Source organism: Coenobita brevimanus, chromosome 65, assembly GCF_032717465.1.
Source record: "Coenobita brevimanus isolate Jiangsu-jjx chromosome 65, ASM3271746v2, whole genome shotgun sequence".
Classification (NCBI taxonomy): Eukaryota; Metazoa; Arthropoda; class Malacostraca; order Decapoda; family Coenobitidae; genus Coenobita; species Coenobita brevimanus.
The window spans coordinates 44,696,168-44,766,167 of NC_137018.1; the positions used below are offsets into that span (position 1 = coordinate 44,696,168).

Here is a 70,000-nt window from a genome sequence, read left to right on the forward strand (position 1 = left end):
CTTCACGATATGCCACCTATACGGTGGAGCTGTCCGGTTATACCAACGTTCCTCGCCTCCCTCCCAGTCCCCCGGAAGGAGGATGGTAGACTGCAAAAGAAGGGCAAGTTTGATCTACAGTCCACCGGCTTCGCATTACAGATAAGCCTAGGGTTGCAAATACTACTATTACTGCTGTTGTTGCTGCTGCTACCATCAACACAGACTGCGTAAACAACATACATGATATTAATGTGCCATATGCAAAAATATATTGGTAAGGAAGAAGTATATTAGGGAGACTCCTTAATCAACGAGTATGATCTTAAGAAAAGTGGGACATAAAAAAAAACTCTGGAATCCTCAAGTAGGAAGAAAATGGACATGTACAGGCATATGCTGAAGAGAGATGCCCCTGTCTGGCATTTATTCAGGTATTTTGTAGCCAGTCCTTCGCAGCAGTGGTCCTTAGAACGACTCAAGCCCGCCACTCTAGAACGAACCTCTGTTTTGGTAAAGGTGCACCAATAAATTACCATCCTATAGGTACTGCAGTGTGTGTGTGTGTGTGTGTGTGTGTGTGTGTGTGTGTGTGTGTGTGTGCCTCTCTACTATCCCCATTATTCACCTTTTCTTGTTAGTGTATCCTCGTTTGCATCATAGGTTTATCGCTATAATCTCCGCAACCACGACATAATCCTTCAGTTCATAAGCACGTGATAAACTAACATCTAATTCGCTGTAGCAAGGATAGTCATTAGTATTCCCTTAGGATAATCTGAGCAGCCTCATCTCGCATTTTCTTGATCTGTCGTGATTGCATTCACGTACCAGGAAGAAGTAAAACAGGAGGACAGTGATGCAATGATTCGGGCTGTTTCCTTATAGGCCTATATTCTTAAGGAAAATAATTTTAGTACTAGATGCATCACAGGCGACTAACATTCGATTCTCGAACAAAAATACTGGAGAGAACAATACCTACTTTGCAATATTACGGAAAGCCGCCTGAACTCCCCCTGCAACGTATTAACTGCTCATCCTGCCGACTAGCCACTAGAAAGAACGTCAGCACACCAAACAAATTCAAATGTACATAGTTTTAAAACTATAATTAGCAGTGGAAGCCTAACTGGCGGCGTTGCAACCTAATTGGGGTGGCTTCCCCCCTAGATCCCCCTGTGATTGTAACCTGCCTCACAGCGTGCATACTAAAATAAGCATTAGGTAAAACTTGCGCCAGAACAGTATCCTGCGATAAGGACGTCCTTTAATCATGGCGCGTTCGGTAATCATCACACGATCATGCGTTGGCAAAGGTATGTCGATCATGAAGCACACCTTATATTCATCACACAGGAGACATCCATTAAAATATGAAACTGGTACCACAAGCTCAAACAGCAGTAGTTCAGTACAGGAAGGACATTGCCCAGTGAGCTGTTCTACTTACGCAGCCTTCAGGTGCAAAAGAAGATCGGCTCAAACGTGGTAAATTAACACTGGCTTCTCAAGTTCGCCGTCGTTATTCACCAAATAATTACACTCAATGCTTGCCAGCTACATTTAACTGTTTTCGCACTGACACTGAAACTAAAACTGAAAAGAAACTGACTCCCCTAGGCTCTTCCACCTCCTTATAAAGCCTTGCATTACACTCAGATCTTCTAGGTTACTCTAGCACCTACAGTTACCAAATCTGAGACATACAAAACATGCCAGAGTTTTCTTACATTATATAACACTCCAAATGCTTTAGCATACAAACTGAAATAAACTACCTAATTTAATAATCACATAAGTAAAACATAGAGAAAAAGAACATAAAATTTAATGTATTGCTTTACAAAATACCTCCTCTTACAAATAGCAAGCTAACTGGTAACTCTGACTTCTAACTGAAAAAAATACGAGAAGTACTGACAGCCTTAAAGTACTTCCTATCTAGCAAATCCCGCTGCTCAACTCTACCCCCTCCCTAGTCCTTTTGTCATCTCGACAGAACTACACAGTACTTACAAACATACTCATTAACCCTAATGAAACATCTGATTATACACAATAGATTCCTTCAACTTATCAGGTCTTCTCCCATGCCGCTTCTGACGGCGTCCGTTCCTTCACACAGTCCACTCCTCCTAGCAGGTCTTGATCCTCCTCAACATCCTCAGCTGCGAGTGTGCACGATTCTTCGGGGACATCCAAGCTGTACTGTTCTGGCCCATGGTACTGCCACAGACGAGACTTCCTGCCTCCCCACATCTGGTATGTTACATCTGACAGGTGGTCCATCACAGTGTAGGGCCCACCCATTGAGCTCTGCAGCTTTAATGACTGTCCCTTCTTCCGCTGAGCATTGTATAGCCAAACTTTGTCACCATTCTTGAAGCTCACCTCACTTGCCTTGGCATCATACTTGAGCTTCATCACTTCGCCTGAAACTGCAGAGCTCCTCGAACTTGATGACGTACCACTTTCCTCCTGAAGATGCTTCACATAGCTGGAGGTGTCTGTAGGCAGCTTCTCACCCGGTGGTCTTCCTATTAACACGTCAACTGGTAGGCATAACCCGTGGCCCAACATGTTTTGTAGGGGTGTAGCTGGTAGACTCATGGGATGCAGATCAATATGCCATCAGGAACGCAGATAATTTCTGGTCCCATTCCTCTGTCCCTTTCTGCAGTACTTGGCCAGTTCTTGCCCCAGGGTCCAGTTGAATTTCTTCACCATCCCATCTGACTGTGGCCTTAGTGGGGTCATCCTGGCCTTCTTGATCTCCAGTAACATTCAGGACTCGCAGAACACAGCAGACTCGAAGTTTCTACCCCGGTCTGAATGTAGCTCCTGTGGCATCCAAAACGACAGAAAAACTGATCAACCAACATCTGTGCAACAGTCGCAGCTCCTTGATAGGGAATGGCATAGGCTTGTGGCCACTTTGTGAAGTAGTCCATGGTGACACATATATTCGTATACCGGTTTCCTCTTTCAGTGAGTGGCAGAGGTCCAGCAATGTCCACCGCAGCCCTTTCCATCGGTGCAGCCACTTGGTACAGCTGAAGAGGGGTGCAACCACGTTTCTTGGGTCCCTTCTTGGCACAGCATACATCACAGGCTCGACACCACTCTTCAACATCCTGCCACATGCCAGTCCAGTAGAACCTCTGTCGCAGCTGACTTAGGAGATTTCTTCACTCCCAGGTGCCCACTAGTGATCTGGTAATGGGACTTATCCAAGATCTCAGACCTCATTTTCTTAGAAACCACCAGTTGCCAATACTTGCTGAGGGTCTCCCACTGATGCTCCAGTAGTCCGTTGATCAATCGAAGAAGGTCCCATTGACTCCAGTAGCTCTTAGTTGCAGGGCTGAACCTGGAAACCTCTTCCCAGGATGGTTGCACTGTACTCCACTGCAGGCACTCTAGTACTGGTTGTAAATCTGCATCCCCTTCAGGTCTTCTTCATCTGATGCTGGCCCTGTCACTGTAGTACAGCTGTGTTTCTTGTTATGATCATCACATACTACACTGCTTGCAATCTGGGTCACAAGGCAGACGACTCAGGCTGTCAGCATTGCCATGTACCCGCCCAGGACGGTGCTGCACCTCACAGTTGTGTGTGGTCCAGCTTCCCAAGCCAGAGTGCTAGTTGTCTTTCAGGATTCTTTAATGTCTTCAGCCACTTCAGTGCTGCATAGTCTGCCCTGATGATGAGGTAGGACCCATACAAGTAGGGATGGAAGAAATCAAGGCTCTTCATCACTGCCAAGAGCTCCTTACGGGTCACTCAGTAGTTCCACTCTGGTGGACTGAGCATCCTGCTGTGGTATATGCCACCACATACTCTTTGTCATCCTTCTTCAGTGACAGGACTCCACCAGTACCTTGGTCACTAGCATCACAGTCCAGGATGAATGGCTGACTCTGGTACGGCAACACTGGAGCACTTGCCGCGGCATGCTTGAATTCATCAAAAGCCTTCTGAGTCACTGCAGTCCACATTAACTTCTGCCTCTTCCCCAACAACTTGTGCAGAGATGCAACTATCATTGCAAAGTCCTTGACAAAATGCTGATAGTAGGTACACAAGCCCAGGAAACTCCGAAGTTCCTACACACAATTTGGAACCGGCCAGTTTCCCACAGCTGCCACCTTCTCCAGATCAATATGGATGCTGCCCTCACCTACAATATATCCCAGGTACTTCACTTCCTTCTGGAACAAGTAGCACTTCTTGGGGTTCAGCTTGAGGTATGCTGCTCGGATCCTGTTCAACACCTCTGACAGCCTCTCCAATTCCTGTTCGAAAGTCCATCCAAACACAATTACCTCATCTAAATAGATGAGAGCTGTCTGCCAGTGTAGGCCTTCCAGTACTCAACCCATGAAATGCTCAAAAGTACCCGGAGCATTACATAGGCCAAATGGCATCACTTTGAACCGCCATAAACCCCATCCATATGAAAAGGCTGTTTTCTCCTTGTTCTTTTCTGCAACCTAGACCTGATGACATCCTGCATTCATGTCTAGGCTGGAGAACCATCTGGAACCTGACAAAGAATCCAGCATGTCGTCAATTCTTGGCAAAAGGCATGCATCCTTTGCTGTCACTTCATTCAGTGCTAGATAATCCTCACCTTGCAGAGCCGTCCTTCTTCCTTACCAGAATAACTGCTGATGCCCAAAGACTGCTGGACTTTTCTATAACTCCCTGACTTTGAAGATTCTCCATCACCATCTCCATTTCTTGCCGCTGAACTGGCACCATCCTCTGAGCTGGCTGTTTAATCAGGCTGTGACCCCCAGTGTCAGTACAATGCTCAACCAGATCTGTGCATCCCAGGTCTAAGTCTCCGATGGAAAAGACATTAGCAAACTTCACTAGCAGTTTCCTTAACTGCAGCACTTGTGATTTATCCAGAAACTGGCAACTCCTTGAAAACTGGTCTTGTAAGTGGTCTGGCAGATTCCCATCTTCTTTGACTACGCTCCTTTTACAGGCCTTCCACTGATGCCACTCAGGGTCCACCACCTGGCTCAGTCCCACAATTTCTCCCACGCTGATCTTCTGTGGCTCAAGGGAGAAACTGGCCACCACAACTGACACTTCACCTGCACCTGTTTCCACCAAAGTTCTCCCCACAGTCACTTCGGCCTTCGTCTTGCACCGTATCTCGGGCTCCACTACCCCTAGACAGATGTCAAGAGAGTCACTCATCCTGCACTGGAGCAACAGTTTTGATCTTTGGTTATCATTGTAATGTGGAGTGCCCTCACCTCGCCACAAGATCTGGTACATCTCACTGCCGTGACGGGAACCGACTTTCCTTGAACCTTCAGCTTCACGAAGTAGACGTCCAGCTCACATCCCATGGACATCAGACAGTCCAGACCAAGAAAGCAAGGATCCTCCATCTCGGCTACGCAGTCTGGAAGCATGGCATCTTGCCCTGCCACTTCAGTCCAGGCATCCAAGGGTCCCCTCAGTTCTGCGTGGTGCCCAGTTATGCCACACAATTGTTTTGATGACTCAGGCAGATAATGATGATGTAACACATCAGGTCTCACAAAAATCTGCTCTGAGGTTGAATCAATCACCAGGGAACACTTCCTGCCATCAATTCTTCCATATACCTGCACGCTGTCTCTTGCATTTTCTCGGTGGCGAGGCTACTTGGGAAAAGCCGGCTGGTGGTTGCCCCTTAACATCAGCCTCCACTAGTTTTCTGTTTCATTCTGGTCTCCTGCAGCCTTCTTCTTGTCCTTTGTTTTCTTCTTTGGATGCTCAGAACTGAAGTGTCCCACCTCACTACATGTCCAACACCACTTTTGCAATTGTAGATTTCCTTGCACTCCTCTGTTCTTGCTCCTTCTTCCATTTGTAACAATCCTCCTTCTTGTGTCCTGGCTTCCCACAGAACCAGCAACCTCCTCTGGTCTTCTCCTGTTCCCTCTTCCACGTGTAGCGATCCTTTTTCCAAGTCATGGCTTTTCACAGTACCAGCAACTTCAATTTTTTTCCTTTTCACGTACCTGCCCCTTTCTTGCCTTGACTCCTGCACTATGCCCTGCCTGAAAAGTGGACGTACTGAATCTGATGTAGGACTCAAATTCCAAAGCCCTGGTTAGTGCTTCTTACATGTTTCTGGGTTGTGCCTGCTTCACTTGCACTTTCAACTCTGCATTATCATGAGCATCAGTGAATTAATTGTCCCTTAGAAGAGTAGCCAACAGGTTAGGTGCTGCTCCAGGGTACGCCCTGTGCGCCATATTCTCCATGTCATGAGCAGGCTACTAGAGGAATTCGCTTTGAGCCCGTACACGGGTCCAAAATCTTGCCCTGTAAACCTCAGTCTTGTACATGGTTCCACATCTGTGCTCCATCACTTCTACTAGGGATTGATAACTGTTCCTCACCTCTTGTGCCCAAGAATCTCCACTGCAGCACCCTTAAAGCTAGTAGCAAGCTGCACTGCCCTGGGCATAACATCCCAACCATTCTGATCGTGAGTAACTCAAACTGCACACGGTAAGCTTCCCAAGATACTTTGCCATCAGATTCCTGAGGTATCTTTTTAACTGGACCCCCATTAGGCTATAGCCATGCACTTTACTGGTTTGGGGCCTAAAAACTGGGGCATCATAATTAAGTCGGATAGAACTCCTGCATTCTGATTACTCAGCCCTGTAAAGCTATTTTTATATGCTTGGTATTCGTGTCCCACCAGAGTTGTAAAAACTTTGGGAATCGTTCACCGAGTCACTTGCTACTTTGGCGGACATAAGGGGTGCTGTGGTTGAACCAGTGTCGCATACTAGTATGCTTGCACCCAATCGGCTTAAGGCGGGCCGATTACACTTGGTTCACACTCTACACACACATCCAAAGCCACTACAACACTACAATTACACTTACAAACACTTCACACCCTACATAGTCTCTACCAGACAGCCTAAACCACTGGGTAGAGATACATTGGCTTGTATCGTCCCTGCTTCGGTAGGGATAGGCCGGTCCTGCAGTGGACCTCAACGGCTGATGATGATGATGATATATATATATATATATATATATATATATATATATATATATATATATATATATATGCTCCTTGTGCACTAAATTGAGGCTCAGCAGTGTAATAATTCTCTACAGCCGCAATTCTCTCACTAATTATCTTCACATGGTCGACTACCAGCAAAGACTGTTCACTTGCTCTGCACAGTCTTTGCCTCTCATTCACTGTCTGTGGGAACCGTGTGTCACAGTCACTTATCACTTATCCGCCTGGGATAGGCGGAGTCCCTTCAGGAGCCCCTTTGTCCCATGGCCACGGGACAACTCGCAGGGGCGTCATCTCTCGTCGAGGGCTCGGGCGGGGTGTGGTGAAGGGCCCCTCACTGTCGGGGTTGGGGACTGGAGTCTGGCCCTCAGGGCTAGGGCCAAACAAGTTCTGAAGGCGCTCCCTCAGGCGCCTGGTAGTGGAAGGGCGTCGCCTTCGTCGGGAAGGGGAGAGGTCTCACCCCGGAGTCCTGGGGACGCCCTCGGAGGTCCATCGGCTAGTCTCCTTCCTGCTGCATCACCATCAGGGTGAGGCTGCGGCATTGCTCCCAGCAGGAGTCCGTCAGGTGGAGGTCCTCCTCGGAGGCTGACTGGATGGAGAATAACCCTGAGGATAACACCAGGCCTCTCCACCAGTCCTCGTGGCAGAAGTCCTCCTGGAGGTTGCCTCAGCCTGGGTGGACAGAGAAATGGCCTGGCTCCTGCCGGTAGGCAGGGCTGATCACAGATCACCCTCACACCGTGGAGGCACAGGGGGCGAGGGACTTTGGCGTCCCTCCCCGGCGTGACTACCGGTCTTCGCCAAGTTCCACTGGGCAACAGACGGAGGGCGGCTACAGGCCATCCCTTCGCTGTCGGTGCAGCTTCTGGCTGTCACCGGGGCCCGACTCCCTGACGGGACCGCAGACAAAGCGCGGCTACAGGGCATCGCCGAAGTCCCGTATGGAGGGCAACGCGCAGCAAGGAGCAGCTACGGGCCATCTCCTGCCTACTGGCGCAGCTACAGGCCATTGCCGGTGTCGTGTCCTCCGAGGCAACTGCAGAAGAAGAGGGGATGTACCTTTCTCTCCCTTCGTGCGGCTTCAGGCCATCACGGGTTCTGCAGGAGGTGTAAGCAGCACCTGTCGGAGCGGCTACAGGCTGTCTCCTCTTTTGGGGCCCGGCTACAGGCCGTGGCCTTCTTTGTGTGCAGCTACTGGCCGTCACAAGGGCGCAGCTACAGGCCGTCGCCTTTTTACCGGAGCAGCTACAGGCCGTCTCTTGGGTTGAGCGGCTACTAGCCGTCGCTGGGGTGCTGCTTGGAGCTAATTATTCAGCTCCACCTCGATCCTGGCGAGGGCTAGCTCGCCCGAAAGGTAGTGCACTCGGACTGGGGTGGTCGCGCCGGTCGCACTCCGGAAAATAGGGGCGCACGGCTCAGGAATACTTATGTCCCGTACTGAATGGACATGGTGCTCGCACCATCTACCCCTCCGTTGTCTCTTCCTGGGGGTGTAGGGTGCCCTGAGTTGCCATGACCGGTATTTCAAAAATAATATACAGAATTCCCAGAAGTGTATCAAATAATATGATTTGCTGCACCCTTGTGCCTGGCAAGTTCTTAAACTTCATCGGTTATTTATTTATTTTTTTGGGGGGAGCCCCACAAGCTTTGGGTCTGAGGCTTCAGTCTTATTAGCCTCCATCATCTCCATGTAAATCCGCTCCCGGTAGTCATGAAAAGGACTTTGAACAGCATATCCAGTGAAACATTACGTTCACTGAAAAAAAAAAAAAAACTTTTTTCCCTCATGTACAGTGGGTGTGTAGAAAAAAATATACCGTGAATTAGCCATGTACGAATATTGTCTTCCGAGGACCTTTCTGTAAACAGGAATGGTACACCGTACACAACACTGCTCGTGAAGTTGACATACCCATCTGCTCCTGCGTGTCACGGTGTCAGTTGCAGACATAACCTCTCCGATATAACCTTTTACTTTTAACAGCAAAAGACGCCGTTATTACCACCTGCAGTATGATTGAGGTTTCACTGCCATGTTTATGTGTTGATCATCATAGAGGATACAAGTACGGGGTGGAGCTCTGACGCCTAAACGTTTTACCTATCGATACTTAGGAATAACCAAAGTTCTTTTACATTTTTTCACATAATATACAATTACAGGAGGGCTTAATGTATTACTTAGGTACCAAGGCAAGCAACAGTTTGCAAAAAGTTGATGGATGTAATGAGATCGTGGGTGTGTCCTATTCTACATGGTGGGGGGGTGACGTTGGCCGTGGTGGGTGAGTTGACGGTATCGGCGGTGTACAGTGTTTGGGACTCTTCTCGCATCAGCTCTTTGGTTAGTGTGTAAGGAATATGTCAGCGCTTCCTCGTATGTAAATAATGTAGTAAGGACCACACACGAGCTGCAGATATAAGTAGTTAAGTAGGCCGCTTGGGTCAAACGCAGTGAAATATGTTCTTGATGTTAGTTGGTGTTTAGGTTTGTCTCAGTGCAGGGAACTCAGTCTGGCGGCACCTTCATTGGCACTTTTCATTTTTGTTTGTGTGTGTGGGGTAGGTAGGAAGTGTTAAGTGGGAGTGCTCACCATCCACTCACTCGATGTAGTGCTGCTCTTGGTGGCTGCCCTGTCCTCTCTCCCTTCTTTCATTCCTTCCTCTTATGTCCTTTCCTTCTGTCTGCGGGTGACTCTACACAGAGTGACAAGCCAAATGGTCCCCTGTACACCAGGAAACCATTTACTACACTGAGTGGTAACCATCTCACCAAATTATGGCACCGGTTCTGTTATCGTTTCAACCCCTGATGGAATTCATTATTTTTCTGTTCTCCAATGGAGAGTTCTCTCAGTGACAAGAATTTTGAGTACCAGTTACTTCATTTAATACAGCACAGCCTCATATATGTTAGGTTGGATTGGTTTGGTTAGGGTAGGTTAAAAAAAAAAATTAAGTGAGGTTAGGGACTTAAACAGTAATTTTACCATTGTGGTTTAGTGGTATATGAGAGAGGAGGGTGTGAGTTGGGAGCAGGGCAGTGAAATGGCGGGGAACAGGGCGACTTGGAGGTGATTTATTTGTGGCCACCCCAAACGGGATTGAGGCGTCTGACAATAGATAGATAGATAGGTTTAGTGGGTAATTAAAGCGTTTCAACTGGATTAAGCCTGTGTCAGTTTATATCCAAGGAGTGGAGGCTGGTCTCTGTCATCTTAAATGTCCGGACCAACTTGCCTAGCCCTGGGCTCCCATGCTCCTCATGGGCAACACAGAATTCGATGAAGTGTGTGGGGTAGTATTGAATATATGGTGTACTTGTTTTGCCATTATTTTAAATGTCATATAGTCATTAAGTAGCAGTGCTAGGCTTATACTAGCAGCTCAGTTCTGACAGCTAACCCATACCTGCATTTAGTGGGTGCCATGGAGAATAATTAAAAACAAGAACAAGCTAAAGAAAATGATGGTACATCCAAAGCATTTTATTCAGAAAAAGAAAATTATGACCTTTGCCCTCAGTTTTGTTCTTTAACCTTAACCTTTCAGTCTGATGATTTGTATTCTTGATGTGTTCAGTGAGGCTTATTTTGTTCAGGAGAGAATTAATCAAACTACATGCCTTAGATGCAGCTTTTGCTCTCCTGATCATACTCTGATCATCTCACATTAAATGAAATCATCAGCCAATCAGTAGAAAAGGTCCACCACTCAGAATTGCCATTTTTGGATATGTTAAGGTCCATTAGGCTTGGCTCCTGTGGTTCCTATACATACCCTTATTTTGATGACATGGTTAGAAGAGTTAGAAACAAAGGATGTCAAGGTTAGAAGTGAAAGTTGTCAAGGGTAGTACCAAATGATGTATTTAGTGCTGTTGGATGTCAAGGTTAGGACCAAAGGATCTCAAGGTTAGGAGCAAAGGATAACTGATGCCAGGATGAGGACCAAAAGAGTGAATACTATTTTGAGGAGTAAATCCTGTCACCATCGTCCCTGCCCCTCCCCTAAAAAAAATAAATAAATAAATAAAAACCACTGATTCATTAGAACAAGAATACAATATTCAAGTGATAGATGACATTAGCATATGGACTCTTTCTAATTAAATACAGTACATGTATCATACTTTGGGTGAAGATGTTTAGAAGTAGTAGTATAAATGTTGTAGGTCATGCTCAGGTCAACCAGCAGTGGTATTTGCCTAACACTAATCAGTGCACCAGCTCCACAAGGGAAGGCTTCACCTGGAATGTCATGGGTCACCTGCTTGGGAACTAGACTCTTGGGGGGGGGGGGAGTTTGTTGGAGAAGTGAGACCATTTTTATATTGGGTTCAGTTCTGTTTTGGTGTCTGAATGTCTTCAGTATTTATTTATTTGCTTTTGTTGTGAAAGTATTGTTATATTTTACAGTACTTTTGGGGTGGGCTCTCACCATCCACTCACTTGATGTACTGTTGCTCTCGGGTGCCTGTCATTTCCTCTCTTTGTTCCTTCTTTCCATCCTTCCTCTTGTCTTTCCTTCCTTCAATCTTTCCTCTTCCTTCATTCTGTGGGTGACTCTACTCTGAGTGACAAGCCAAATAGTTTCCATTAGCTATACCAAGAAACCATTTACTATGTTGGGTGGTAATCATATAACCAGATTATGGTGCCCGGTGGTTTAGTGGCAATTAAGGGGCTCCATTCAGATTGAGCTGGTGCAGGTATATATCCAGTGGGTGGTTGGGGTTTACTGTTCACATAATGCCACTCAGGGATGAATGAGGTTGGTCACTCTCATCTTAAATATCAGGACCAACTTGCCTAACCCTGGGCCCCTTCATGCCTCATGGGGCAACACTAGATTAGATGATGAGTGAGTGAACTTTATTTGCACCATAATTCTGTTTAGTGAGCATTATCATGTTACCCGGATTACCGGTATTTAGTTCTGAGGTACGTCTTGGAATTAGTATACTGTATAGTCTTCAGTTCCCTTATGTATGTCTGTATCAGTTTGTCTGTATTTATCTGTGTATCTATCTATCTATATGTATATACAGTATATATATATATATATATATATATATATATATATATATATAGATAGATATATATACAGTAAACCCTCTGCATAACGAACCCTGGTATTACGAATTTCGGATATAACGAATGGCCAAATCGCAACAGAACTTCCCCCGGATTTTGCGAACAAAGGTCGCTAAATGTGGGTGAAGTTCGCAGATCAGACCACGGTGACAACAGCATCCCTTCCTGGCGCAGTACGTGCACTTCAACAGCATCCCTTCCTGGCACAGTACATGCACTTCAACAGCATCCCTTCCTGGCGCAGTACGTGCACTTCAACAGCATCCCTTCCTGGCACAGTACGTGCACTTCAACAGCATCTCTTCCTGGTGCAGTACGTGCACTTCAACAGCATCCCTTCCTGGCACAGTACGTGCACTTCAACAGCATTCCTTCCTGGCACAGTAAGTGTACTGTAACAGTACTACATTATATTGTATTCTTATTATAGGTATTGTATTTATGTGTACTTCATATAGTATTGTATTTACATGTACAACTTCGTAACCCATTAAATTTTCCATGTAAAGCTTCATACAGTTAGTAAGTTATGTTTGAGCACGTAGGACCGAACTACAGGAATCCCTTTAATATGCGAAGTAATACAGCCAAAGGCATGTCTGGGAACTGATTTTGTCCGGATATTGGGCCCCTGCCTCCTGGACTGGTACTTATGGACCCTAACCTAGCCTAACTTTGAAAACCACCTAAATAACTCCCTACTGGACATGCATAGCACCTTTTTAAGACCCTATTCACACCAATAATGGACATAAAGCTTGAAATAATTGAAAAGGAGCCAGAGAATGAGGAATTAGAAGTGAGTATGGAAAATATTCAGCAAGGTACAGGGTACTTACAGCATGTCTGTGGCCACCTCCTCTAAGGCTCTGGCAGTGGTGAAAATGCTTTTGAAGCAAGTACAGTAATACAGTGTTGTGCTGCACTTAATTCTTCGCACTGTGAGTTATAATATTCTGTTCTTAATTGCACCACACCAGTTTCAACTACCAGTTTGCACTCCACACTTAATCCTTTGCACTCCAAATCCTAATTTCTTAACATTGCACAACACTGTGAATTCCCATGTGGTCTAGTAGCGAGGTATTGCAGTTTGTTCACTGTTTATTCACAGAAACGAGCACGTGTGGCATCCATTGTGATGAGCATCTACTCACGATGGTAGTTTGGTGGTAACTGGGGAGGGGGGAGGAAGGAAGGAAGGGGTGAAGGGGCCGTGTGTAAACACAGCTGTTTCGCGCCATGCGCCAGTTTCAAATTACAGGTGGGATTCCCCCCCCCCCAAAGGCCCAGGCCAAAAATGTCTGGAAATTGGGGTGTCCAGGAATCGGGCGTCCGGTTATTACAGGGATTACTGTACTCCCCGTATATAGTGAACTGAGTTCGGTAATCCCTCGGAAATACTGACCCCTCTTATATAGCGAACTTTCGGATATAGTGACCCACCCCTTCCCCCAAGTAGTTCATTATATTGAGGGTTTATTTTATATATATATATAGTATATATACACAAGTGCTCGTGGGCCCTTCGGGCCCCTCGCACTTGCTCCTGCAGAGGGCTCTTGCGTTTATGTGCTGTTCCAGTGTAATGTCAAATGGATTTTTTGCAGCCAACGAATTGATCGTGTTATTTGCAGCATCAGGAATGGAAGCCAAGTTGTCCGAACGCAAGTCTGAAGTACACACACAGACACACGGCTACTGTTACAGTTTATTTTAGTACTACTTCTGGGCAAAAAATTCTAAGGAGATCCTATGTTGGGCTGTGGGAGCAGCATTTTTTGGTCAGAATGTGATCGCTTATTAAATATAGTAAAAGTTTTTCAATCGTGATGGGACCAAGTTTTCTCACATCAGCTATTTTTTTGTGATTTTTGTGCCAATTTTGGTGCAATTTGAATGTGTACCTGGTAGTTTTGGCTGGCCAAAATACACACACACACACACAGCTAGTGCTACAGTATATTATATATATATATATATATATATATATATATATATACTGTATATATACAGTGCTCGTCAGAAGTATTCAGCGTTGTCCGCCGGGCGCGCAATACTTATGGCCCAAAAAGAATCACCCATTTTTGGGGGTAAGAATTGAGCCATAAGTTTGAGCTCCGAGCATGACGTCACGGTAGCCTGAGGCCTTCTGACGCGCTGGTTGGTTCCCGCCTCAGTCGCCCACAGGCTGCCTGAGAGAGAGGAACTCCGCCGAGTGTCCCTCACAAATTGCGCCATTTTTTACCGAGTGTCCCGCAGTGTTTTGGCCTTCAAAACTTTGTTATGGCACCTACTCGTGAACTATCGAGTGAAATCATATCCCAGATCATTGCTCTAAAGGAGGCAGGCCACCAGACAAAGGAAATTAGTGAATTGGTTGGTGTGGCACGATCGACAGTGCGTCGTTGGTGTGCGCGGTTTTGGGAGGAAAACAGTGGCGAAGTTCCCACAAAGAAACCGAGGTCTGGTAGGCCTAGGAAAACTTCCCCAAGGTCTGTTAATGTTTTAAAACGTGCAGTGGAGTTTAATCCTTGTGTGAGTGCAAGGAAAATTAAGGAGAGCAACCCAGAAGTGTTTGGTGAGGTGTCAGTGAGAACAGTGTCTCGTAGGGTGCATGAGCTTGGTTACACAAGTCACAGGCCTGTGAAAAAGCCTCTTCTCTCTAGCAGCCAGAGAATTCGTAGGCTTGCCTTTGCTAATAAATATCTAAATTGGGGTGAGGAGCAATGGTTGTCAGTGTTGTGGTCTGATGAGGCAACATTTAGTGTTACCTGTAACAGAGGAGCATGCAAAGGTAGTGACCCACTTGACCCACGGTATGTAGAAAGCACAGTTAAACATCCTGATTCACTCATGGTATGGGGTTGTTTCTCAGGGAAGGGTTTGGGGAAGCTTGTTGTACTTCCCAAGAACCTCAGAGTGAATCAGGATGTTTACCTGGAGCTTCTGTGTGATCATTTACCAGACTCCTTCGAGCTAACAGGTGCACGAGTGTTTCAGCAGGACAGTGCACCTGCTCACAAGGCCAAATCGGTCACCAATTGACTTCGTGACTGCGAGGTATCATTCATGACAGACTGGCCAGGAAATAGCCCAGACCTCAACCCGATTGAAAACCTCTGGTACCTCGTAAAGAAGAGTCTCCAAGGGAAGGACGTGAGCTCTCTGCCTAAGCTGGAAGCCGCCATTCGTGACTCCTGGGACAAAATACCCCTCCAGCACCTCAGGAGCCTCGTCCTTTCATTTCCAAGATGTCTCAGGTCCGTGAAGAAACGTAAAGGCTACCCTACGAAGCACTAAAGGTAAATAAAATGCATTATTTATATGTTTTTTCAATGTTGAAAGGTTTGTTTCTCAGGAGGGACGCAGGGCGCCCCATACTTCTGACGAGCACTGTATAATATACTGCTTGAGGGTGCGAAAGTGGATGTCTGTGGAATAACTGAAACAAAATGGGGAAGAGAAAGTGTGAGAGAATGGGAGTATGGATGGGGTATATGTGCAGGAGTAGGTGAGAATGAGACGGCGAAAGGAGTATGTATAGTTGTGAGTAAAAGATGGAAGAAGAGCATAAGACAGTATGGATCACTTGGGTCAAGGATTGCGTGGGTAAGGTTGAAAGTTGGAATACAAATGTGGGCGATTCTATGTGTGTAAGCACCAACGCAAGATTGTGCTAGCAGAGTGAGAGAAGAGTTCTGGACAAATGTGGAAGTGTACATGGAAAAGTTTGGAAGGAATGAGAGAGTGTTTTTGATTGGTGATATGAATGGTAAAGTAGGGAATGTGAAGGTGGATGGAATAGTTGGTGAGTGGGGTGTGCCTGCTGAGATAGATGAGAATGGCAGTGCGTTAGTGGACATTTGTGCCGGGAGGGGGTTGGTGATAGCCAATACCCTCTTCAGGCATTAAATGATCCACAGGTATACATGGCAAGTGATGAGAAGGGTGGGTGGTGAATTGAATGAAAGGAAGGCAATGATTGATTATGTGTGTGTGGATGAAAGGATGTGAAGATGTGTAATGGATGCAAGAGCTTATAGAGGTTGGGGGAGTGGACTTTCTGACCACTACTTGGTGGTGACCAGAATTAGGATCCATGTAAGATGGAGAAATAGAAGAAGGGAAAGACGAGAGGAAAGAGTAGTTGCAAGGAGAGTTGAAAGGTTACAAGAGGATGAGAAAAAGGCAGAGTATAAGAGAGAAGTGGAGGAACGATTGGGCAAATATGAATTGGAGCAGATGGGGGATGTGGAAGGTGTGTGCAGGATATTTACAGAAGAAATATGTGCAGCATGTGATGTGGTGTGTGGGAAGAAGAGAAGACAGAGGGGGGTGCAAGGAACAGCATGGTGGACTGAAGAGGTGAGACAGGCTGTGGCACAAAAGAAGAAAGCATACAATGAATGGATGAGAAATAGGGGCGTGGAAGAAGTTGAGAGGTGGAAGAGAGAGTTATATATAGAAAGAAGAGAGAGGTGAAAAGATTAGTAAGAGAGAGTAAGAATAGAGTGGATGAGGAATTTGGAAGGAATTTGAGTGTAAAGTGGAGGGACTGTAAGAAAATGTTCTGGAAAGAGGTGAAGAGAGTAAGACAGGGTGAAAGTGAGGTTAGCGGAGGAGTGATAGATAAAAATGGTAGATTACTAGTGGAGAAGAGTGAAAAAGTGAGCAGATGGAGAGAACACTTTAAGGAATTGTTGAACATACAGGATGGAAGTAATGCGAGTATAAGTGGCTGGGGAATGGCTGGGAGAAGGAGGGAGGTGAGAAGACAGGAAGAAATCAGTAGGATAGAAGTTGTGGAAGCAGTGAAGAAAGTTAAATGGGGGAAAGCCCCAGGAATTGATGGAGTGTGTGGTGAAATGCTGAAGTATGGGGGAGAAATAGTAGTAGAATGGATGTGGAAGATGTGCAGATTGGCCTGGGAGGAAGGTAGAGTCCCAGAGGATTGGAAGTCAGGTATAATTATTCCCTTGTACAAAGGAAAAGGGGAAAAAGAAGTGTGTGGTAATCATAAGGGCATCTGTCTTCATAGTATAATAGGAAAAGTGTATGGTAGGATACTTATTGACAGAGTTAGAGAAAGAACAGAGGTGGAGAAGAACAGGGAGGCTTTAGGAAGGGAAAAGGTTGTGTAGATCAGATATTCATTCTTAGATCTTTAGTGGAAAAGTTTCTAGAGAAGGGAAAGAGGTCGTATGTGGCTTTCATGGATTTGGAGAAAGCATATGACAGGGTGGATAGACAAGGATTGTGGAAAGTATTAAGAATATATGGAGTAGATGGGAAGTGTGTTTAATGCTGTCAAGAGTATGTATGATGGTGCTAAGGCTGCAGTGCGTGTGGATGGTGAACTGAGTGAATTTTTCTCTTTGAAAGTTGGGTTGAAACAGGGATGTGTCATGTCTCCATGGTTGTTCAATCTGTACATGGATGGGGTAATAAGAGAGGTACAAGGTAGGGTAGTGGATGTTGGAGTGGCCCTGGTGAGAGAGGGTAGTGTTTGGAAACCCCCTGTACTGTTGTTTGCAGATGATACTGTGTTGTTGAGTGAAGACGAAGGGGAGCTTTAGGCTTAGCGGATTAGTTTGGGAGTGTGTGTAAGAAACGGAATCTAAAGGTGAATGTAGGGAAGAGTAAAGTGATGGTCTTTGAGAGAGGTGAAGTCAGTGAATATACAGCGAGGTTGGATGGTGAGGAATTGGAAAATGTGAGTACGTTTAAGTACTTGGGTAGTGTGATGAGTAAGGATGGAGGTTTGGAGGGTGAAGTGCTTGAGAGGGTACAGCAGAGAAGAAAGGTTGCTGGTTCCTTGAAAGAAGTGATAAGAAGCAGAGAAGTGAGCATGGAAGTGAAAAAGTTACATGACAGTATTATGATACCAACTCTAATGTATGGAAGTGAAGCTTGGACGTTGTTGGAAGGACACAAGTCAAGAGTGAGAGCAGTGGAAATGAGTTACTTAAGAGGAGCCTGTGGAGTCACATGGAGAGACAGGTTGACGAATGAGGATATAAAGGAGCGTTGTGGTGTGGATGTGGATGTGATAGGAAGCGTTAGGAGGAACACACTGAGGTGGTTTGGCCATGTGGAGAGGATGGAGGGTGAAAGACTGACGAAGAGAGTGTATGTGAGTGAGGTGGAGGGGGGAAGAGGGACGGGGAGGCCGAGGATGAGATGGAGGAATGGGGTGGAGAGGTATATGAGAGAGGGGGGTGTGAGTTGGGAGCAGGGCAGTGAAATGGCAGGGGACAGGGCGACATGGAGGCGATTTGTTTGTGGTCACCCCGAACGGGATTGAGGCATCTGGCAATAGATAGATAGATAGAAGACCCTATTCACACCAATAATGGACATAAAGCATGAAATAAACGAAAGGAACCAAAGAATGAGGAATTAGAAGTGACTGTACCTCAGCCAGGGTACTTATAGCACGTCTGTGGCCGCCTTCTCTAAGGCTCTGCCAGTGGTGAAAATGCTCTTGAAGCACATACAGTAATCCAATGTTGTGCTGCACTTACAGTAATTATTTGCACTGTGAGTTATTATTGTTTAACACTGCACATTCGTTAATTGCACAACACCAGTTTCAACTGCCAGTTTGCACTCCACAGTTAATCCATTGTACTCTAAATTCTAATTTCTCAACACTGCACAACAATGTAATTCCCATGTGGTCTAGTGGTGAGGTATTGCAGTTTATTCACTGTTTATTCACAAAAACCGAGGACGTGCGGCATCCATTGCGATAACCATCTACTTGTGATCAAAGTTAGGCAGTAACTGTTGGTGAGGGGGAAGCAGGGTTGCCAGATCACAACTTGGCCACATTACCAAACTCCTCAGTTTTCATTACCAAATTTGACTTTTCATTACCAACTTCATAAAGTTAGCATTTATTCTTCACTAATTATATATACAAGTGGAAATACATGTAATCACTCTCCTTATAATTAACAGCATGTTGATTATTTTCACGCAATGTAGGCTAGCAGATTAATAAGTGAGAACAAACAATCCACCATCTCCATCCTGTGTATCCTCATCTATCTATGTATCTATCTATTGCCAGACACCATAATCCCGCAAAGGGTGGCCATTTGACACTGAGTTAGTTGTTTTACAGGGAGGGGGATCAACCCTCCACCAACCCACTTGTTGACACGTAGGGAGCACTTATGGTTTGGTTATATGGTTACCACCCAGCGTTGTAAATGGTTTTTTGGCTTACAGGAAACCATTTGGCTTGTCACTCAATGTAAAGCCACCTGTTTAAGGAAAGAAAAGGAATAAGAATGACAAGAAAGATAGGAGAAATAGGAAGAGAGGAGGGCAGGCACAGAAAAAGAATGATAAAAGCTAAGGAAGTAGGCAGCACTAGATCAAGTGAGTGGATGATGGTCGCCACCATCCTCATACATGTGAAATATCCGTTTGGTAATGCATTATTCTGATTCATTACCAAACGAATTTTTCATTACCGAATTGGCCCACATTTGGTAATGAAAAATACCAAATGGCAACCATGACAGGGGAGGGGGGGGGAGGAAGGAAGGGGTGAACGGGCCGTGGTGTAAACAGCTGTTTGGCACCGCGTGGCAATTTCAAATTACGGGTATATATGTATGTATGTATATTATAGTGAATAATATGGCAAGTACTAGTAGTAACTGACTTGATTTTTAGATTATTATACTGTATTCATAAGAATGAACAGGTCAGAATGGATATGCATAGTCTTATAGCATCTACAGTACTGTATGTTAGGTTCTGCAGCATTTCCCATAGAACACTAACATTCACTCCTGTAAATTACATTACAGTATAAATAAGGTAAAAGCTTGATATAATGAACCTGGGATAAAATGGAAGCTTGAGAAAACGGAACGACTTTTTTCTGTAAGGTACTTGCAACATACCAGAAGTTTTACGTTCAATCGCAAGGCGTCAGGTTTCTGTAATGGAAACAAGCCGGTTTGTCCGTGGCTATGGAAAAATCGCGATGCACCGGAACGTTTCCAGTTGATCACGAGGCACGGGGCTTTGTCACAGGCTGTGGCAACGAGCCACTTCGTCTCAGGCCAGGTGAGGCCGCTCACCTTGCCACAGTCTACCAGCAACTCCTGCATCGTTCAAATCTTCTCTCCAAGTGTGCATGATTACCTTGGCTTTACAAACTTTTTTGTGCCTTTTGTGTTGAAAATAAGCAAACCAATCATTCGCCACGCCTAAAGTGCAGGAAGAAAAGGAAAAGGTGAGGCTTTCTCTGGGCCAGAAATTAGAAATAATCGCGAAAATTGAGCATGGTATACCATTGAAGATGATCATGACCGACTATGGGGTCAAGAAAACGCAAGTGTAGGAGAGTCGCAAGCATAAAGAAGAAATGAAGGAATAGAAAGTGTTGCCAGATGCGAATGCTAGTTCTTCTAAGAAATCAGCATTTTTGGAAAGATAGTCTCCGAAGAAGCCTATCTATCTATCTATATACCTAGGCTGCTTCCCCCAAGGAAAGGGAGGTAGCCGAGACAGGACGACACACTCCCAATTTACTCATCCACTCAAACACATTCATTCGCATCTTAGCCCCAAAGGGGAGAAGGGACAGATCCTCACCGCACCACACCGCCCGAGGGTCAACTGTTCAGTGCAATCAGTGACATCCACAGCAGGGCCCGACAGCAGAGCTGGTTTACCCCTGCCACATCATAATAGACCGATCCCCTTACCCGCGCCTGACATGATCAGGTGATCAGACCAAATGCGGGAGAATATCCCCTCAGGGCTGCGTCATCGTTTATCCATTCACAATTTCTCTCCATTTATTTTTGTCACGCACAGCCACTGTTCCTTGCTCAACAGACATCCCTCTTGCATCCAACACTCTCTTCATACTGTCCATCCATCCGATTCGTGGTCACCCTCTCAGCCTTACACCTCTCGCATCAGATCTAGTTATCTTTTTCACCAATCGCTCATCATCCATTCTCTCCATATGTCCAGACCATCGCAACACCCTCTGCTCAACTCGATCAGCCATCTCCCGAACAACTCCAGTTCTCCTTCGCACATCATCATTTATCACTCGATCCATACACGTCACTCCACACATACTACTCAGACACCTCATCTCCATTAGATTCAAACTTCCTCTCTGCTACCCCCATATTTCATGTTTCAGCCCCATATAACGCAATAGGTACCACAACACCCTCATACAGCCTTCTCTTCACATCCATTCTAAGCGAATGACATCTAAACACATTTTTCATTCCTCCCAGCATCTTTCCTACTTCATTCATTCTAAACTTCACTTCTGCATCTATTCTTCCATCCACAGCAACATGTGACCCTAAATACTTAAAACACTCTACCTCCTGAAGCAACTCACCATTCAAAACTATATTCATCCTTCTACCATCTACCAACCTCGTACACTTCATCGCTTTACTCTTATTCTCATTTACTTTCAGTTTCCTCCTTTCACACACCCAAAATATAAAAACTTGAGGAGGCTGTGTTTAAGTGGTACCAGCAGCAGAGAGCCCAGGGTATGCCAGTGCGATGGCCTGAGATAAAGAATGCTGCTTTAAGGTTTGCTGAAAAACAGGAAATAGAAGATTTCCATGCGAGTAATGGCTGGATATCTAACTTTTCAAAGCGGCACGACATCGTGCATAAGAAGGTTGTCGGTGAGTGTTGCAGTGCTGATGTCGTGAGTGTGCAACCATTCATAGAAAAAATAAAAGCAGTACAAAGTGAAAATGGCCTTAAGCCCTGGGAGATATACAATGCTGTTGAGACTGGCCTCTTCTGGAAGGCACTGCCAGACATAACACGTGCCTCAAGAAGCTAGTCCAGTGTCCCAGGCCACAAACAAAGTAAGGCTCGAGTATCAGTGTTGCTGTGTTCAAACTCAGACGCAACCACAGACTGCGGCCTATGGTGGTGGGGACCAAAAAGCGACTGCGTGCGATGCGGCCTGTTATTGACAATCAGCCTGTGGACTATGATAGTAATGCCAAGGCCTGGTTTACAGGCACCATTACCAGGTGTTGGTTCTTCACTAAATTTGTCGAGTCTGTAAAGAACTATCAGATGCGTGTGCGCAATGTACGGCTAGATCAGGCCCCAGCGCACCCATCAGAGGAGATCCTGGTGACACACAACGGGCAGATTCAGACCATGTCCCTCCCTGCCAACACCACTTCCGTCCTGCAGCCCATGGACCAGGGTATCATCAGTATCTTCAAGAGGCATTACAGGAGGCTAATGCTGGAGGATATCCTGGTGGTAGAGATGGAGCCTGAGGCAGGAGAGGAAGATACAAGGGGAAGGAGGAGTGTGGAGGCATGGAAGAAGTACGACATGCATGGTACAGTTTTCAACATCCGAAAAGTCTGGGACACCATATCAAACAGAACAGTCATTCATGGGTGGAATGCCTTGTTCGGGGAGAGGGACGTGTGTCAGAGGGCGGAGGATGAGGATGCCAGCTTCGAAGGGTTCACTGCACGGGAGTGCAGGCAAGCGTTTCAATATGCAGGAGAGGCTGAGGTGGAGATGGAGGAGATCCAGGAGTGGCTGAACCTCGATGCTGGTGACCCTGGCTTCCACATGCAGACCGAGGACGAGATTGTGGCCGAGGTGACAGCGGAGGAGTCTACACCCGACGAAGACATGACGGAGTTCACCAGTGCAAAGAAAGGAGCCTCCCTTGCCTCAGATTGTGTAGAGCTTTGCTGGACTACATCCTCGACTCAAACTACGAGGATCTCCAGAGCTTCTACCCCCATCTGAGGGAGATGAGAACAAGAATAAAGAAAATACAAAGGGAACTGTACGAGCCACGGCAGACAAAGATCGAGGACTTCTTTAAGCCACCTACGTCACATCAACCCAGGGAAAGGAAGGAAAACTGGACTTCAGATTTCTCATTACCATCCACCAGCAGCCTCCCCTCCACAGAATCTGATGTTTCCATTCCTTCCACCTCTACCAAAGGGACACCACCTGTAACCCCATCACCGACACCATCCCTGATGATCCCCAGCCCCACCATCACCCAGTGCCACCCACAGTGCTGATGGAGGGGGACTCAGACAGTGAATAGGGAAGCATCACGCCTGACACATGTTTGGGGGGCTGTGTCAGGCATAATTCTACAAACAAGTCATATCCCTTCCATTTGGAGGTGAGTTTTTTACTGTTTTATTTATTATTATTACTGAGTTGTTATTATTATTATTATTATTATTATTGTGGGTTCTGACTGCACTGTGTGTATCATTATGACTAGCATAGGCAGCATGTGTGTGTGTAGCAAAAGAAACTGTTTAGTAGCAACAGTGTATAGGCTTCAGGTTATGAGTTAGGGAAGAAATATCAGAAAAATCACAAATTTCCGGAAAATTCCGTTCCATCTATGGTTTTTGGAATGGATGCATGAATAAGCCGAATATTTGATAAAACAGAATAGGGGTTGGCTGAATTATTCCGTTATATCAAGCTTTTACTGTAGTAGTTGAGATGATACAGGTAAGAAGTGTTGTCAGCAGCATAAAAAAAAAAAAAAAAAAAAAAAGCCATAGCTAACCATCGGCATGTGCGACCACACCTGGCTGGCTTGACAGGCAGAATAATCTAATGTTTGAACTGATTATAGCACCGCTTCAGGGTTGCAGGTTTCTTGCCATTGCTTAAACCGCATTGGATTCCCTTGATGTAAGATATTGCTTTGCCAAACATTAAACACGATGAATGCTGCATTAGGCTTCCTGGTCTGCCCCCGAATGCGCAAAAAAAAAGGGGGGGGAATTTTTCTCAAAAATGGTTTTTGCTCATATGAAATGGAAGAGTGCATGAAAAAGTATAGGGAAAACATATATGATTTCATTATTTACTATAGTTCAGCCGTGGTGAAGTAATGAAGTTGTAAATCTCAATACTAATAATAGGGAAATATTGAGGATGCATGGGTGGTGGCAGAATGCACGGATGGTGATGGAAATAGCTCAGTTGAGATGCCAAACAGCTTTACAAGTGCGCCCATTTAAAAAAAAAAAAAAAAAAAAAATGTATGTAGCAGCTACACGTTTTGTATCACGTGAAGTACGTAGCAGCTATTGGGTTAATAAAAATTCAGCATATGACAGTTGTGATAATAGCAGTACCATACCCTGATTAATGGCAAAATCTTGTCTGTTCCTTTCACATACAGTAAAACCTCAATATAACGGACTTCAATAGACCGGAATTCGCTATCGGACTTGAGGAGCTACCGGACTAAATTCCTATATATCGGAAAAAGTCTGATAAAGCCAGAAGCAGTCCGGATTGCCTGACCACTTCAGCTATGTTCACCACAATAAGGTAAATAAAAGACATGTTTATCCGTGTACAGTACTGTATTATTATATATATTATACAATTTGAGTAATGTAGTGAAGCTATAACACAGTACAGTACCGCAATGGTAGTCAAAACAGTTTAAAAACTGTTTATGCAATCCGGACTAATGTCTGATATATCGGAAAAAGTCCGGATTAGCAGGGGGAAGTCCGGATGTCACTTGTATCGGAATTTTGAATTTTTCGGAATGGTTTGGGCCCCTATTAGTCCGTTATAGTGAGGTCTTACTGTATAGGCTATTTACTTAGAAAGCTAATGCATGCATGCTGCATGGCCTAGCTTCCTGGCACTGGTAGCCATTGCCTGCTTCTTGGTACTGCTATTATATATAAAATGTTTGTACATAGAAAGGAAACACTTTTTCTCATCATTCTGCATATTCTGCTTATAACTTTGTTTAAATATTGGAGTATCAGCACATATATTTTTAGTTAACTGTCAGAATATGATCACATCTGATAGCTGTAGCCACATATCATGTGTGCTGTGTATCACAGTATGATGACGTATGATGGCTGTATTATAGTCATATCTTTCAGGTGTTATGATTTATATCAGAATATGGTGACATGATGGTTGTTTTATAGCCATATACTGTATCAAGTGAATGTTGCATTGTAATATTTATTGGCTTTCTTTGCAAGTTTACATGAACAAAATTCAGTAAAGTTTACCTCCCTCTTCATCAGGATTGTAGTTTTGTACTGTAAGAGATGGCAGCCATACCCCCAACTCCGGAGCGACCAACACACACAGAGACGAGCCACTTGGTGAGCAACAGAATGGAGCCTCAGGGTGCTGCAGCAGGGATGGGGGCAGAGGTTACAAATGATGTGGGAGAGCCAGGCACCAGTACTAGTGGCAGGGACACAGCTGACACCATAAACACACAGGAACTGGTGTTTGACCTACAGCTTGTGGTTGATGGCTTCACTGAGTGCAAAGGGGAAGATGGTCAGCTTTACTTAGATGGATACTTACGTGCCTACAGTGAACTCAACAAGTAAGCAGAAATTATTATGTTAAAGTCATTTACCATGCTTAATCATCATCATCAGCCTACATCTCACCCTTCTGTTTGGGTAGATAGGATCCCAAAACAGGAGTATGAAAACACACTACTGTAGTAGGAGAACCAGCATCAGAGTGTCAGTGACTTGAGTTTATAGCCATTCACTCGATATTTAAACATGACAGTCCATGCAGACCATGTAGCCAACCTACTTTGTAGCAGTTGGGTAGAATGACCATCAGTGTTTGTGTGTCTGTCCACAATTATAGTGATAAAATGCTTATGAAAGTACAGCAGAATGTGTCCTCAACTATGTTGGCATATCCTATGTTACCCCCTCTTTGACAACAGAGAGCCCAAGGCTAGGGTATTGTAGTTCAGATCATTTAAAGTGTAGAATGTAGTCTGATATCTCCAGCAGTGTTTATATGACTGTAAAATCTCCCTTCACCTCTTAGATTTAAACCGTAGCACATTGATGCATGGTCTTCTTCAGCCTGAAACTTTTACCACCAGACCTCCGAGGCATCAACGATACCATCATGCTTGGAGTAATTAAAGCTATTGAGATGGTCTAGGAGACCTTGTTTAGGAAGAGTGTAGTTTGATGAGATGCAGTTGGGATTTTTGTCATGTAGTGATTAACAGATACTGTACTGTTTTCAAAGTAAAGAAGTTGCAGAAAGAAGAGTTGGTGGCAGTACTGTCAAAGAAGAAGGAGAGTGGCCATGTGCCGTTTGCCTCAAGGGCTTGGAAAGTAATTCCAGCTTGTCCAGTGTTTGTAATAAGTGATTTCATAACTGATGTAATGGTATTAGGGGTAGACTGCAAGATAATGCTGATTTCATGTGTGTGGTATGTTGGGGAGAGCATGTGGAGATTGTCAGGCATGATAGGACTGATCTTGCTGGTAAGTCACTTAAGTGTGTGGAAAAGTTATGTTACTTGGGAGACATTTTATGTGCTGGAGGTGGGACTGGAGCCAGCTTTGTAGCTAGAGTGAGGAGTGGTTAGAAGAAGTTCAGGGAGCTGTTGCCTCTCCAGACATGAAGGGGGCTTTCCCTCTGTGCCAATGGATCTTTGCATGCAGCATGTGTTAGGAGTGTAATGCTGTATGTTAGTGAGACTGGAGCAGTAAAGAAAGAAGATATTCCCAGGCTCAGATGTACAGAAATGACATTGATTAGGTGGATGTGTAGAATGTCCTTGAATGGGAGCCCCGGGGGGGGGGGGGGGGCTAGGATTGTGATTGAAGAATTGTGTGAAAGTATGGGACTGATGTGTATTGGTGTTGCAATGACGAGAGGTAGAGTGAGATGGTTTGGGCATGTGGAGAGGATGGGGGATGACAGTTGGGTGTTGAAAGTGAGAAGTGTTAATGTGTGGGGTAGGGTTGCAAGAGGCAGACCGAAAAAGACTTGGGACAAGATCATAGAGTGTGGCCTCAAGGATAAGGGACTGAATTGAGAGGCTGCCAGAGATCGAGCAGCATGGAGAGCTGCCATTTGGTGACCAGGGCCGAAGCATGCACGCATGTTGGATCCTTTAGAAATGAAATGAAACAAATTACGGCATTATGGGTGTCGAGAAGGCATATTTGATAGTGTTCCCAGAGAAATCATGAAGTGGACAATGATATGTGCCAGTCTGGCAATGAGTACATATGTGAAGATGATATAGAGTTTACAGTAAAGGTGATTGTGTATCAGGGGTTTCATGTTAACCCCCATCTGTTTATCATGGTGCATGAAGTAATGTGGGAATTGTGGTGTGGTTGCTATGGGAGCTGCTGTTGTTGCCCAGCCTCAGTCTGTATGCCCTAATAGATCCATTGACCTCAGGCAAGCAGCTGCCTTTGTGAGGTTGTTCTACAGGTACAGTACAGTACATACAGTGTGTATGGGTCTGGTGCCCCCTTGTGGTTGACAGTGCCTCACCAGAGTTGGACCCAGGTCCTTCTGATGGTGAAGTGCTGGGAAGTATGAGGAAGCTTGGCTCCTAGATGGACACAATAAATGTTCCGTTCAGAGTGCACAATACCATCATGTGTAGTCTCATCAGTGTAACTGTGGAAGCTGCTGCATGCAAATTATTTTTTCCCAATTGATTATGGCAAAGTAGGTGCTGCGATAAACATAGGAAGTGGAGGGAAGGTATGTGGTCTAAGAGCTTGTGAGTGAATGTGGAAAAGACAGAGTTTATTATCAACTGAGGCAGGTTAGTAGTGCTGTAACCAATAATGATACGGCAAACTGATATACTGTATCACCAATGTATTACAATCTTCTGATACCGAACTGATACCAGTTTTTATGGTCAGTTAGGATATCAGATATGGACGGAAGAAACATTGAAATGCTGTTTATTGAAGATTTTGCTCATTGTTTCACCTGATTTTCTGGGAAAGAACTTTGTGTCCTTGACACTTGTTTGCAGCTTAATAAAGAAAAGTCTTACTGAAAACCATTAAAGGTTCAGAATAATAAGTGGGGGAGTGGGAAAAGAGAAAGAGAGAGGGAAAAAGAAAGTCAAAGGCCAAAAAGCAGTTAACTGAGAGTGAGGCATACTGTGTATGCTTGTGGTGGTGTGTAAGTGTGGTGGCCATGTGGGTTTATGTGTGTAAAGTCTATACATACTGTCATCATAAGCGTAAACTGCCCTCGAACATTAGTTCTTACGGTCTTTATTTAGTTGTAATATTTACAGTCACTCTTCTCCCTGTAGTTTAGAGAAAGAAGTAATTTACTGAATAATAAGAAAGAAGGCAGTAGACGGGGCAATAAAGGGACAATAACTCTTTGAGACAAGGAGATGAATGACATTTGTCAGCTTTGTTAAGCACAGCCACTACAGCAAAACCATCCCTAAGTTGACAAAACTTTTACATATAACTCTTCCCTATGCACTTCTTCATTACCACTGTTACACTATGCAATTTTTGCCTTGTGTGTGTGTGTGTGTGTGTGTGTGTGTGTGTGTGTGTGTGTGTGTGTGTGTGTGTGTGTGTGTGTGTGTATATGTTTACCTAGTTGTATTTACATAGCTGTGATATACAGGAAATGAGCTACACTCGTGGGGTCTCATCTCCATGTTCTCAGTCAGTCAAACTTGCTTTAAACTCATTCAGTTTTTGAACTTGACAATCTTTTTGTCACCCTAAAGTGGGTGTCTCCAGGTTCTTTAAAGTAACTGCACAAATGACATACTAGAATGTACAAAGGATACACAGACAACCATTGTACAGTATTTGCAATTAATAATTAAATTCCTGATACCAAATTTAAACCCCATTTAAACATACACAATTCACTACTGGAACATATTTAGCTATATACGAAAGCATACAGTATATAACTATATACAGTTTATATACATAAACCCCTCCAGACAACAGGGACTTAGCAACACACACACACACACACACACACACACACACACACACACACACACACACACACACACACACACACACAAAGACTAGAGGGAATCCAATTAGGATAACATACACCCAAATACCATACTGATTACTGTCCCACTTAAAAGCAACACTGCAGCCCCCTACATAATCACTCCCCTGGGGCCTGAAAACAAACTAACGGTGTTGTGAACTCAGACACCTCGCAGTGTATCAGCTACCTTTAAACTACCAGAGCCTCGAACTCCGATACAGCCAAACCTAGGCACAATAACATCGTATATTAATACCAGAAAATATGTAAATAACCAAAAGGAATGTGCTACCTGAGCTCCACAACAACTGCTGCCCTTCTGCTGCCTCCACTGAACACTGTCACTCGCACTGAGTTACTTAACTACTGTACTTTATAACCTTAACATTTAACTGGGCATCCCATTAGCCACAGTGTAAATCTCGTAATACACCCAAGGTTCACCATAGCACTAGCGCCAGTAACCAGGCAACACGAGGTGCAACACAGTCCGGGCAACAGCCGGTATGGAACTGCCAGGCCACTCTTCCTTCTTTCTCTCCTCAGCTCGGTAACTGGTTACCAAAAAAATATATATATATGAAATACACCAAATCATTAACTAATGGTTCATACCTTTGCTTCGCATTAAACAGTTCCAAATATACATAACTCATTAAACTAACGAAACGAACCATTTGACATTATGTACAGAACAGTTACTAAAGACTTATTACTTAATCATTATAAACCATTCCTCAGATACCTGAACCATCCTGCTAAATTTAAAAGAGGTACTCAATTCATCGTCATTAAGCACACAGCCATAATTGAACCCTGGGAAAAATTTGAAACTATCAAATTTATTAGATTACTCAAAAAACTCAGAAACAAAACCAGAGGAAAAGCTGCTGACACTCTTTGCCCAGGCTGTTCAACAGGTCGGCGAAACTATATGGAAAACTGTATTTCTTGATGTCTTTCAAGCAAATTGTACTTTGCAGTTTCATTCCATGTCCTCTTGTTCCTCCCCAGTCCCATACAAACAGGTCTTTTCTATCAATTTTATATACTCTCATCATTGCCCTGAACAGTGCAATCATGTCGCCCCTCTCTATCCTTTCTCTTAAGAAAGGCAGACCCAGCATTTCTAGTCTTTCCTTGTATGATAGGTCTGTCTGGCTAGGGACCATCTTGGTTGCTGTTCTTGTATTCTCTCAATCTTGTTTATATATTTCTTTTTATGTGGCGACCACACCTCTGCCGTATATCCTAACCTGGGGGGAATCATCAGCGAGGAAGCCAGGAATAGTATAAGGGTATTGCTATCTGCCAAATCATGATCAAAGATGTACATATAGGCAAGTTGTTATTGTTGTTGTTGCTCAACCCTTGTTTGTCAGATCAATCAGACCCTCAGATAAACAACTGCCCCCATGGGATTGTCTCATATGTTCCCTACACCATTTATGTTGTGTCTGTGTTTTAATGTGCCATGTGTTGTGCAGTGCTGCATTATGTGTGTTATGTTGAGTGGGCCTATCCTACAGGGTAGGCATGTGTCATCTGTGATTCCACCTAACCTAGTTTAAAGCCAGTAGCTGAGGAGGGCTGAGTGACGTCCTGCTCTGAGCCTGGTTATAGATGAACTCAGTCATGTATATAAGACCAGTCAAAACCAAAATATGCAGTGTACTTAAGAGTTCATAAAACAAAATGGTCTATCTATCTATCTATTGCCAGACGTCTCAATCCCGTTTGGGGTGGCCACAAACAAATCACCTCCACGTCACCCTGTCCCCCGCCATTTCACTGCCCTGCTCCCAACTCACATCCCCCTCTCTCATATACCTCTCCACCCCATCCCTCCATCTCATCCTCAGCCTCTCCCTTCCTCTTCCCCCCTCCACCTCCACCTCACTCACATACACTCTCTTCGTCAGTCTTTCACCCTCCATCCTCTCCACATGGCCAAACCACCTCAGTGTGTTCCTCATAACGCTTTCTATCACATCCACATCCACACCACAACGCTCCTTTATATCCTCATTTATCAGCCTGTCTCTCCATGTAACTCCACAGGCTCCTCTTAAATAACTCATTTGGTAAGAATTCATATAAGTTCATATACTGTAGTGTATTATTCATGCATCTTACTTCATCTTTGCACATACGAGTACAGATATCTGTAAGGGAGAATGCTGTGTTATCAGGTATCTGTGATTTCTCAAAAGATTTTATTAATATTTAAACATTCTCCTGAAAAAAAGGCATCCTGATGCGCTGTGATAATGGAAGTAAATTGAATTTTAAAAATTAGTTGCAAAGCTGTATACAAAATAACAGCATGAAATGAACGCAGTTAACGTCAAAATTTGTTTCGATCGGCTGTGTTTCTCAGAGATTATGCATTTTATAGCACATACGAGAACTGCATTCGACCCCAGTGTTGTCTGCTAAAGTGATCAGTAACTTCAGGAACATCAATTGGTGCTCACACATGAACGTCCATAAATACCAATCCATTCAACTGATCATTTGTCATTGGGCTCATTGTTATCTTTTTATTTTTTCTTGGAGGGAATAATCTTGCAGGCTTATAGCCTTTGCTTCCATCCTTGAAAAAAAAAAAAAAAAAAGCCATGTCTTTCTTAAGGCCTCGTAAAATGCTGGAACTTCTTTCATTTTCACTACTGGTGACTGGTAGAGTGCAGATGAGGTGGAGCACAACATGAATGCATGGAAAGCATGAATCATTTTCATATTTAAATGCTGCAACAGGTCTCTCAGATTCTTTAATATGGGGGATGAATTTCAGTCTGATATTTTAATTACATAACTCTCTCTCTCTCTCTCTCTCAAAACCCATTCCTAACCCTGTGACATTTGATTTTCCAGGTGCGGGGTTGTTGCCTGGGCAACTAAAGCAACACCCCTGGATCTACCAATGATGATAACCACTATTAGTGTTTTCATCATCTCATCCATTTATTGAATTCCACTTTTATGTTTGTCAAGAGCTTATATTTCTCTATGACAGTCTTGTTAATATGTTTTTTGGGTGTCAAATTATTCTGGACCAACATTCTCAGGTCCTTCTCATCTCCTGTTGTTGTGATTGGTTCCTTTCCCATTGAGCAGTTCAGTGATGGCCTCTTAGTACTTTTACCCATTTTCAGTGTTTTGGACTTTTTGGCATTGAATTTCATTTCCCTTACCCAACTCCAATCCTAAATCCTGTCCAGATCTTCCTGCAGCATTTTGCAATCCTCTTCAACTTCAGCTCTTTTCATGATCTTTGCATCATCTACAAACAGGCTTGCATAACTGTTCATTTCATCCACCGTATTGTTTACATTGAACAGGAACATTACAGGCGCCAGCACCAAGCTCTGCGGAACTCCACATGTTACTTCCCTTCACCCTGACATCCTGTCCTTTATTACTCTCCTGATGTGTCTGTCTGTCATGAGTCATGAAGTCTTTTATCCATTCCAAGAGGTTTCCCTTCAGTCCTTCTGTGTGCTCCAGTTTCCACATTCGTCACTTATGGGATACCTTGTCAAAGGTTTTCTCCAGATCTAAGTACAGGCATACTCTGGTTTAACGATGCAATTGGTTTAGTAAAAACCCATCTGTAGGTGGGGTATCATATCTCTGGGTAGATTTAACATGTAAAGTAAAGGGATACGTTTTTGAGCTATGGGTTTTCCCCTCTGCCAAGTCCTAAACCTACCCAAATGAGTCCCCCAAAAAAAATTTAAGCCAATCTAAATGGCCTAACAGCTGTAAAAGAAGTTAACCTAAGCTGAAAGTTCAGCCTTAATGTAGTATTCTATCTATCGCCAGACGCCATAATTCCATAAGGGGTGGCCATTTGCCTTTGAGTTATTTGTTTTACAGGGAGAGGCACTAACCCTCCACCAACCCACTTGTTGACACGTAGGGAGCACGTTGCTTCCGTTTATTTAAATTTCAGGCTCTTTAAAGTGTGTGATTAGACATTGTGAACAGTAATGAAAACATTTGTATGTCATCCATCTACAGAACTTGAGTATATGAAAATGGAAGTTTGTGAAAATATGTGTTTTAACTGAGCTTTTTTCCAGGTAGTAATGAGAGCAATATTAAACAGAACATCCCATCCAAGTTATTTATTTTTGGTCATGCTCTGTATTTGTGGCTGGGAAGATTAAGGGGGACAAGGAAGAAGTTAAGTAACCAGTCTTTTCATTACTGACACATCATTGCCAGTTATAACCTAACAGGTGTATAGGAGGAAAAAGGGAGAGGTGTCAGTAGAGTGGAAGTAGGATCAGCAGTGGAGAAAACTCAAAATAGGGAAGAGAGAGAGAGAGAGAGGTGTGAGTGTGTGTGCATTTGCATATGCATACACTTGTGCATCCATGTATCATTGTGTGCATGCACACTTGTAAGGTAATGCTTGGGTTCTGTAGAAAGATAGTGATCAGATTGGGCTAGAGTTTTGCAGGAAATTTTGGGGATCAGATAATGTCCATGGTCTCATTTGAGTTAGTAAAAGAATTTACAAGTAATTTAAAAATGTCATTGTTATAATGGTTGCACCTGTTCCCTTACAGATTTCTACAGATTCTGGGAACAGTATTCAGCTTCGTGTCACATGATATACAAAAGAAGGTAATGATGAATTCCAGTGCCGTTAGTAAGAATTGTTTAGATATGAATAATGAAGGTCAGTGAGTGCAATATATTTTGTACAGGTTGTGCCCTCTAAGCTGTCGATTAAGATATTACTCTATAGTGTTTCAAAAGGTTATTATATAATGTTTTACAGAGTGTTGTAGATGAGATGTATTTGGGAAGAGGGATAGGGAAAGTAGTGGCCTCTTCACACTGAGGACAGACTTGGACATTTTCTGATGGATTATGTTGGTTGTTGTAATAAGGACATACCCTTCCATTGGATCATTTTCTGGGCATTTTATTTCTCTCTGTCAGATACATCATGTTTGGCGCTGAAAAATGGAATCCCAGAATGTGGCCAAGTTAGTCAAATGGGTTTTTCTTACTCGAACTTTTACCCTATCGTACACTATCAGACAATTATTCCAAAATACATCTGATTCCAGCTTCAGTGTGATAAGACCCTAACACATATCAGAATGTCTGATGAGTGATGCATGGGATGTGTAGTGGAGCACTAAAGGACGTGTGGGTATAATGTGTGCAGTTTTGACTGATAATTGAGAAAGTTTTGGAGAAGGATTGCACGATATTTGATGCATTTGTGGATCTTGGGGAAAAAAAAAAAAAGAAGATAGGGAAACCCTAGATGGGATACTTGAAAATACGTGGTATGTATGGTATATAAGGAAAACCACTGAATACTGTAAAGAATTTTCATGATGGGAGCTTAATACTGTATATGTACGGTACAGTATATGTGTAGTCAGTAATTTTACTATAATGATAGTCTAGTTTTGTTTAGCAGATTAGGTTGATTTTTGTTTTTTAAATAGCGTTTTGTAAAGGTATTAATCTGAAAACATTTACTAAAGCTGTAGACTATTCATAACTACTGTGCGTATCATAGCCATCCTTTGCTTAGCCTTTTCTTCCTCAGCAGCCGATTTAGAAGCACCTCAGTCTTCCCATCCAACCTCTCTGCCTTTTCACTTTATCCATGATTATGCCATTACTACCTTTCCCTGCCTTTAATAATTTGTTCTGCCGCTGCCATGGTTTGACTACCCCCCCCCCCACACACACACACTTTTTTTCTTTTTTACGGACAAATTTCTGGTGTTAGGAAATACAAAATCCTAGGTAAATCAATAGCAGAAAAAGGGTTACTCAAGACAGGTGAGTTTTTGACTGGTAGGATTTTGTCTTGGGTGGACAAAATTTATGTACAGTATTCTAGTGTTAACATTAATAGGATACCCTAGTTTACCAGCTGCAGCAAAAAGATTAAATTTCAGACATTTGTCTAGTTGTTTTCTTGCTTCCTTACATCCACCAATCCCTTGGCAGGTTACAATACTTCAGTGCTACCGGAAGGGTGGTGCTGGTGACTACTACTACTCTATCCAGTCCATGATTGAGTATGAGCGAGAGAATCAACTCCTCACCAGCAGTGATCAACAATCAGGATCACGCACTCTGCTGAGGCTGCATCGTGGCCTAGGTACAGCACCAGTTCCTCATGTTTGCATAGAACGGGGAGATCCTAAAAAAACACATGAATTTCTTTGGGGATAAAATTAGAGGAAAAAGGAAACCACAGGTACAGTCGCCCCAAGAAGTGACAGCAGAGTGTCCAGAAGATTTTGGTCAGTGATAATGCACATACTTTTCCTTAAATCTTTACAAGGTGAAACCAGTTAGGTAGTATTGTTACAGAAAACAAAAAGTAAATGCCAAATTACTGGTATACTGTACTTCAGAACTGTAGGAAGCAATTCATTAGTTATGATAATGGGAAATCCTAAAAGGAACTAATTGAAATTTCAGAACTATCACCCAGGGACAGTCAGAAATAATTTGCAGAGTTCAGATCCTGTATGGTGGCACTTTTATGGTAGCATAAGACAAGGACTTCAATGAACAATTAAAATTAGTCATTATTATTTATAAATTAATATTTGCAACAAAATTAGGGCCTAATTAAAGTCATTTATTTCTGTTTCTGTTGTCTCCATGGATGACGACAGACTGTAGGAAAGCGGCGTAAGTTAGTAGGTTAATTTAAATGGTTTGATTATCAAGCATGAAAGGGGACTGCTTTTACCCAAAGACATGAAGATATTACACTGCATTTGGCTAGTTTTCCATTAAGAAAAATCACTGGAAGATTTTATATAAGCCAGAGGGCAATCAACAAATGAAATATAAAGAAAGAATCTCAAAAATTTGCTGAGAGTCTGAGCTCCTTGGAGAATGCCATCTTATGTTGTAACCTAATATCCTCAGTGTATAAACGATTGGCAAGAATAATAAAATGCAGAGGTTCATGAACAAAACACTGTGTTCAAAACTTCCAAGTCATCCTTTTCAGTTAACCCCTAAAGACCGCAATTATTTCAGGCAGGGTACCTCCCACAACCACAATTCGAGGGTGTTTTGGTGAGTTTTACCAAGGACAAATTGATTGTGTTCTGGCTAAAGAGGAAGAATTTACACACCTGACAACGCAGTCAGCACTCCCGTAGGCCAAATGGTTATTGCACAATCACACATCAAAGTTAAAAAAAAAGTTTATAATAGTTACTCCTCGAAAACACTAAAACGTGAAAATTTTATAACTACATATTTTTCTTATTGAAACAGGTCATTTCAAAGTGTTTTGTCACACCAACCATGAAAACAGGTGTATGTAAATGTGGGGAGATTACTAGGCTGTGGGGAGATAAAGTAGGCTGTGGTGAATAGGCCTGTGGGTATGGGGGTTGGAAAAATAACCAACTTTTCACATGAAAAGAAAGCACTTCAGTGTTTTCTGTAACATCTTGGTGGCCTGATACCTCTCAGGGTTCTGTAGGAGGTGGGAGGGTAGTGAAGGACAAGGAGGGAGGGATGGGATGGGGTTCAGGGGGGACAAAAGGCTGGCAGATTGGGAGGAGGGGCGAGAGTGGGTAGGAAAGGACACAGGTGGTCGTGGGAGGAGAGATGCAGGTGCATGGAGGGGTGGGAGGGTGATGGGGGACAAGGAGGGAGTGGGGTGGAGGGTGGCATGGAGGGGGCCCAGAGTAGGGGGTGCCCCCCATCGCCCGAGTTGGTCCAATCCCCGCTTACTCCACCTCACAAGTGAGTTCTCATTGGCCTGAAGCCATGTACGTTATAATCGGGGCGGAGGAAGCGCTCCACAGTTTTTTACAGGCCCTGCTCAGTTGATGTGATTAGGCATTTTGGCATGAAACTCAAATCACATCATTTGATGCCATTAGGAATCGGTAGAGAGGTGGCCTGCAGTCCTAATGGACTCAGGATTGATTCCCGGCTGGGACAGAGAACAGTTTATGGATTTGAATTTGTTAAAAGCAGACTTTACTGATCTACCAGATGACCTGCCAACATGCTGTGAAAATACCCCTGCTAATACCAGTGCATCAGTCCTGTATGAGACAGCCCTAGCATGTATTCAATATGGACGATGGGTGTTAGCACCGAAGTGGTGGCATGTGGAGGTGTGTAGGAGGACTACTGGGCCCTGGGAAAGGCCTTGAAGCCTTCCCAGGGTCGGACACATTAAAAAATAAATAAATAAATAAAGGAGATGGAGATATTATGTGCTGGAGGTGGGATTGGAGCTCTTTGGCTAGGGTAAAATGTGGTCAGAGAAAGACCATGGAGTTTTTCCCTCTGCTGACATTTAGAGGGCTCTCCCTCCATGTCAGGAGATCTTTATATGTGTCATATGTTAGAAGTGTAATGCTGGAAGGCAGTGAGACCAGGGCAGTAAAGGAAGAGGAAATTCATAAACTCGGACGTACAGAAATGACAGTGATTAGATGGATGTTTAGTGCATCCTTGAATGTGAGGCCTGGGGGGCAATAGGATTATGATTGAGGAGTTGAGAGGAAGTATGGGATTAGAGTGTTTTGGTGTTGTGATGAGGGGTAGATGGAGATGCTTTGGGCACATTGAAAAAAATGGACATGCTTTTGTCCAGCATGATTTGCGTCCAGTATGGAGAGCAAAAAATTAGTACAATTTAAGTACTGTAAAATGGGTGCGTAAGCATAACACGGATGGAGCTCTGAGAAGTGGGCGAAATCCGCAGAGTCTGCCTCTAGCACGATCACCTCTGGTCCAACACGGTCATACTGGACGTTCCCATGACGCTGAGAGCCAAACAAAACTTCCGATCAAGTAGCCTCCCTCGCCCGCTATCGTGACGTGATGGTGATGTCGCCCAATGAAAAACGCTTCTGCTCTCACGTGATGTTTTGTTTAAATTTCTCCCACCACAGCGCCACTCAGTCGCATAATTCGCATTGGATGGTGCTTTTTTCTTGCTGCATTTTCTGCCCTTGCTACTGCATTTTACTCTGCTCATGATGCCTAGAAAGCATTCTGAGAACCCCAAGAAGTGGCGGCACCTCCCTCAGGCCACCAAGCTAGAATTCATCAAGAGGCAGAAGAAAGGGGAGAGGAATTTCGAAGGATTTATGAGGGAGGGTGAGGAGGAGCAGCAGCCATTACCCGCTAGTGACGCCAGCAGCCATCCTCCGGGGACCCAGTAGGACTACCTACAGCCTCGGATACCACCTTCCATTCCCAACAAGCCCACCAACACTATCCTAAAAGGTTAGTTATCATTCATAGTACAGTACCATTCATTATAATTACAGCAGTACTAATATATGTATAGGTATATGGTAGGTATTTAGGGTGACTTTTCCTAGGGTTGCTGACATAATTCATTTTTCTCCATAAGCTCTGTTGTTTGTCCAACACGTTTTTGGTCCAACACGGGACCCATGCATGACAATATTACCGTGTTGGACGCGAGGGTACTGGATATAGCATGTGCTGAACATACACTAATGGTAAAAGTATAACAGTGTAATCGTTGTAACAAGATATAGACAAACTGTTGTATACACTGTAAATAAACATAAAAATGAAAATGCTGAAACTCTTAGCAAAACTTAAACTTTTAAATTTGAAATTTGTCTCATTCTGCATTGATATAAACGCAGGGAGCATCTTTATAATGCCTAGCCATGAGCAATATACCCTCCACCCAATTTACTCTTTGTGCTTTCCACAATATCTGTCAATATGCATCTTAATAATATGTACCATCTCCAGATCCATAAATGTTACAGACAACCTTCTTTTCTGTTTCCAAGAACTTTGTCAAACAGTGCAAATATCTGATTAACACATTCCCTGCCCTCCCTGAATCCATTCTGTTCTTCACATACCAACTTCACTGTAATTGCCCTTTTCCCCTCAGTCAGTACTCTGCCATGCACCTTTCCCACCACACTCAACAAGCATTTACCCATTTCTCTGATACAGGGGTGCAAATATGGCTTCATTCCACTCATCAGGCATTCCCCCTTGTATCAGGGTTAATCTACACACTTCCAGCTCCGGTGCATAACTTCCTCCTTAACTCACAGCAGCATTTCTCCACTTGTGCCATCCAGTCCTGGTGCCTACATAGCAATACTTATAACTTGAGGAACTTGAAGGAATCTTCCCTCCATACCCCACTACCGAAATTTCATTTTGTGGTGCATGAGGAAAACAACATTTAGTAAAGAGTTTCTTAACTATTCAGTAAAGTTTTCTGTTTTCTTGCATTGTAGACCCTACCTCATTCCATCTTTAGGAGGGAAGAAAAAGGTTGGGATAATGATGATGATGATGACTGGTAAGGGTGTGATTTCCTGATAAATTTAACTTGTTGTTCCAGAGTTCATTACGGGATTCCTGTCTGAAATCATGAAAGCGTCTGACACTGGTGGGCTTGGCAGTGCAGCATCAGAGCTGTACAGTCGCACCCTGGCTAAGCATCACAACTGGGTCCTGGCTAAGACTGCTGGTGCACTCCTTCTCATGATGCCCAATAAGCAGACCATCATTGAGCGGGTCAGTATTAGGAATGAGAGAGAAGGAGAGAGAATAGATTATAAGTATAGTATAAGAGAGAAGGGGGGAGGGGGTCTAAGAATATGAGAGATGTTCAGGAATAAGTAAGAAAGTTGTAAGGGGGATTTTGTGGAAGAGGAAAGAATTAGAGTAGGAAAGATTTTATGATGTGTAATTTTGGGGGGAGCAGATGAATTTGTATAAGATGAATATATGTAAGTCCAAAAAGAAGTTAGATGGATATTGTATATGAGTGTATAGTAGGATCTTTGTAGAACACAAGATAGGGTATGTGGAACTTGTTGCTAAATCATGTTCGTATTAAAATGTACCATATATATTGTCATCCAATCCTACGTTGCCCCAAGAGGAGCACAGGAGCCTGGGGTTAGGCAAGTTGGTCCTGACATTTAAGACGAGAATGACCAGCCTCACTCATCCCTGAGTGGCATTGCGTGAGCAATAAACCCCAACCACCCCTTGGACATATATTTACGTGTATATTTATATGGGGTTAGGTACTTGGAAGCCCATGTTATTCCAAAAAATATACTGTATACAATTATACATAATGATCGGTTATTATCAGTATGTCTGCCTCAGATGCCCGCGGCAGGATGCTTACATTCATTCCCACCGACCTGACACACCAGTGCATCATAACCTAACTTAATTGAGGGGCTTTGCCTCTTATACCCCATGTAATTTTAACCACCCAGGATTGTCACCACCAGGTAACCTTAACATTGAAAAGCCCCAGTACCAATCAGACAAAAACTTCTAACCTATTGCATCCTAATCAGCTTGTGAAAGGCTGTCACCCAGCATCATGCATAATTCAAGAATTACTATTGGGGCATTTAGTCATAAAAAATTGATTTCACAAAGTGAAACTGTTTCTCGATATTAATCATTGACAGTAAAGGAATGAATACAGTACTGTATAGTAAAATCATTAACACAGAGTTACTGCTCATAGCTATAGTAAACAAGCATGCTGTAATCTTAAATAATAAATGTTCAACCAAGTAATATGAATCTGTGTGAAAAACATAATTCTCAAGATATTAATTTCATCATCATCATCATTTAATCCTGTGTTGCCTCATTAGGAGCATAGGAGCCCAGGGCTATGCAGGTTGGTCCAGACATTTAAGATGAGAGTGACCAACTGCATTCATCCTTGAGTGGCTTTATGTGAGCCGTAAACTCCAACCACCCCATGGATAAAAACCTGCACAGGCTCCATCCGATTGGAGTGCCTTAATTGCCCACGAAACCACCAGGCGCCATAATTTGGTTATATGGTTACCACCTAGCATAGTAAATGGTTTCCTGGTGCACAGGAAAGCATTTGGCTTGTCACTCAGTGTAGAGTCACACATAGGCAGAAGATGAGGAAAGAGTGAGGGAATGAAAGACAGATGAGAGAGTGTAAAGTCACCCGCAGGCAGAAGGTAAAGAATGAAGGAAGTAAAGACAGAAGAGGAAGGAAGTAAGGAAGAGAGGAAAAGGCAGTCACCCGAGGGCAGCACTACATCGAGTGAATGGATTATATTATGTCAGCATGTATACTTGTCACATACTGTAATGGCCAAATTTTTTAACTTTGAGTCCCTCAGCTTATAACAAAGTCAGTCACAAAACCCGCTTCACACTCAGTACACTAAGTGTAAAAACATGAATTTTACTGTTCCATCATCATTAACCTCTTTAGAGTTTATATCACTTTCCAGCTGAGAGTCTATCCACATTATAAATGCACCTGATTCATATTTTCTGATTGTATGAATACTGCTTTCCTTTCATTGCATTTAAAATCCCACACCACATGCTACTTTGTCCAATATTTTTTATTTTTCATCAGGAATAAATACTTTTCCTGTCTTCTTAGCACTTTTGCTGCAAGAGGAGCCCTTGCCGGGTGCTAAAAAATATGAATAAAATAATTTGGTTTTACTCCAGGTATCCCCAAAGGGCTAAGGCGTTGCCCCTGGGTAGAGGACTTTTGGACTGGAACGTGTAGCATTTTATGACCGGATGCCCTTCTTGATGTCTACCAATGACCCTTGGGTGGATTCGATCCTCCGACCCTTCAGTCAGAGGGGAGCGCTGTAACCCACTGAGCCACAGCATCCTAAATTTAGTTAGTTTGCAGCTGCGTGATCAGAATTCTGGGATGAATTGGGGAGCGAGAAAAAATGCTTTCAAGACACAACAACAGTCAACACAACAGTGAGGCTGAGGCAGGCAGGTACAGGATGTGGGTCACACTGGTGGGCATGGGTTTGGGAACCCTAGCATTGAATGACAAGCAGAACGCACATTTTAAAGAAATGCCAACTGTCTGGGAATCTGATGCATAAACATACCCTCTTCATTGCTCCCTTGCAATTGAGTCACGATATTGTGTTGTTAAATAATAGAGGGAGAAATTAAATTCTTGTGTTGTTTATTGGAAGATAATAACTTCCCTGTCTTAGATGGCAACTCTGCTGTATAAGAAAACAGTGTATGATAGTTGAGAAACAATGGATTTGATTTAGTTTAAAGTACAGATTTTGGAAAAGAAACTGGCTGCTCTGCCTCAAAATACAGTGGCCAGGAGCATCCTGATTCATTTGTGATACATGTCATACTATCAGCTTTATTTCTGTGTGGTGACATCTGGCATCTCTCCAGGCTTGCTTTAAGCAAATGTAATTCTTGAGCCAAACTCAGTTTTCCACTACCTGTGGTATGGTTAGCAGATTTCACTCCTAGCCAGAGCCGTTGGATATTGCTTCCTGCTATATTTGTTGTTATTGTATGCACTCTAGTGAGTAGGTATGGTGCCACCGATGTAACTAATGAGGAAAGGCTTGCATTCTCACCAGGAAACAGAGCAAAGCATCATCCCTACCAAGGAAATAGCACAATCAGATAGTCAGAATGGTCAGTGTGAAGAGTGATTGCAAGTACTCGTGGCCTCCCAGCAAATATTGTCCCGCAAAGAAGACCTTGTCCAGGACGACAGCACAAGACAACAAAGGCTACAGACAGTCTTCTAAGGCGTGAGGTGCTTAAATTTCCTGATACAATAGTATGGCTGCACAACTCAAAGTTAATAATCCTAAGCCTCTACAAGGCGTTTCTCTGTACACCATCCAGCACCAGCTGCAGAAGGACCTGAGCCAGCCATCACACTTGTCAGCCAAGAAACAATTTCTGACCAAACAAATGCACCAGAAATGGCTTGCCTCTCCAAGAAAATACAAAGATTGGACCTCAGAAGACTGGAGGTAGACAATGTTCTCTGATGAGAACACCTTTATGTGTTTTCATCCTCACATTGGACAGGTGAGGAGGCTTCTCAGCATCAGTCACTATGACCCCCACTACACCCAGAAGACTGCCAGGCATAATAGTGTAATTGTGTGGGGTTGTTTTAGCAGGGAAGTGGACAGGGAGACCCCTGCTTCCTTCCTGAAAACACAGTGATGAATGCTGACTGGTATATGCAGGTGCTGAACAACCATCTGCAATTTTATGACATTCATGGTTGCTCAGTAAGAGAATGACATTGAAGTGCTGGATTGGCTAGGTAAAACTACAGATTTGAATTCCATCGAAAGCACATGAACATGCAATGCCTTGCCAGTGCCTTGCTTTGTGGATGAGCTTTGTAACATGTGGGTCAGGGAGGTGGATTTTATATATATATACATATCTGTCTATCTATCTATCTATCTATTTATCTATATATATATACATATCTATCTATCTATCTATCTATCGATATATATATATATATATATATATATATATATACAGTAATCCCTCCACTATCCAACGTTATAGAGCCAAAGGCATGTCCGGAAAGTGGTCCTGTCCGGATAGTGGGCACCAGCCTCCTGGACTTGTACTTATGGACCCTAACTCAGAAAAACACCTATACAACTCCCTCTGGACATGCATAGCACCTATTTAAGACCCAAATCACACCAATAAGGGACATCAAAGACTGAAATAAATGCAAAAGAACCATAAAATTAGGTTTTAGAGGTGAGTTTATACAATATTAAACATTCTGGGTACTTACAACAAGTCCCTGGCTCCTGGACTGGTACTTATGGACCCTAACTCAGAGAAATACCTCCCTACTGCACATGCATAGCACCTAATACCCTATTCACACCAATAAGGGACATAAAAGATTGAAATGAGGTGTTAGAGGTAAGTACAGTATGGAAAATACAGTTCAGTACAGTATGAAACATTCTGGGTACTTACGGCAAGTCCCTGGCCATCTCGATGAATAACCACCTCCTTTCAGACTCTGACAGTAAGAAGGATTTCCTGAAGCACTTGCAGTACACTGTTCGTGAAGTCTTGCACTGAACTTAGTCATTTGCACTCAGAAGTCCATTCTCTTAACACTGCGCACTCTTGTCTTACTCATGCTCCACTGTAACTTTATGAAATAAGTGTTGCACTCTGCATTTAAAGTCTTTGCACTCATAAATCCATTTTCTAAACATAACACACTCTAGTTAATTTTAGCTACATTGAAAGTCTAGTAAATCAGTCTCTTTTCACTCAGAATTCTAATTTCTTAACAATATGCACTGTTTTTCTTTCACTGCACAACACTAAATTCCTGTGTGATCTAGTGGAGAAGTTCTTGCCGTTTAATCGCTGTCAGAGTCTGAGAGTAGCACATGGAGGTGACCTAGGGGTGCGTCGCTGGGTCGTGGTGATGGCGTACCCACTGCAGACGACTCTGAAGATAGTCGCAAACTCACGTCGAGCGGTGACTCCACCATGGCTGATGTGCTGGGCTGTGGCTCGGAGCATGAGGGCCTGTCTTGGGGAGGCAACGGAGTGGAGCCAGGGCTGGGCACAGTGGGGGTCACGGGCCTGAAAAAGCTATCAATCGTTGATTGACGCAAAGAACGACAATTCTGACGATTAATGATGTGCTGCCTGAAAGTATGCACTTCCTCCACGTTCCAAGGGCCCCATCTCCCTGTCGCAGTCCGGGTGTCCCAGGTAGTCCAGAACGAACTCTAGGTGTTCCCGGAGTGCGCTCAGCTTGGGGATGGCTGATGCTGAGAGGAGTCTGCATCATTGTCGCCGTCCTCATCGGAATCTTCAAGCTGGGTACTGACAGCTGCAACTGAAGATGCGATCCCGATATCGGACAGGGTCTGATACCCAGGATCGCCCTCGTCGTCATCCAACCACTCACGCACTTCGTCCACATCAACATCGTCCCCATGCGCACGTAGACGTGCATGGAAGTCATCCACGTCGAAACCAAGGAAATCGTGCTCCACATCCGTTCCGAGAAGCAGACGAGACCAACCATTTTCTAGAGTCTTGACAGGGACTTCCTTCCATGCACTGGCCCAGTTGTAAATGGCAGATTTGATGTTGTAGTGGCGAAGGTTTTCCAAAGTCCGCTGGCCTCGCGTGTCCCGTCCCTCCCTGCGCTCGTCCTCGTCCTCGAGAACAACCATCACCTCATCCAGGAACTTCCGTCGGTATAGCTGCTTCGTTGCCACGATCACTCCTTGGTCCATTGGTTGGGTGAGAGCAGTAGTATTAGGTGGCAGAAACATGCACCTAACGCGGCCATTCTCAGCCACCAAGTCCTTGTCGCAAGGGTGGGTAGGTGCATTGTTGAGGAAAAGGAGGGCATTTACCTGGTCGCGTGGGATTCCCAGTTTCTCCATCTGGTAATGTATGACCTCCTTGACGAAATGGCGGTGGAACCAGTCTTTGAAGATGTGGGCTGTGAACCATGCCTTCAAGGAATGGTACCAAACGACAGGAAGGACATCCATCACCCCACGAAGACACTGAGGCTACTTTGCACGGCCAACAATGACGGGCTTAAGCCGGTGCATGCCGTTAGCATTAACACAACACAAAGCAGATATCCTTTGTTTGGAGAGCTTGCGGCCAGGTACACGCTTCTCTGTCTCCTCGGCTAGAGTGTTCGTAGGCAAAGAGCGATGGAATAAACCAGTTCGTCAGCGTTGTAGACTTGACCGAGAGTGAGGCCCTCCCTGTCGATCAAGCCCTTCACCTTGTGCCGAAACTCCTCTACTCATCCTTGTTAGCATCCAAAGCTTCGCCATGAGACTTACGGTTGGTAAGGCCATGTCGTAACTTGAATGCGAAGAGCCAACCCTCGGATGCTTTGAAGTCTAGGGTGTCGTGAAGCCTTGCAAACTTTTCAGCAGCAGCCTTCAGCTCTGTGCCTTGCACCATCACACCAGCAGCACATTGCTGTCGATACCAAATCAACGTGGAGTGGTAGACTTCAGCATACTTGGGAGTAAACATCATCTTCCCCTCCACGTTGAGTTTGCTTTTCGACGAGAAGTCAGCCGTGTACTGCATGAGTTTGTCTCGGGATCTCTTGATATCAAACAAAGTAGACCGGGCCAGGTTGAACTCATGAAGGATGCGTGACGAAGACCATCCTGCATCCACTTTCTCCAATATCTCCCTCTTCTTCTCCAGAGTCAAAACCACTCTCTTCCTCTTCTCAGGCAGCGGGGCCATCATCACACATACGAAGGAGAGGCACTAGAGCAGCAGGAGAGCCTGCAGCAGGTAAGGCACCACCACAAAAGTGAGCACGTGGGCAGCCATGACGACGAGCGTGCACTCACGACGAGACGGACGGTAAGTGGGGAGGATGCAGGGGTGTTGGGAATATTGGATCCTGGGATGATAATGTCCGGTAAGTGGGGATGTCCGGAAAGTGGCCGTCCGGATAGTACAGTACAGGGATTACTGTATATACTGTATATATCTATCTCTATCTATATACATAGGCTGCTTCCCCCAAGGAAAGGGAGGTAGCCGAGACAGGACGACACACTCCCCATTTACTCATCCATTCAAACACATTCATTCGCATCTTAGCCCCAAGGGGAGAACGGACAGATCCTCACTGCACCACACCGCACAAGGGTCAACTGCGCAATGCAATCAGTGACATTCGCAGCAGGGCCCGACAGCAGAGCTGGTTTACCCCTGTGCTGCCTACTTCTTCCTTCACCTTTATCATTATTTTCCTGTGTCTGCCCTCCTCTCTTCCTATTTCTTCCATCTTTCCTCTTGTTTTTTATTGCACTTCTTTCCCTTTCAGGTGGTTTTACATTGAGTGACAAACCGTAGGGTACAGCCACACCGGATATGACGATCAGGAAGACTTGAGTGGGGAGGGATGAGGTGACACAATAAAACTCACTGAATCATATATGGGTGGCCACACTGAATGAGCGAGGAGGTTTGTTGCTCCACTTGCCCTCCATGCTCACCGCTACAAGATGCAGCATGTTCCAAAATGTTGCACACTGCCTAGCAATGTCCCCAGGCTTGATAGCTTGGACAATGACATGTGTGCACTGATGAACAGCTTCTGACTATCTGCCGTGCACGAGGTTGCCACTTCCTAATTGACTAGGCATTGTGTTGACGCTCACCATGCCGCTCATTGCTCGATGCTACCTCCCTGCTCGTCAAGTCCGGTATGGCTGTACCCTAATGGTTACAGGAAACCATTTACATTGCTGGGTGGTAACCATATAACCAACCCTTATGTGTTCCCTACATTTCAACAAGTGGGTTGGCAGAGGGTTAGTGCCCCTCCCCATAAAACAAGTAACTGAAAGTCTAACAGCCACCCCTTACAGGATTATGGCATCTGGCAGTAGATAGGTAGATGGGAAAACCTTTCACAGTGGAGAAGTGTAATGGGGATTTATTTCTAGCCCCTCCACAGAAAATAGTTTAAGCATTCCTAAAATGAATTTAAGTCATCTGTAGGTCGCACAAATAAATAAATAAAAAATGCCATTATAGTGAAGGGATTAAAGATCTAACATTCTGAAGACTTTGATCATTGGTATTACTGTAACTACAGTAATAATTACCTAAGAAAAATTACAATAGTACAGTCAGACCTCACTATAACAGACTAATTGGAGCCCAAACCATTCCAAAAAATGCGATATTCCGATAAAAGCAACATCCGGACTTCCCTCTGCTAATCCGGACTTTTTCCGATATATGAGACATTAGTCCGGATTGCATGAACGGTTCTTAAACTGTTTAATTTACCATTGCGGTACTGTACTGTGTTATAACTTCACTACATTAACCAAATGGTATGATATATATAATAATGCTGTATTGTACACTGATCAACATGTATTTTATTTACCTTATTGTGGTGAACATAGCTAAAGTGGTCAGGCAGTCCAGACTGCCTCTGGCTTTATTGGACTTTTTCCGATATATAGGAATTTAATCCAGTAGCTCCTCGAGTCAGATAAAAGTGAATTCTGGCCTATTGAAGTCCCTTATATCGAGGTTTTACTGTATAGGTATTAACCAGTTTGCTTTGTAAACAGTTACTTTTGTATATTCTTTGTTTGATATGTGATGATCCTTTACTGTGCCAGCAGGTCATGCCAGGAAGTGACACGGTAAGTTGATTGGATTGTAATGGTGAGATGGAAGAGGACGTGTAGAGTAGGTCTGGGGCATGTAGCGGTAGTTGACATTTCTATTTAAAGACCTTTGAAAGAGGGAAAATGGTACGTGTGTTTGTTAACCCAACTGCAGCATTAGGTTTCCTGGCCTACCCCCCATGTGCAAAAAAAATGGTTAAAAATTTTTCCTCAAAAATAAGCTTTGCTTGTATGAAATGAAAGAGTGCATGGAAATGTATAGGAAAAATAAATATGAGTTCATTATTTACCTTAGTTCAGCCGTGGTGAAGTAATGAGGACGTATATGAGAAATACTGTATGTAAAGTACCCGTTAAAAAAAAAAAAAAAAAGTCTTGCTCATATGATGTACGTCGCTGCTACAAGTTTTCTATCATATGATGTACGTTGCAGCTATTGGGTTAATGATGGTGCCAAGGGAGGATCAAGGAGGCAGGCCCCATCAGATCACAGGCATTTTATTGCAAGATCCAGAAACCCCACATTTCACAGGAGTCTCATCTCATAGGCCTGGAGTAATCCTGTGTGCCACGTCCTCACATATCACCACTTCAGCCCTAATACCTATCCATGTTGAAAATATGCCTAAACTTTGTAATCCAGGATTAGTATAATGGTATTAAGGGATGTTTTTATGATGGATCTTGTCAAAAATCAGCAAAGCATTGTATGTTTTAACGAGATACAAATCATCAAGCTGTTCCATGACCTAGCCCAGAGTTGAACTCATATCCTTTTAGACAGTAGACCAATTCTCAAGCCACTTGACCACTACCTCTTCCTAAATGAAGGACTCTTTTTCCAGTAGCAGGCTGGAGAGGGATCCATCATGTAGTGGCACTGTTATACTTGTAATTTGGTAGCTGAGCTGTTTGGGTTACCTGGTGATGGGGATTGGTATTTGAAGAAAATCGGAAATAACCTTTTGATGCATACTTACATAGGGAGGTGGTGGCCAATTGGTTAAAGAATTTGGCTGCTGTCCAAAAGGATGTGAATTTGACTTGCTGGAGCTGGGAACATTTTGACTATTTGAAGTTTGTTAAAACATACTTTATTACTGTTCCATCAGACCCACTAACATGTTATAAATACACCCCTGTGAATACCATTACACCAGTCCTAATAAAGCCGAGCTAACATGTATTTAGACTGAATGATGAACATTAGTGTCAGAGTGGTGACGTGTGAAGGAATGTGGTACACAGGTGTACTGCTGGACCTCAGGGAACACACTATCATGTCTGTGCCCAGACATGAATGCATAGGGGGAAAATAGAGGTGAACATGCATACAATAAGCACTGTGATGATAAAATGTAATATGATGTACACACTAAATTAATTGGGGATAGAAGAGTCTTTAGTTGGTATGTTCATAGAGAGGGAATGGATATTGACCTGATTACAGTAGTTTGAAAGTGGGAGGAGGCATGAAAGGCAAAGAAGTTAACTGGTTATGTGTTAGTGAATGAGTGAAAGAGCAAGATGTGGACGTTGCGATAGTGAGTGGATTCTGGATTTAAATGGGTGAGTGAGGTATGTATGGATAAACAGTACAAGGATTGCACCCATACTTGGACCTGAAAATTGATGGAATGACTACGGTATCTCACTTGTATGTTTGAAGTGCATCCAAAAGGAAATGTACTAGTTAAAAAAAAAAAAAAAGAAAAGTTGTTAGATTTTGCCTGTGATGTGGTGCATTTCACTGGGCACACTGAGTATTGCACTGGTATGCTTTCTGTCTACTATTTCTTTATTCAATCCACTGTGTTCTTTTTTTTTTTGGGGGGGGGGATTGCATGATAATTATTAGTAATATTATTTTTGAGAAAAAAAAAAAATCTTATATACAGTGTTTCATTATTATTCTGTCATGCAGTGTTTGTAGGAAAGTACAGTACAGTACTGTGCCATTAATGTTTTAAACACTGGCTCTTTGCAGTGAGCCTTATTTGACTAACCATTCTGTCTTTAGGTAAATGGAATTTCCTGTGTGTTTAATCATGTGTCATTGTCTCAGAAGAAGTTAGTGCAATAGTCCATCATTTACTGTGGTTACAAAATTATAATTTTAATTATTACAGTGTTCCTTTAATTTTTTCATAGTTTACTGGCATGTTGTGCCTTACAGGTAACTGCTGGGAACCAGGCAGTGAAGCACCACAATGAAGTTCTCATGCCACGTGCCATTGAGGTCATGACATCAGTGTACAATCTTACTCAGAAGCTGTATGAGGATTATGGACTTCTTGATCTGCCTTAAGCTTTCTATCATCAATTTAGTGTTGCAGATGGAACCAAATGCCAAATTACTTCCACAAAATCATTTCCATCATAGCTTGGAAAGCTTATTGGTTTGTTTTCATTCTTGCATTAAATAATAAGAGCCAGCAAACTTCTTCAAAGAAGAAGCAAGAATAAGAGTTGAAGCCATGTATCAGTTGCTTCCATAAAGTTACTATAATCTCTAGATTAAAAAAAAAAAAAAAAAAAAAAAATAGACATTAATTACCTGACTGGTGGGACTACTTTTTCTTTTACTCCTAAGAACTGTGAACAGTTGTTTGCTTGAAATATGTATAAAAATAACTTCCTAACCTATTGGGAGTTTTTATCAATGATATGAATAAGGGCCAGTTTAAAATAGACCATTCTGTAGTCAGTTGTACAAGCAGTGAATAACAGCTGGTGAGCCCCGTAAGAACTAATACATTTTAATCATACTTATGCTTTCATCAGATAGAGAAGAGGGGAAGAAAGCTCAGACTTTGAGATGTAATTTATTGAGGACGGATACCATATGATAGGTTTTGCAAAAATAACAGGAATGTAAAATAACTTTGCCTCCTTATGTAGTACCTTTATTTCCAAGGTAAGGTAGGAGGCATGTGTGTGTGTGTGTGTGTGTGTGTGTGTGTGTGTGTTTTTTTTTTTTTTTTTTTAAGTGACTGTGTTGCCATATGATTAGTAAATTGCAGATTACCTTATCTGTCTCGGGACTTGTTATCGAATATAGGGGTCCATAGGGAACTGTCGTTTCATTCAGCTGGAGAATAAATAGTATTTTTGTATTTGATAAAGCAATAGCTTTGCCAATAGTAGTCCAGAAAAAAGAAAATAATTGCCATCTTTATGTACTGTAATGTCAGTGGTATGTTGGTTGTAAATGAAAATACATATTATTCAGAAATGACTGTTATGATCAGCCGTTCAGTTGTTGTAAAAGTATGGATTAAAGTATTAATATTTTCTTCCAGAAAATCTGCTTTTCTTAATTGTTTTGTGTCTAAATATAGAGACGTGCTGTACAGTAGAGTACAGCTGTAATTTACTGGTAATCATATAAGAATCCCTCACTTGTCTACCAGTGGCTTGATGAAACTTTTTAACTAGTGTATATGTGTAACTGCAGGCATGAAATTGATCTGAATGGTGTTTGTATTGTTTAATTTACATATTAGTACTATACTGTATATTTGTCAAATGGTTATTATGTTACTGATATGGAAGTTTAAAGAGCAAGTTGATCGTGCTAAACACTCACAATATTGCTCTGTACTGATGCATTTTTAAAGCGACAGATTGTTACATCTTGTTTCACTGAAGTTGCATAGCATTCCATTAAAACTACAATTTAAATTACTGAAAATCCATAGACACATAATATTGTATTTGTATTTTGTAGTTAGGTGTATTGGAGAAGGAGGCAGGTGTACCTCAGTAAGTTAGTTGCCTGAGTATTATACTGTTTAATTAACTTATAGGCCGCCAGCTTTTTGATGTGCACTTGAATAATATTATATTGTAGTTTAACATGTATTGCCAACATATCAAAAAAAAAAAAACTATACTCAAGCAAGTATCATATATCATAAAAGAGCGATTGTTTATACCATATACCTACTGTGATTAAACCATCACATCTCTCCACAGAATGTGAAAGGAAGTAGAAAAGAAACATTGTCATAGAATAGTACAAGGTATTACTTATGTCAAAGGCTATCAAATCCTGTATGGCAGTAAGTCAAAATTAATACACTGAATTGATTTCAGGTTTCCAGTTCAAGCTGGTTGTGTCCAATTATGAAATGTAAATATATATTCAGCTCTCTGACCTTCCAGCTTAATTATAAATGATAGACTTGCTACTGTAGATAGGGATGGTACTATGGCAGGTGGAGTTGGTATAGCTAGTACAGTACTGAATTGTAACAGCATTGTTAAATTAATTTTCTTATAATTGTTGGCCATATTGTTTTTGGCTTGGAAAGCTCCCCTACATTTCTTCTTAATCAGTTTATTTTGGATGTTAGATTGTACTTCAATTAACCAGAATGCATGGGGATTCTTTCATTCTGGTTATGGAATTTTCTGGATAATCGAATGTTACTCTTAGAAATTTTCTGAGAGGTCAAGCAAATGAAATAGGACCAAACTTGGGAATTTATTTCTTAAAGTACATTACTCGGTATTAGATACAGCACTGGTAAGATACAGTACAGGTACACTCACGCTCACTAATATCTGCCCAGGGGTGCCCCCTTCCTACCCAAGAATACCCAGGGAAGAGGGGAGGGGGGAACAAAATGAGCTCCACCCGCCACTACCTCAGCTCCCGACCATCCCCCATACCCCTACCCAACCCCCCACCCCACCCATCATTCTTAACTAGCAGTTACATCTGAAGCTGACTTCATGCTTAACACTCTTGGTCCCACTACTAATACAAACAAAGAACATTAGGATATGTTAAAAGAATATAACTATCAACATGTTGCAGCAAGAAATTAATGGATTATGACGTTGACAGTAAAACAGAAATGTTGACAACGGCCACCTCAGGCCTCCCGTGTTGGGTGCGCGCGTGCACACACACACACACGCACACACACACACACACACACACACACACACACACACACACACACACACACTTACTTACTTCCTTAGAGGAAAGGAGAAAGAGGGGAGACATGATTGCAGTGTTCAGGACCATGATAGGAGTAAATAAAATTGACCGAGAAGATCTGTTTGTATGGGATAAGAGAGCAACAAGAGGACATGGAATGAAATTGAAGAAGTCAAGCTGCTTGAAGATATCAAGAAATATAGTTTTCCTTATAGAAGTATAGACCTGTGAAATAACCTGGACAAAGAGATTGTCCAGTCTAAAAACTTAAACAAGTTTAAAGCTAAATTTGACTTACTGAGAAACAGAGACGGGATCCCACGAGCGTAGTTCATTTCCTGTATATCACAATTAGGTATATTAGGTAAATACATAAATATTTGGAAAGACTTAGACGAAGAGGTGATGCAGACGAAAAACGTTCTTGTGTGTAAAAGTAGACTAGATAAATGTGGATATGGAGACAGAACAACACAAGCATTGCTCAATTCCTGTATACTACGAATAGGTGAATACACACACACACACACACACACACACACACACACACACACACACACACACACACACACACACACACACACACTGAAAAACATAGACATAAACACACCCAAACACGCAGGCACAGACACGGACGCACTCAAACACCCAACACATGAGGCCTGGGATGGCCGTTGTTAACGTTTATGTTTTATTATCAACGTTATAATGCATTAATTTCTTGTTACAGCCGGTTGATAGTCATATTATATACTTTTTATATATCCTAGTGTTTTTATATTTGTGCATTAGTAATGTGACTATGAGTGTAAAGTATGAGGTTAGCTTGAGATGTAACTGCCAGTTAAGAATGATGAGTGGGGGGCTGGGAGGGGTAAGGGTATGGGGGAGGGTTGGGAGCTGGGGTAGAGGCGGGCGGGTGGAGCTCGTTTTGTCTCCCCCTCCTATCTTCCCTGGGTATATGGGGATACGAAGGAGGCACCCCTGAGCAGGAATTAGTGATCATGAGTGTACACTACAATGCATACAAAAAGACCAGTATCCGGAATATTTTTGACCTCATGCTGGGTCAAATTTGCGTTCCAGTTATACGGATGTGCTGGTGCATCGGATGCCGGTTAATCGACCTTTTACTGTATTTTCATGTCATTTATGCCTGTGTTATATTGACAGGTTTCTGAAATAACATACACAAAAATAATGATGATCCATCTTTTGAAATGACTTGATAAGAAAGAAGTGGTAAGGAGCCTCCTTAGTTGAAAAGAATATGGACCCTTGATACTGACACTGTAATACCGTATGTTCTTTGTTTAGTTTTGTCCCTACTTTAAATGTTTAATTGTATTGTGGTAGGTATTTTAGGTTGCAGTATATACAGTATGAGGGAAAATTTTGTACCTCACTGCTATGACATAGTGCCTACTTTAGTGATATAAGAAGAGGCAATGAGGTGCAATACCAGTTAGTGTATGAGCATTCTTACAAGATGATTGATCTAATGTTTGCAGGGCATAGTGATTACAGTATCCTGATTTATACTTAACCTTAAATGTATGTATTATGGCCATATAAAAGATGTGTAATCTCACTACTCTTTAGCTAGTTCTTGGTTCATGTTTTGCCAACTACTTACATTATGTGTTCTTTGGGCAGCTTCATTGAGTGATGCTGGTCATCAGTACAGGGAATGGTTGTAACATACCTACTTTAAAGTGAGTACAGGTTAAAAATATTTATATACATTAGAATAGTTTTTACAATGCCATCACTTGCCCCATTTTCATTTTTGTATTCAGATAGTTGGTCATGTCTATTAGTACATACAAACACATTGTATATGCTTTTGCCCTTATTTGTACAAGGCTATTACTTATACAGGCATGGAGCATTTTGAAGATGCTGCTGATGCTTTAATTATTTTTGGTGCCTACAAGTCAGCTGTCAGTGTGGAAATGAAGAGGTGTGTTTTATACATCTCATCGTAAAATTGGTCTCAGAGATGGCCTAGTTTCAGTAAGCACTTAACTTGCCTGGTACGTTGACATGATTTTTTTATATTATATGTATTTGCTACCACCGTATGATCCACTCTGTTCTCGCATTGTAACCCCCTTGAATTTCAATCGTCTTTTTCTTTATCGTTCAACTGCACTCCAACACCATCTCTCAGCTTTTCCCAGCCTCTCTTCACTGTGACGGCGCCAACTGCTTGCTGATTTCCTAGGTGACTCTCGCACCATTTCTCTTTCCATTATTATCACTTTTCTTTCTGGGCATCACATCTTGCATTTAATTTAATTATTTCCCCTGCTGCCTCAAACATAGTGTCATATAGCTATTTTATGGCTTGATGTTAGTTCTCTGTTATTCCTTCCATCCATACTACCATATAATTTTATTCGCTACAGGAGAGGCCCACTGGAATGAAGGAGTTAGAAATGACCACCTTTGTACTAGAGGCCTCTTCTTAATTAAATTAGTTAGAATAAATGATAAAAATTCCTTCATATTGAAAGAGTAACCTAGAGTAATAGAGGTTGATGAGATGAGAACTGACAGGGGATTGAGTTGATTGTACATTGGAGTATATGCCAAAGGTTTGGCAACCTTGCTTTTTACCCAGTTATGTAACAGTAATTCAGTTGACTTGCTAATTGGATAATGAAGTGCGCAAATGTGGATAGTTATGCCAGTGTGGTGCACTAAGGATTGTGGGGGCTTGAATGAGAGTGTGGCCCATTAAACTGGGCATGCTATTGATTAGGTGTCCCTCTATTAGGTTGTTTCGTGCTCTCAGGGTCCCATCTCACCCCATCCCTGGATGCGGGAAAAAGAGGTCGGGATGATGATGATAATGATTAGAGAGTATTGATTATTACAGGAGATATTGCTTATATTACTGTGTACAAGGTAAAGTGATTGCAAGATTTCATCTGATGGAACTGATCTATCAGTGTCTTTATTGTACTTCATTATATTTATGTAATTATTTCCATGGTGTTTCAGCATCATACTAAAATCTGTAATGTGTGATAGTCTACCACAGTATGCTTTCTACATGTTATTTCTATTATGTCTAGACCTTATAAGCAAAATACCCTGTACATTATTGGATCATTTAATATTCTCTTAGTAAAGTATTTTCAGTGATGTATTTTGCAGCAGTACCATCAGTGTTTTGTACAGTATTGTAATCAGTACTGTAACCTGTGTAAAATTCCACTATGATAATTTTCCACTATATTAAGAGATACATAACAATACTTATTATATCATTCCCAGGATATCCAGGATACCTTCCACTTACCGTACTGTTCACATCCTCAGAATTTGTTTCCATCATATGTATCCTTTTTCACTAGTTTGACCCCTTGACTGTAGTGATCTTTTATAGTTAATTCTTGTTACCCCCTAACGATTTTATTCAGATTTAAGAGCAGCCTAGTACTGAAAGGGTTATGAAGGCTGTATCTAACCCCTCCATTCAAAAAGACTCTAGTAAACTGAATAAAATCATTTGAAGGTAGCAGGAATGAAAGAGTATGTAATTAGATTCAAGAGGTACTGTACTTCGATCTTGGCCACTGTCTTGAGTTTAGCAACATATCTAGTAGGTAACCACAACTGGAGGTGTATGACAGTTGTTGAGATAGATTGCTGTCTGTAAGAGGAATTACAGCCTCAGAATCAGCATCCTCTTTTAATTCCCTTTCATATGAGAGTTAAGATTTATGAAATACTTGTAGCTCATGTTTGTCATCACCAGTATGTATGTATTTTTGTAACTGGCATGCACTTGCCTTATGTGAAGCGAGTGGCTCTTCAATACACTGTTGCGGTGCTAATATATTTTGAATTATATTTACTTTACAGCAAAAAAACAAGGTTCATAAACAGTCAGTATAGTGAACATCTATTGTAATAGTTGGGAAGACAACTATTGTAAGACAGTAGTTTTTTCCCACAACAGAATAAAGTGGGTGTTAGAAGTGAATTATTGATTTGCATTGTGCAGCCTAAGCTGAGCAGTATACCAGTTCAGTCCAATGGAAATGAATGCATACTGTCTGTGTCTGTGTCTGTGTGCACGTGTGTGTGTGTGTGTGTGTGTGTGTGTGTGTGTGTGTGTGTGTGTGTGTGTGTGTGTGTGTGTGCGTGTGCATGCCTGCCTGCCTTGTATTTACCTAGTTGTAACATACAAGACTTGAGCTAACCTCATGTTGCCCTGTCTCCAAGTTTACTTGTATCTACTCTAGTTCTAAACATAACGTTTTTTGCTCGCACCACCTCCTCGTCTGGGCAGTTTCAGGCATCTCTAATTTTTTTTTAAGGAAGTAAAATTTAAAAAGATCTCTAAGGCATCTGCTTTTTCTCAGTTTATATCCATGTTCTCTTGTTTTTCCACCATTCATCACAAAAAAATCCCCACTGTCCAGTTGTTCCAATCCTCTTGCTTCTTTGAACGTCATAATCAAATCTCTCTCCCTCCTTTCTCGTAGGGTTGGTAGCTTCAACTTCTTCGGTCTTTACTCAGGAATACCCTTCTCAAGCAGAGTATCATCTTTGTTGCCATTCTTTGAACCTTTTCTAGTTTGTTGTGTGTTTATTCAGATGTGGTGACTATATCACTGGTGCATATTCTAATTTTGGTCTTATTGTAGACATTATTAACTCTCAGTATCTCATCCACGTAATTAAAAGCCACTCATGTTCATCAGCAGTCATACACCTCGTCCAATAATTCTGCTTATGAGTTTTTCTGGTGACAGATCATCCTGTATTGTCACTCCCAAGTCCTTTTTTTTTTTTTTTTCCGTGATTATCTATGTGCCCACTTTATATGTCCAGGTTGGTCTTTTTTCACTCTCCTGTTTCTAAAGCATGGTACTTATTTGCATTGAAGTCCATTTTCCAAATCTGACTTCAACTACTGTATGTAGTTTGCCCAAATCTTGTAATTCCTTACCATTTTCAACACCCTTAAAAAGCTGATATTTTTAACAAATCTCATTAAAAGAGTAAATTGTTGTGAGGCATTGCAAAAAGATCTAGATAAACTCTACAAGTGGAGTCAAATGTGGAGAATGGAATTCAACACTTACAAGTAGAGTCAAATGTGGAGAATGGAATACAACACTATTAAATGTCAAGTACTGGAAATGGGAGTCAGTAATATGAGACCAAGGCATGTGTACAAGATGGGAGATGTAATAACAAGAAGCGGTGCCAAGGCATAGCAAATTCGTCCCTGGCAGTCATTTTAGTGCTGATGTATAAACACAACAGGATATCTAGTCAAAGACAACACATATCAGATTTGAAGTAAATCGGGCAAAAATTGACAATTTTATGCCCATTTGAAATTTTAGGTTCGACCCACCTGACACTGACCCCCCCTACCTCTAACTGGGAGGTGACCCCCCTGATGTAATTAGACATGTTACAGGATGCAGGTTTGAAAGATGCACCTTAAACTTTGGTTTCAAGTCAATATGAAGAATTTGAAAGGAATTACGGTGAAAAAACTTTTTTTTTTCCCACCTTTTTTGGGCCTACAGCCTAGGCCTTGGTCCAATTTGGCCCAATATTTAATCAGGTGATCAGAAGGTCATTGCTCATCATCCCTGTAATTTTAGTCAAAATCACACCAGTAGTTTTCATGTAATGTTAACAAACAAACAAACATAGACAAACCGAGTGGCAGGCAAAAGAAGAAAAGGACCTTGGTGTGACCATACAGGATAACCTATCTCCAGAGAAACATATAAACAGGATTACTGGAAGAACTTACGGGATACTGACCAACATGAAAGTGGCATTTAATTAGCCTATATGGATGAAGAGATGGTGAGAGAGTTAATAGTGACAATGATATGACCGAGACTGGAATATGCAGCAGTGATATGGTCACCACATTTTAAAAAGCATACCAGTAAACTAGAAATACAAAGGATAGCCACAAAATTGATACCAAGCTTGAGGGAGTTGTCTTATGAGGAGAGATTAGAAAAGCTGAAATTGCCAACCCTGAGAGAGAGAAGTGAGTGGGGAGATTTGATTGCAACATTCAGAGTAAGATGAATAAAATGTGTGGATAAAGATGACCTTTTTGTGAAAAATGATGAAAGAACAAGGGGACATGAATTCAAGCTGAAGAAGAGATGATGCCTCAGTGATGTAAAGAAATTTAGTTTTCCAACAGAACTACAGACAATTGGAATAATTTATAAGTAAAGGTGGTGCAAGCAGAGAGCATCCATGTGTTTAAGTCTAGACTGGATAATAAATATTTGTAGAAGAGATGGGACAACTCAGGCTTAGCTCAAATCCTGTACAATACAATTAGGTAAATACATGCACATATAGGCAATAATAGACTCATTTTAGGCATACCTGACAATAATAATAACAGTAATACTGGTAATGATGATTATAATGATTTTGTGATAATAAGAGTGTTCATAATGACAGTAAAATTGGGCTTGTAAGCATGTGTGTGTGTGTGTGTGTGTGTGTGTGTAGTGTAAACTATGTATGTGAAATAAAATTTAATGTTTCTCTTTCTCTCTGTCTCATGCAAATAATATGATTTTTTTGATGGGACCTTGCAATACATTTAGAAACAAAAAGCAATGCAATATCTTTCTCAGTTCCTGAGATACGGTATACGCATTTAAAAGACTGGTGGTGTTTTTCTCGTTTTTTTTTTTTTTTTTAACAATGGCACTCGGACCTTATAATTCTAAGCGCCTCAAATGTACAGTATCAACAGTGACACAGAAGAGTTGCGATGTCCTTTGTTTGGTAGATCAGGTGTTTACTCCAGGATTTCCTTTGACTTTCATGCCATCTATTTCTCCACTGACTTCAATCTGCAACTCCAAACTTGCCATCTAAATCTGAAGTTTAGCCTGTTGGGGAGGGCAGGAAGTAGTGAAAACTTACTAGCACAATTGCTTAATAGTATGAAAATTATAAAATACCAAACATACCCTAAATGCTTCTGTTTTCAGCTTCTAAACCACAACATTACCATGTTTTGTTCCATCTAATCTACATGTACTAAGGGATCAGATGTCTGGCAAAACACAGGGCCATATTCAAGGTGGCACAGGAAGCTTTGCAATGCTTTGTAGGTCTTGACAATATTCTAGATAAATTCACAATGCACCTTATTATAAACAAAAACCAGCCTTCAACACACAAACCCCATTAGTCTGATGATATAATTTACATTTCAGTCTTGCTATTACCAGATTATTTTACTCAACTCAGGGCATACCTCTAGTAGTAAAGATAATGGAGGCTATATCTAACTCCTCCAGGTTTGAAAGTCACCTATAAGATATGATGAGGTGGGAGGAGGGGGCAAAAGATTTTCAAGGCCAAATGAAGGACTTTGGGAAAATTTTTGGATTTCACCATACCAGTCTGCCTGATAACATTGGTTTCTATGGTACCTTTTGCACAATTTTATTTCCGTGAAAAAAATTCAGTGATACATTAGCTGCGTAATTGGATGGGCCACTGTACTACTGTGTCTGACCACCTCTCTTCCTACTTCTTCCTTTCCTTCTTGTCACTTTTTATCGCTCATCTTTTCATTTCAGGTGGTTCTACACCGAGTGACAAGCCTAATGTTCTGCAACACAGGAAACCATTCACAGTGCTGGATGGTGACCATATAACCAGATAACTGGGTGCTGTGGAGTTTGCTATGATGTCCCTGATAACTGGCTGGGGAGACACAATTGCAGTGTCCATCCAGAAACTCCATACTTTATCTATCTATCTATCTATTGCCAGACGCCTCAATCCCGTTTGGGGTGGCCACAAACAAATCGCCTCCAAGTCGCCCTGTCCCCCGCCATCTCACTGCCCTGCTCCCAACTCACAGCCCCCTCTCTCATATACCTCTCCACACCATCCCTCCATCTCATCCTCGGCCTCCTCCTCCCTCTTCCCCCCTCCACCTCACTCACATACATTCTCTTCGTCAGTCTTTCACCCTCCATCCTCTCCACATGGCCAAACCACCTCAGTGTGTTCCTCATAACGCTTCCCATCACATCCACATCCACACCACAACGCTCCTTTACATCCTCATTCGTCACCCTGTCTCTCCATGTGACTCCACAGGCTCCTCTTAAATAACTCATTTCCACTGCTCTCACTCTCGACTTGTGTCCTTCCAACAACGTCCAAGCTTCACTTCCGTACGTTAGAGTTGGTATCACAATACAGTACTGTCATGTAGTAACTTTTTCACTTCCATGCTCACTTCCCTGTTTCTTATCACTGCTTTCAAAGAACCAGCAACCTTTCTTCCCTGCTGTACCTTTTCAAGCACTTCACCCTCCAAACCTCCATCCTTACTCATCACACTACCCGAGTACTTCAACGTACTCACATTTTCCAATTCCTCACCATCCAACCTCACTGTACATTCACTGACTTCACCTCTCTCAAAGACCATCACTTTATTCTTCCCTACATTCACCTTTAGATTCCGTTTCTTACACACTCTCCCAAACTCATCCACCAAGCCTTGCAGCTCCCCTTCGTCTTCACTCAACAACACAGTATCATCTGCAAACAACATTACAGGGAGTTTCCAAACACTATCCTCTCTCACCAGGGCCACTCCAACATCCACTACCCTACCTTGTACCTCTTTTATTACCTCATCCATGTACAGATTGAACAACCATGGAGACATGACACATCCCTGCTTCAACCTCAACTTTCAAAGAGAAAAATTCACTTAGTTCACCATCCACACGCACTGCAGCCTTCGCACCATCGTACATACTCTTCACAGCATTCAACAACTTCCCATCTACTCCATATATTCTTAACACTTTCCACAATCCTTGTCTATCCACCCTGTCATATGCTTTCTCCAAATCCATGAAAGTCACTTGCAACTTCTTTCCCTTCTCTAGAAACTTTTCCACTAAAGATCTAAGAATGAATATCTGATCTACACAACCTCTTCCCTTCCTAAAGCCTCCCTGTTCTTCTCCAACTAATTTCTCTGTTCTTTCTCTAACTCTGTCAATAAGTATCCTACCATACACTTTTCCTATTATACTAAGAAGACAAATGCCCCTATGATTACCACACACTTCTTTTTCCCCTTTTCCTTTATACAAGGGAATAATTATACCTGACTTCCAATCCTCCGGGACTCTACCTTCCTCCCAGGCCAATCTGCACATCTTCCACATCCATTCTACTACTATCTCTCCCCCATGCTTCAGCATTTCACCACACACTCCATCAATTCCTGGGGCTTTCCCTGATTTAACTTTCTTCATTGCTTCCACAACTTCTATCCTACTGATGTCTTCCTGTCTTCTCACCTCCCTCCTTCTCCATACTTTATCCTATGCCTTATTGTTGCAGGGCACTGTCAACCCAAAGGGAACATCAGTTCACTGCATGGAACAACCATGCAAGAGCAGCTGCTTGCCTATAGTTGATGGGTCTGCTTGGCCAGACAGACCGGCGTTGAACAACAACAACTGCTACTAACACCATTACTATCAACTTTAAATCAAAACTATACAAGAGGATATTAGGTGTATCATGCAGAATAAATAACTAAGGAAGAGACATTATGAAATCTCCAAAGTCACATAGAATATGACCCTAAGCCCCGACCCCACTAATCCTGCCTCAAATTCACTCGGAAACCTTTTGTCCTGCATAGTCAAGCTGAAGTACGGATGCTATACCATTCTGTTCTGGGTGTGACTGAGAAGGAAGTCTGTGGGGTTCAAAAGGAGGTCATTGCACCCTACTCACTAGAGAGTTTCTTGCATTAAGTAGTTGCAGCTGTCTTTTGTGGATGCAATGACCAGCCAGTCATTAACGTGCAATCAGTAAGCAGTTCTATCTCTGACTGGCCAAGTCTGTTCTTGAAAATCATTGTCAGTTTTGTGAAGATTCATTAGGTGATGTTGAGGTCAAAAAACATTACAATGAACTGGTATCTGTCACTCCCCACTGTAAACTCCATGTACTTTTGAAGCCTGGGTGTGGACTGACATGCCAGAAAGATGTACTGCTGTTAGCCAAACCTCTGTGTACAACTGCATAACGATATCAAGGTAGTCATGTCAAATTTTGAGTACTTGATGGATTAGCAACAAGGATATAACTAAGATTGTGCACTTCTTGGTAGACATATTATGTTTCTGAAACCAAATCAACAGATAGTGAAGGACATCAAGGGATCACTCACTGAATGACTTGAGTGTCCAGGTCTTTGTGCAGTCCTGGAGGAGTGGTGCTGGTGGCTGTGAATTAAGGCATGATTGATGGGATGGGGTGCTGTACTTCCACCACATCATACCACATTTTAGCAGTGTGAACACCCACTTGTCTCTGATGATGATGCCACCTCAGAAGCTATTCCAGCTTGTCACTTGGAGGCTAACTTTCCTTCTTTGTAGCTGGGGTAGTAATTGCACCCATCTGGCATACCACGAGGACACATCCTCATTTCAGCTTAGTCCTGTCGATGTGTAGAGATTTTGTTTTGGCTGGATATACCAGTCTGCTGGTGGTCAGAATATAACACTCTGAAATGCAAGGATTACAAAGATGGTTTTTAACCTTTATTGCCATAGGGATACTCTCAACTGAATAAAATTATTAATGGCTTGCTAGAATACAAGAGCTAAGTCAAATGCGGCAGACAAAAGGTCGAAAGTAGGCTATTACTGTACACAAACATTGCTGAAGATGCAGACAACACTGAAATACACATGGAGTGTTTTTACATGAGAAGCTGGGTATGAGTGGTGATTCTCTCTCTCTTTCTCTACTACTGTGACCATTATTATTAACAAGTGCCAGCTATTCTTGACAGTCAGAGATTTAGAAACCATATACGAGATGTGATCAAAAAGTTCTGAGACTGTTCCTGCTGTGAATGAACGGATTGCAGCACAGTCATACGTGTGTTGCAGGGGTGAGCAGTAACCTTCTGGAGTCAGTATGCCACCTGGCATCGTGCTGGCAACATTGGGACCTGTGTTACATGGGTTTTTGTGACCACTTGCACGTGCTCCTTTGCAATCTCGCTATGGACCTCAAACTTCAGAAGAGAGCAAATATCTGATTCTGTGTCAAACTCGGGAAATCGACAACGGAGACCCTTGAAATGCTTCAGCAGGCCTATGGCAATGAAGCATTGAGCAGGGCAAGGTGTTCTGAGTGGCACTCACTCTTCAAGAGGGGCAAAACATCACTGGAGGAGGACGAGAGGTCAGGACAACCTTCCATGAGCAGAATCCCCAACAATGTCGAAAACATTCAAAGAGGTGCAGGAAGATCGTCGGATCACCACAGTGACGAAGCCAGCAACGTCTATGATGGTGATCCAACAATCCTCATGCACAATTCGTTGAATGTTTTCAACATGACCATGCTGCACTCTGCTCATTCACAACAGGAACAGTCTCAGAATATTTTGATCACACCTCATAGCTGTAATGAAGCCAAGGAGTGACTGACTTAATACAAATCAAATCTAAAACCTCATTAATATCCTTGCTCCATTCTGTTGATTATCCTTGCCTATATTAATTTTTTCAGTACTGTAACTAACTACTTGCATGTGTACGGCTTGCTACCATTCTTCTTGTTCTTCTTTTCCCCTCTTTTTCTCTTCTCTTCCCCCTCAATTATTCACTTCTCTCCCTCCTGCCTCTTTTCGATTTTCTCCCTCTCTCCCTTCGTTTGTCCCCCTTTTTTTCCTTCAAAGTTTCTTCAATTCTCCATCCCTCTAAAATGTACTGCTAAACAAGTTAGGCACACATGTTAAGATTACAGTACCTGCATGCTGATGGCTGGAGGACTTTTGGGGTATGTGCTATGCATTCCAAGGAGGCATGTGTTGACTTGTATGTGTGGGAGCTCCCGATAGTACTGTGACAATTTTGGTGACACTGGTGAGGTTTCTGCACACCGTAATGGAGCTCGTTTGTTGAAAGTGCAGCTGTTCTAACAGTACAATCCTTTGCTTTTAACCTGAAGCCAAAAAAGGACTGTCAAACTTAGGTAGTAATGATTTCCCTTATTTCTAAATTTACACTAATCTCACATTTTCCCTAATCTGTGAAGCCCTCTACAATTTTCTTAATTAAAAATTCTATTAATCCCATATTTTCCCCTAGCTTCAAAGCCCTCTACACTTTCCTAATTCTGAAATGTTATTACCCTCACATTTTCCCTGATCTTAGCACTACCCACTTTTGCTTGGGTTTAAGAATATTTAGACAATTAGGATATGTGATGCTCCCATGAGGAGCACAGGAACCCAGGGCTAGGCAAGTTGGTCCTAACATTGAAGATGAGAGTGACCATCTTCACTCATCCCTGAGTGGCATTACCTGAGCAATAAACCCTAACCACCCCTTGGATATAAGCCTGCACTGGCTCAATCAGATTGAAGTGCCTTAATTACCCACTAAACCACAAGGTGCCATAATCTGGTTATATGGTTACCATCCAGCATAATAAATGGTTTCCTGGTGGTCAGGAAACCATTGGGCTTGTCACTCAGTAGAGAGTCCCTCATATGCAGATGGATGAGGAAAGAATGAAGGAAAAAAATACAGATGAGGGAGTGTAGAGTCACCCATAGGCATAAGGAGGAGGAAAGAATGATTGAAAGAAAGAAGTTAGCAAGAGGGGAAAGGGCAGTCACCCGAGAGCAGCACTACATCGAGTGAGTGGATGGTGAGTGTCCCTAGTCCCTATTAGCTTATTTCCCGAAAGGTCAATGCCCTAACTTTGGCAGAATCAACTTTGGCGGCACTTTTCATTGTCCCTATTAGGCATGAAACCTGGTGCCCTACTGTACTTCGTTATAAAAGTTTTCTTATTACAGTATTATGTTCTTTGACTTTTCCTGTGACTATTTACGGTTTCTGAGCTGGTTCATATTTATTTACTAGAGAGGTTAATGTTTTAAAGCAGATGATATTGAAATATGAATGGTAAATGAACAAAATGAATAGAGGGGCTTAAATACAGTAGGTTAGGGATAAGTCATTTAAAAAGCTATGTTTAATCCCCGTAGACTTTTTTAACCGTCAACTTGCCATTTGGATTATCTATCAGTCCCTTCCCCCCAGATGTGGATGGTTAATCAACATTTTACTATACTTCCAAGTGCTTACCCCCACCAAATACTTCATTGTGTTTTCAAAGGCTCCAACATGCTTGCATGTATCGGCCTTGGTCACCTAATGGCAGCTCTCCATGCTGCTTGATCTATGGCTGTCTCTCCATTCAGTCCCTTATCCGTGAGGTCACACTCCGTGACCTCGCCCAGGGTCTTTTTAGGTCTGCCTTTCACAACCCTACCCCTAACATTAACACTTCTCACATTCTGCTTCCAACTGTCATTCCCCATCCTCTCCACATGATCAAACCATTTCAATCTACCTCTACTTATCGAAACACCAATACACTAGTCCCATCCTACCTCTTACGTCTTCCATCATATAACTAGCCTCCCCCAGGCCTCACATTAAGGACATATTGCACACCACCAAATCATCGTCATTTCTGTACATTTGAGCCTGCAAATATCCTCTTCTTTGACTACCCAGGTCTCACTACCATACAGCATTACATTCCTAACATGCCAAGATCCCTTAACACAGAGGGAGAGCCCTCTCAATGTCAGGAAAGGCAACAGCCCTCTGAACTTCTTCCAACTCCTTACTCTAGCCACAGAGCTAGCTCCAGCCCCACCTCCAGCACATAACATATCTCCCAGATAACAAAACTCTTCCACACACAGAAGAGACTCACCAGCAAGATTAATCCTTTCATGCCTGACAATCTCCACATGCTCTCTCAGCACACCACACACATGAAATCAGCATTATCATGCAGTCTACCTCTAATACCATTACATCTCTTTATACACCCACATACTACAAACACTGAACAAGATGGAATTACTTCCCATGCCCTTGTGGCAAACTGCACATAGTCACTCTCTCTCGTCTTTGACAGTATTGCCACCAACCCTAGATACCATCACCTTTGTTTTATCTGCATTTACTCTCAAACTCTTGTGTCCCATACCATCTCTCCACTTCCTAAATCTTTCTTCTGCCTCCCTTTCATTCTCTGCAATCAAGACCAAAACATCAGCACACATCTCCCATGGAAGTCCATTTCTGAAATCACGTGAGAGGGCTTCAAGCACCGTGATAAACAACAAGGGACTCAAGACTGACCTCTGATGTAAACCAACATTCATGGAAAACTCATCTCTCAACTCTCCATTCACACTCACCTAGGTGCAAGCACCCACATACATGACCATAACCACCCTAACCAGCCACTCCTCGATACCAAGCTTTCTGACTGCCTACTTCACCACCTCTCTAGGGACTCTGTCAAAGGCCTTCTACAAATCAACAAAAACAAATTACATTCCCTTTTCTTTCCTATATATTTTTCCTGAAGCTGCCGAACAATGAATATGGCATCACTGGTCCCCCTGTCTGGCATAAATCCAAACTGCATCTCATCAATATTCTTTCTTTCTCTAATCATACCTTCTAGAACTCTCTCCATTACCTTCATTGTCTGATCTTAACGCTTTAAACATCTATAATTTCCTCTTTCCAGGGCATCACCCGTCCCCTTCTACACATTTACAGTTACACTCTTCAGCCAGTCATCTGGGACAACAATCTCATATACAGTATAATCATATTTATCAGGTCAGTGACTAACCTCACTCGTATATCTCCTGAGGCCTTCAACACCTCAGCAGTCAACCCAGACACACCTGCTGCCTTCCCCATCTGCATCCTGCCTATTGCCTTACTCAGAGTAGCAACATCAATCAAAGGTCAAGGGCCAAACACTGGATCTTCTGGATCCAAACCTTCCGTGTCCCAGTCATTTTCATCGTTCAACAACCGGCTATAATGCTCTCTCCATGCGTCTTTAATATCCCCACTGTTCACCACTACCCTTCCTTCATCATTCTTCACACACTGCTCACCTATAATATCCCAATTATCCCTCTTCACCTGATTGCCACCTTAAATATCACATTCTTGTTTTCCACACGATTTAGGTTGTCAAGTAAAAGTCTCTGTTACTCAGACTTCGCCCTGTATACCTCTCTTCTAGCTCTATGCTTGGCAACCAAGTATTCCTCCTTGTTACCACTCTTCTTCCATTCCTGGAAAAGCCTTCTTTTCTCCTTAACTGCAGCCTCTACACCCTCATCCTATCACAAAGTTACTTTATGTCTTGGTGGGCCTCTTGTGCAACAGCATACTGCATCAGTAACTCTCAAGAGGTTGTTCTGGAGGGCTCAGTATTGTTCATTAATGCCTCTGTCAATGTCTCCTTGTTCAGCCACCACTCTCCTCATCTCGCCATAGAAAGCTTCCCTTACTGCTTGGTTTTCCAGCTTCCATACTTTCCTCTTAGGTGCATAAGTCCTTTTTTTCATCACTCGCTCTTTAACTCTTACACCGCAGTCGTGTTTTTGCTCTCCTTGCGTGTCCCACGAGGATATTCGCGCTCCGACTGACTTCTTAAAAATATTTGCCAAAAATCAGTTATTAGTCCTAGAATATTATAATTATATGTGCATATGGCACATACTTTCAGCTTTCTCCTGGGATGTTTGACGAGCCTTCGTCGAGTACCATAGGACTTGTGGAGACTTCTGAAGTTGGGTAAAGAATTCTCCACTTTACACTTCCTGACACCCCATAATATGATTACCAGAGCCTGATATTATCACTAGAATCGCTATTCTATGATTTTCAAGTAGTTTGGAATCCATACACAAAAGAAAAAAAAACACTGTGAAAGCATTGAAAATTATGAGCGCGTACGAGCTTCCCACTTGCTCTCGTTCCCCGCTGGTATTCTGTCATTTATTATTCATAAACACACTCACACTTTATATTCCTATTACTTTATTACACACATATATATATACAGTATTTATCCATAAGTTTCCTTCAGAAACAGTAGTTTATTTTCACTACAGGCAACTTTCTCGTTCAGTAAACTAGCGTAGAGAGCAAAGCTTTGACTGTCATTACTCCCAGTATTTTTACTCATATTCTTATATGAGTAATGATTTACATTTCTATTTTATTTACACTACGTTATACACTGTCACTTCTAGTAAATAAGGGCTCCTTTCCCTTCGGGTCAGGATGAACTTGGGACACTGAAGCACTCGTAGTTTATCACCATTTCCTCCACTGGCTCATCACACGATTCACCAGAAAGATTGTAGTCACTGTTCATCATTATCATGGATAAATTAGCCAGCTCACACTCCACAGCTGAGTCATTTAGTCCTTTACCCCTTCCCACACAAGGTTCAGTAGGGGTAGAGGTCATAGGGCCCTCTAGAAGCGGCGGAAATGGAGGGGCGCAAGTGCTATGTGCTTTCATCTCAAGAAACAACACTGAACTAAATGACGAGGCGGATATGGGGCCGCCAAGGGTTGACAACGTCAGCGAGGTGACAGCTGCTAATTTATATGCTGTGAAATGATCGGCAGGAAATTAGGTAGTTCCAGGTGAATGTAAATATCACTTAGGCTTCTCCCTTCCTTTCTTATATTTTTATTACGAGAATAGATTATACGGCATATTTCAAGGGGAAATTACAAGGGAAAATTAGTGAACAAGTGCACGTGGGGTGTTGCCAGGTGATAATTAGCCAACTCCAGGTGTATGGCACTATCAGTTACCTTATTTTTTGGGGGGGTATAATTTTGTATAAGAATAAGGCATAGGGCTTATTTCAACGGATGAAATCAGTGGAAAATTCCGGGGAAGATTTGCTTAGCGCAGCGCGGCTGGGCAGGCGAAAGGAGAGGGTAATAGAGGGGAGGTAGGGAGGGGAGTCAAGAACGGGGATAAATAGCTAAATTGTCAACAATGGATGGGAGTACAGAT

The 70,000-nt window shown here is 42.7% G+C and overlaps 1 protein-coding gene and 1 long non-coding RNA gene across 2 annotated transcripts in view; one reads left to right on the forward strand and one right to left on the reverse strand.

The window, feature by feature from the left end:
• Window positions 1–25,272: 25,272 nt before the first annotated feature.
• On the forward strand, window positions 25,273–51,001 carry LOC145404993 (ceramide-1-phosphate transfer protein-like). The gene is made up of 6 exons (XM_080276495.1): window positions 25,273–25,562; window positions 33,601–33,658; window positions 35,015–35,168; window positions 39,411–39,586; window positions 48,055–48,075; window positions 50,237–51,001. The coding sequence occupies exons 1-6, from the start codon at window positions 25,273–25,275 to the stop codon at window positions 50,366–50,368; spliced, it is 831 nt and encodes a 276-aa protein (XP_080132621.1). The 3' UTR covers window positions 50,369–51,001.
• A 12,427-nt stretch (window positions 51,002–63,428) lies between these two features.
• LOC145404925 (uncharacterized) overlaps window positions 63,429–70,000 on the reverse strand; it is a 9,113-nt gene continuing 2,541 nt past the window's right edge. The window contains exons 2-3 of the long non-coding RNA XR_013898255.1: window positions 64,865–65,059; window positions 63,429–63,606 (exon numbers count right to left, since the gene is read on the reverse strand). This is a non-coding gene — a long non-coding RNA (uncharacterized LOC145404925). The remainder of the gene's footprint in view (window positions 63,607–64,864; window positions 65,060–70,000) is intronic.

What these genes read in the sequence shown, in the direction of transcription:
- LOC145404993 (XM_080276495.1), top strand. Translation starts at nt 25,273, where the DNA reads ATGGCAGCCATACCCCCAACTCCGGAGCGACCAACACACACAGAGACG. An exon ending in GCCTACAGTGAACTCAACAA is followed by an intron (nt 25,563 to 33,600) that starts GTAAGCAGAAAT and finishes GTTCCCTTACAG; the next exon opens with ATTTCTACAGATTCTGGGAA. An exon ending in AGCAGACCATCATTGAGCGG is followed by an intron (nt 39,587 to 48,054) that starts GTCAGTATTAGG and finishes CTGTGCCAGCAG; the next exon opens with GTCATGCCAGGAAGTGACAC.